At 37.5% G+C, this 70,946-nt stretch overlaps 4 protein-coding genes across 12 annotated transcripts in view; 3 read left to right on the top strand and 1 right to left on the bottom strand.

Moving 5' to 3' along the window:
- Positions 1-986: 986 nt before the first annotated feature.
- On the top strand, positions 987-9,120 carry LOC121295092 (zinc finger protein 143-like). 2 transcript variants are annotated; one of them, XM_041219425.1, is made up of 15 exons: positions 987-1,119; positions 1,577-1,669; positions 1,834-1,917; positions 2,262-2,345; positions 2,453-2,646; positions 2,734-2,814; positions 3,146-3,268; positions 3,532-3,607; positions 3,900-4,025; positions 4,431-4,610; positions 4,766-4,993; positions 5,681-5,826; positions 6,104-6,262; positions 6,618-6,743; positions 8,538-9,120. In XM_041219425.1, exons 1-15 carry the CDS (start codon positions 1,008-1,010, stop codon positions 8,613-8,615), a joined length of 1,890 nt encoding a protein of 629 aa, XP_041075359.1. In that variant the 5' UTR covers positions 987-1,007; the 3' UTR covers positions 8,616-9,120. The 2 variants fall into 2 exon arrangements, with proteins under 2 accessions (XP_041075359.1, XP_041075358.1); XM_041219424.1 differs by having other exon boundaries at positions 1,822-1,917.
- A 2,422-nt stretch (positions 9,121-11,542) lies between these two features.
- Positions 11,543-17,268, top strand: wee1 (WEE1 G2 checkpoint kinase). Of its 4 annotated transcripts, none has more exons than XM_041219233.1 (11): positions 11,543-11,658; positions 12,191-12,673; positions 13,549-13,766; positions 14,145-14,211; positions 14,372-14,547; positions 14,631-14,899; positions 15,109-15,198; positions 15,353-15,438; positions 15,680-15,850; positions 15,981-16,126; positions 16,302-17,268. In XM_041219233.1, the coding sequence occupies exons 2-11, from the start codon at positions 12,206-12,208 to the stop codon at positions 16,456-16,458; spliced, it is 1,848 nt and encodes a 615-aa protein (XP_041075167.1). In that variant the 5' UTR covers positions 11,543-11,658; positions 12,191-12,205; the 3' UTR covers positions 16,459-17,268. The 4 variants fall into 4 exon arrangements, with proteins under 4 accessions (XP_041075167.1, XP_041075169.1, XP_041075168.1 ...); XM_041219235.1 differs by having other exon boundaries at positions 11,543-11,664; XM_041219234.1 differs by lacking the exon at positions 11,543-11,658 and adding an exon at positions 11,671-12,030.
- Positions 17,269-19,274: 2,006 nt separating this feature from the next.
- swap70b (switching B cell complex subunit SWAP70b) lies at positions 19,275-43,521 on the top strand. 2 transcript variants are annotated; one of them, XM_041218554.1, is made up of 12 exons: positions 19,275-19,426; positions 24,691-24,831; positions 28,134-28,307; positions 29,676-29,903; positions 31,752-31,898; positions 32,294-32,402; positions 33,070-33,251; positions 35,391-35,498; positions 37,278-37,444; positions 38,722-38,920; positions 41,821-41,917; positions 42,334-43,521. In XM_041218554.1, the coding sequence occupies exons 1-12, from the start codon at positions 19,331-19,333 to the stop codon at positions 42,444-42,446; spliced, it is 1,761 nt and encodes a 586-aa protein (XP_041074488.1). In that variant the 5' UTR covers positions 19,275-19,330; the 3' UTR covers positions 42,447-43,521. The 2 variants fall into 2 exon arrangements, with proteins under 2 accessions (XP_041074488.1, XP_041074489.1); XM_041218555.1 differs by lacking the exon at positions 24,691-24,831.
- A 14,805-nt stretch (positions 43,522-58,326) lies between these two features.
- LOC121294636 (myotubularin-related protein 13-like) overlaps positions 58,327-70,946 on the bottom strand; it is a 123,664-nt gene continuing 111,044 nt past the window's right edge. For 2 of the 4 annotated variants that reach the window (XM_041218550.1, XM_041218552.1), the window contains 13 exons: positions 70,627-70,701; positions 68,816-68,994; positions 68,015-68,191; positions 67,725-67,826; positions 66,175-66,360; positions 64,833-64,959; positions 64,030-64,157; positions 62,817-63,044; positions 61,497-61,604; positions 61,128-61,321; positions 60,843-60,930; positions 60,034-60,165; positions 58,327-59,580 (listed from right to left, as the gene is read on the bottom strand). In XM_041218550.1, coding sequence (XP_041074484.1) covers positions 59,482-59,580; positions 60,034-60,165; positions 60,843-60,930; positions 61,128-61,321; positions 61,497-61,604; positions 62,817-63,044; positions 64,030-64,157; positions 64,833-64,959; positions 66,175-66,360; positions 67,725-67,826; positions 68,015-68,191; positions 68,816-68,994; positions 70,627-70,701 — 1,823 coding nt within the window. In that variant the 3' untranslated portion in view covers positions 58,327-59,481. The remainder of the gene's footprint in view (positions 59,581-60,033; positions 60,166-60,842; positions 60,931-61,127; positions 61,322-61,496; positions 61,605-62,816; positions 63,045-64,029; positions 64,158-64,832; positions 64,960-66,174; positions 66,361-67,724; positions 67,827-68,014; positions 68,192-68,815; positions 68,995-70,626; positions 70,702-70,946) is intronic. The other 2 variants (XM_041218551.1, XM_041218553.1) reach the window with 1 other exon arrangement.

Genomic DNA, 70,946 nt, shown 5'->3' with positions numbered 1-70,946 from the left:
TGTCACACTACTGTACAGCATTCTGAATGTTGTTTTTTGTTCTCCCTCAAAGGGGCAAGGTGCTAGAAAGCAGACACTGACTGAGGCAAAATAACTGCCACAAAGAGCAGGCACACAAATGAGTGCCATTAGCAAATCCATTTGTTTCACATGGCTTCAAATAGTATTTACCTTTAACCATGATGGCAACACTTTCACGTATGAGTTTTTTATTTGAGGGAAGGTGCTAAATCATTAGAAGTTTGCATTTGTTCAAATAGAGTGCAAATGTTTTGGGTCGTTCCGTTTCAAGAGGGGGGCGATGTGCTGTGCCAATGAAATTTATGCAGAATGGTATTAATGAGAAATTGAAAAACCCAAAGTTCCAGCTATCTTGGCCTAACAGTTTGTACCCCAATGTTTGGGGGAATAGTTATTTCTCTCCCTCCTTATTCATGTTGGATCTCTTGAATTATTTGAAGTAGCTCTTAATCTATTGAAGCACACATTTCACAAATGTAATCAAATTAAACTTGACATCAATGTAAAAATAAAAATAAAAAAATAAGACATTCCCCGTTTTGTCAACCATATTTCAAGGTACATCTATTTTTACCATGATTTCTATAAGTAATTAATTGTTGTAGGCTGAAAAAGTTGTTGCATCTTTGACCTCACCTTTATCCTAAAACCATTTTTATATGCTTAAGTTTCTTGTGCCATATTAAAAAGTCAGCCCTAGCTTTGGAGAAAATTTGCCATTTTGAATATTTGAGCGACAGTGCGTTCCTTTCAATTAAAACAAGCTTTGCATAAAACTAAAGTAATAACATTAACAACAATAAAACACTGTTGGGTCCTAGACAGAGCCAGCATAGAAGCAGTAGCTGTAAAAAGTTCCATATACGTGTACGCCATATAGAACCTGAAACAAAGAAAGAATGACAACCAAACCTGATTCTCTTGCACAGTGAGGTCCTCCTGTTCCTCCTTGGTGTATTCAGTCTGTTTTCTTGTCCAGGTAAATCATGCTGTTGGCTCAAATTAATAGAGACTCTCAGGGGATGGCAGAGTTCCAGGGAATTGGGGGAGATGCTCAGCACGTTACTCTGTGCCTGGCCGAGACCTTAGCGGTAGCAGGTTGGTGGAGTCCTGTATTTTTTAAAGATTTCTGTTTTGTGAAGCATTGCTAAGTGTTGCACTACTGGGGAATCTGCACTATAAACCACCAGCTATTGCTCCAGTCCCATTATCTGCTAGTTTTGCTTTGTTTTTGACAGCTTTCAAAATAAACTAATCTGTGGCCAACATTTAATTAAAAGACTGGCTGGCATGTTTAATTTTATGCTACAACAATTCAAGGTTGCATGTAATATTGAACAACAAAAGGTATATATTCTGTTGCTATGTATATGTTGAATTACTAAATTATGTAATTTTTTTTTTTTTTTTTTACACACAAACTTTTGTATGCATGCATATCAACACATTTGCATTCTTAATGCATAGAGATGTACAGGCAATTTTAAGAACGATACTGATTTAGAATCCTGTCTCAGTTGCCAGCTGAACCATTTCTATTTTGAACTCTTTGTAGATGGTGATCAGCTGGAAAACATGGATGCAGTGAGTTTACAAGCTGTGACACTAGCGGATGGCTCCACTGCTTATATACAGCACAACCCAAAAGGTAATGGCATTTTCCTCTTAACCCAAAAGTGGTAGCAGAATATTTCAAGCTGTCACTTTTAATGCCTGACAATTGCATAGGCGAGAGGATGGGATGGTGAGTGAGGTGTACTTTTTATTTTAGAAAAAGCTCAGTATAACTGAAGACTACAGTATCTTTTTCAGATGGCAAGTTAATGGAAGGGCAAGTTATTCAGTTGGAAGATGGCTCTGCAGCGTACGTCCAACATGTAGCAGTGCCAAAGACAGGTACAATGAAGTGTGTTGCTCTGTTCCTCTAATGGTGTTTCAGTGGTGTCCTATTCTTGGACTACTCCATGTTAATTTAATTAAAGTAGTCCAAGACTAGTGCTAATCAAGGTGTACAAAAGTAGCTGTAAGTGTATTCACTGTGTGCTTTAATGCAACTCCTAGTCTTTTGAGAGGCCAGTTGTGTGCCATGAGGACTGGGCTTATCAAACCATATTGTTTATTTCTGTATGGACCTGTTATATCAAATATTTACCAGTATTGTTTTCAATAATTTCGAATGGTTTCAACTTATGTTGCTCTAACCCTGAGATTGTTATACATTTTTTTGCATTATCTCGTAGGAGGGGACAGCCTGAGGTTTGAAGATGGTCAGGCTATACAGCTAGAAGATGGAACAACAGCATACATTCATCACGCCCCAAAAGGTACTTGAATTATCTTGATAATACACTAAATCCCTTTGTAAGCTCTGCATCATTTTATTATATAGTACATGTAAAACCACAACAACAAACTGTTTTTTTTCTTTAAGAAAATTATGAGCAGAGCGCATTGCAGGCAGTCCAGTTAGAAGATGGCACAACTGCATACATTCACCACGCAGTCCAGCTTCCTCAGTCAGACACCATACTGGCAATCCAGGCTGACGGAACTGTGTCAGATATTCACACGGATGGCACCATAGACCCAGAGACCATAAGCGTACTAGAACAGTACACAACAAAGGCAAGCCTCAAAGTTTCTAGCTACAGAAGGATTTTTTTTAAAAATAAGTTATTGATTACTACCCAAAATCTTAAACACTCTGTTTAGGTACCAGTGGAAGTGACTGACTGTGTTACCAGCACTGGAATAATGAACCAAAATGAGCAGGAGAGCAACATACAGATGCAGGTAATCTTACTTATCACCTCTTTGCTGCAAGTTTCCAGTTCTGAGATGCATTGTAAATCTGTAATCATCAACATTTTAAAGGGCAAAGCTGAGTTATGACACTTCAGTATTGAGAGTTATTATTTCTGAGTATATGTTGCCACGTTGCTTGCAGACCATGTCAAGATGCAACGTCTCATGAGATTATCCTGTGAGCAAATGTTAAAGAAACTTGGCTGAAGGTGACACTTAGAGATATGCAGCTTATACAGTAAACCCTGAATAGTGCTTTGTGTGACGGCATTTGATTCCAAAATTCTGATTCTTTATTCTTTGTTCTGATCTCTCACAGATTGTTCTTCAGGGCCATGGAGCGAATCGGATTGTGACGAAATCTCAGCACCCCAGTGAAAAGGCTTTCCGCTGTGAATACGAGGGCTGCGGGAAACTCTATACAACAGCACATCATTTAAAGGCAAGAACATCTGCATAGAAATATCCCTGAGGCAGTTTTGTGCATTGAAAGACTTGAAGCTAGTTTATTTTAAAATATAAAGGTTAAATTTTTTTTTTTAAATTGTATTGCTTTAAAGCATAACAATATTTCTTTCTGTCATGTAAATAGGAAAAATTGATACAACAATGAACCAAAAACTAAAAATGATGTATTTTTTATTGTTGTCATATTTGTTGGTGGATGCGTTCATGTTTTCATTGTGGTCTATTGTTTGTATTCAGGTACATGAAAGATCCCACACTGGTGACCGACCGTATCAGTGTGAGCACATTGGGTGTGGAAAAGCATTTGCAACAGGTAATGAGGTTTTACTGATATTAAATCCATCGAATAATGTATTGTGTATATAATGGTGTCCTTCTGTCTTATTGTGTGCATATAAGTATTTATAGTGGATATAGATCTTGGAGATCTATTTATTCTTAATACCAATAGTTGCTGTGGTGGGGTTGTATCTTACTGGCATACTGTACTTGTTAAAAAGGTTTTGTTATTCAGATAATTATGTAAGATATGTTTAAAGCATGTGTTTGAAAGAAGAAAGCGGACAATGACGTTGCTTTTTTTTTTTTTTTTTTTTTTTTTAAAGGTTATGGCTTAAAAAGCCATATCAGAACACACACAGGAGAAAAACCATACCGCTGTCAGGAAATTAACTGCAATAAATCATTCAAGACTTCAGGAGACCTGCAGAAACACATCCGAACTCATACTGGTACAGTTGGAGCACTTCCAGCAATACGCAGATACTTTGCTATTGTTTCTATTCTTCGGTTATTACAGTGCATATTCTGTTGACAGCAACTGAGTACATGGATATCGCTGCTTGCATGTATTGGGGGGGTGGGGGTATAACACTGGCATAAACTTTAAGTTACCATTTCATGCATTTCATCCACATATAATTATGTCAATTATGACTATAGCTTTGAAGTAATCTAGGCTGACATGCACTCTGTGTAGTGCCCTATAGCATATGCCCCTTTTTCATAGCAGAATAAAGGAAACTGAAATGGTAGTCTTAAATGATGTTGGACTGCTTTCTATAGCTAACAAAGCAGCTTGAACACCTCTTCAAAATTAAAGCCTCACCCATCCTAAATATCTTTATTTCCTGCAGGTGAAAGACCATTCAAGTGTCCTTTTGAAGGCTGCGGCAGGTCTTTCACAACGTCAAATATCCGCAAGGTTCACATCAGAACTCACACAGGAGAGAGACCCTATTACTGCTCAGAGCCAGGGTGTGGCCGGGCCTTTGCCAGCGCAACCAACTACAAAAACCACATGAGGATACATACAGGTGTGTGAGCCTTCCCATGCCTTCCACTTACTTACCCTATGAAGGTGAAAATAAAAACCTGGGCATTCAGTGAACACTAAAAATAAAAAAACAGCATGCAGTCAGGGCCTGTCTGTTAATTATTTTTCTGATGTTTAATTTGTTTCTATCGACAGGGGAGAAGCCTTACGTATGTACAGTACCTGGCTGTGATAAGCGCTTTACAGAGTACTCCAGCTTGTACAAGCACCATGTGGTTCATACTCCTTCCAAACCGTATAACTGTAATCACTGTGGGAAGACCTACAAGCAGATTTCCACGCTGGCTCTGCACAAGCGCACTGCACACAACGACATCGAGCCCATTGAGGAGGCACAGGAGGCTTACTTCGAGCCACAGGCAGGTCAGTATGGAGAAGAATTCAATATTGTTTATATAGGTCAGAATGTTAAAGAATACAATTGAAGGTCCATTTGTTTAAGTGAGGGTGAGGAGGGCAAGTCTACCTTGACTAAAGACAGAATGCTACTAATCAAGTGTAAGCCTTTTTTATTTTTCAGACATGCTAAATCAGTACTCAGTACATCGTAAGTACATAGTAAGAGTACATCAGTACTCTACTTATAACGTTGTTTTGTTTTATTTTTTTCAGGGTTTTAAACCTGTAACTAAACATTAACAATATCATTACCTCACCCTCTTACTAGTCATTAATTTACCTAATAATAATGTCAATGAGTAATCCTGACGGAGAGTATGTTTTATTGACATTTACATCAACTATTCCACAAGGTCAATAAAATAGATAGGAGGTGCATGTAATGTTTGCTCTAGGGCAAAGTTTAACATCAAGAAGGTCCCCCCTTATTTTTTGTGGCAATTGGCAAGCAGAGCTGTCACCTCTTTCATCAAGAAAGTAAAATACCATCACCAGCTATTAATTACACACCTTGGGAAAGAAAGGACCAAATTTCATCACAGCTTCAGCATTTTCTTAAATGCCTCCCACAACTAAGTTGAATAATGAAAAGAATATGTGCACATGTCCCATGTTGGTTTGAATGTATGAAAATGTGTTCTGTTTCAATAGATTCCATTGAAGACGTGATAAAGTCGCAGGTTTCATACGTACAAGGGGTTGAAATGGAGGACACGGGGACAGCACAGGTTGAGACAGAAAACCCATCTGGAATGGATCAACACGTAGCACTTATTACACAAGATGGGACCCAACAGGTAGGCTCATGCCATAAATATAAGCAGCAAAATATAGTAAACAGGAAATTGCTCAGTTAGCAGCAGTTTAATTAAGCAATTTAGTGGACATGGCAAAATTGACTAACTTTAACAAAAGTGCTATCTTTTGATCATTTTCCAAATCATCTAAGGTTGTTTTCTGGAATGGGATGTTTCACGTTTGTTTGAAAGCTGTGTAGAAATGTGAGTACATCATCATAATTCTGTCATGCATTTCTATGACCTAATAGTACTTCCCCATTCACTCCTTGTGCAGGTCAGTATATCCCAAGCTGACATGCAGGCTATGGGGAACACTATCACTATGGTAACACAAGATGGCACTACAATCACTGTCCCAGCACACGATGCAATCTTCTCTTCAGCAGGCACACATTCGGTCACCATGGTAACAGCAGATGGAACTGAAGGACAAGTAAGGTTTTTGTTTGTTTGTTTTTTTCTATGTGATTGTTTTCATGGGATAAAAAATACACGACTGCTCAAAAAGTTGGAAAACATGACAATGGCAATGACAATCACCACTTGATACATAATATAATGTACATATGGTCAATAGCAAGATATGGAATTGCTTACGACCCAAATAAAACAATGTACTGTGAATGAAAATATATGTAAGTCAATGCATTTCTAATGTTTCTTACTTTTGATTTTGTAATCTCCTCTGACAACAGACCACTTTTTAAGTTGTCTCGTGTGCAAAATAAAATAAGCTTGTTTAATTGAGCATAAATACCTGAAACTTGACCACTTTTCTCTTGTTGAAGGTTGCCATTGTGACACCAGACTTAGCCACATTCCATACAGCCCAAACCGACATGACCCAGGAACAGCATGAACACCACCCCGTCACATTACTGGCAACATCCAATGGTACCCAGATAGCAGTTCAGGTAAGTGCCACCGTGACTTCAGACGTGTAAATATTAAAGCAAGTGCATAATGAATTGATTCATTGCATGGGTGTATTCATTCAGTCAATTTTTCTTCGTTTCACCTGTCAAAGTGAGCTTTTGAAGATTTAAAGCTGCAATATGACCTTTTCCATTCATACTGTACTTAGGTAAACTGTAGCTTTTAGTTAATCTGGTCTTTATAAGAAAAATCATCATTTGGAATATTGTTAGGAAACAGGTGGGTGATGTAGAGAATGCAGTTTAGCTGTATCTGCTTTGGGGAATGCACTACAGCATTGTACCCATGAGGAAAAGGCAGGTAAATCAAGTTGATGTTTCTTGGAAAGCAATAGCTAAGAGTGACGGATTCTTTAGAATGTTTTGAAGATTTATTGATCACAGGTTAAGAGATTTTGATGTGTAACGACAGTAATGCTGGCATTGTTACAGGAAAGGTCTGCAGGAAGCTGGATTCATGTCAATGCTTGTTAAATTATTGTGAAAGTAGAACATAGCAGCACTTCAGATCCAAAGCCTGTAGTAAGTGTACAGCTAATGTCAGGACTTCCTATTTGCTAACAATGCATTACAGTGACTTGCAGAATATGCCAAATAAATGGAAAGATTATGAAATGAAAATACAGAAAAGTTGGTTGTTTTTTGGTATTTTTTAGAAGCGAGTAGTTTTTCGAGATTTACGATTATACTGTAAATACAGTTTAATCGTAAATCTCGAAAAACTACTCACTTCTAAATCTTTTGTAGTCATTTTTGTGTTACTTTAGTATAAATACATGTTAATTTGGATTCATATGTTGTTTTTTTCTGACTTTATGTGAACGGACACACATTTTCCCATTTTCCCATTGGAAATAGTGATATTTTGAAATATCACTGTTCTGGTCACAAAAGCAAAGTTTGTGGGGAATAATAGCCATTTTCTATACTTTTGAGGCATAAGCAATTAGGAAATAACACTTACTACCCAGGAACAAAAATTGTGTTACATAGTGTTATGTGTGCTTTTAATTGTTTTAAAAACTATTCGGAATCCTGCAGTGTTTTTTTGTAAAAATGACACTTCAAAACTGGTAGTAGACTGCATTTCTACTATGTTAATCCAAACCAAAGAAGTCATGTAAAAAAATGTATGTAAATGTTTCCAATACCCTGTAAAACTAATCGTACCAATCCAACACTATTGTCTTTAAATTTAATTTTCACAACAGTAGAATGTGTCTTGAACGTTTTTGTTGATTTATTGAATTTAAATACGTCACCTGCCTTTTTGATCTGCTAATCATGTTAATCTCTCTTTTAAACACACATATGCATGGCAAGAGATTAAGCTAAACATTCTTTAATACTATAGCATTTCACAGACAAGTCAAACCCTTGATAGCTTTGATTAGATTACTTTGCCACTATTTGTTCTTCTTAACCAGGCAACTTTCAGTAGAGGGAATTAAGGACTGTAGTTTTCGGTTTATTTAATGTAAATGAGATGCAGGAGCCAAATCAATTACCATTAAAAAGCAGTCTGTATAGTTTGGTACAAAGTAAAAAAAAAAAAGTGATTGTGCTGTTAAATCAGCAGTCAGCTCCTCCCCAACACATTATGAAAATCTAATATGGGATATACACACTAGTTAAATGTTTTATTGTAAACCCCATTTGCATTTATTAACTTTTAAGACCCTGTGATTTTGCACTATTTTATATAGAATATATGTTTGCCTCTTGCTCTTAACATGTACTGTACTTAATTCTATATGCCCTTTTTTCTTTTAGTTAAGTGAACAACCATCATTAGAAGAAGCCATCAGAATAGCATCCAGAATACAGCAAGGAGAAACGCCAGATGACTAATGGACAAAAACCGCATTGCAGAGCAATGCAGTAACTAAAACATTTAATCACAGACTTGCAGGAACAGTACAGCAAAAAGAAAATGCAAGCTAGGATTTTGCAAATAGCTCGCCAACATCTTAGACACAGCAAACCAATTAGTTATCCTTGTAATTTTGTGTACATATGCATTTGAATATGGAATAAATCATGTATTTTCCTGTAGAGCTAAAGTGTTTGCCTCCTTAAAGTATATCCAAGTAATAGGGGGAAGAAACTGCATAAAAGTAATAATAAATATGTTTTGCAGCAGTTAAGCACTTTTAAGGACTGGGACAGATTTAGACCTAAAGTTTAAGTTTTTTTTAGACTTTGATACAAGTTTTTTGTTGTTTTGTTTGGTGATTCTTGATTAACTCTGTAAATATGAGCTGTTAATGCTGCAAATGCTCCTTATGTTTTACCTTTGATTATGTATAAATAATGGATAAGCCTTGTTTGTGCAATATTAAATCAGTACAATCTACTGCCTCTTGTTTTATTCTGTTCTTTAAGTAAAGGTATTTTTCAGATAGTCTTTTTAACGGCATGGTCACTTGAATGAATAATTTGTGCTCTCTACTACATGATTTACATTGATTATAACAGCTGTACTATTTATGAAATACAAAAAACAGGAAGTAGTCAATGCTGTAATTCCATCTCAAGAATTTAATGGGAATTTAAAAAAAAATTGAAATAAATACTTGCATCTGATCAAAGCAATGGAATTATAAGGCATTAGAATACATTACCTGCTATCTCTATATCATTGGAGCAAAATCAATTACTTCATTTATCTTCCTAATAATAATAATAATAATAATAATAATAATTAATAAATCAGTTGGTATATAACACCTAAACACCTATAAACATGCCGCATTAATGGGGTCATTTAAGTATAACATTACTGTGATTTAAAATGATATTGACGAAACAGCATATTTGTTACAAGAAGTTTGCAGTATTGTTTTTGTTAATTGAATAAAAGGTGTGCTGCTCTAGAACCCCATTTAAAACATTACCACTGGTACCACAGACCATAATAATGAGTACTCTTGGATTACCTTATGCAAGGTTTGAGAAGTGTGTAGTGCTGGTCAGATTAACAATAGACATAACTCAATTTGATTGTCCAAACAAACTCCAGAAATATTTCAAATAGTTTTAGATTTACCTCATGGTTGTACAAATGGGTGATATTTTATTATTTGTAGACCCTCTATAAATATGCATATTATTATACCAGAGACACAGAGAGTTGTATGTAATCTAATTTATTTTGTGTTTTTAAGTTTTTGTTGTTTCGTTTTGCACTATGTCCTGTGATTTAAATGACTTTGTTTACAATAAGTGCAGGTGGTTGTGAGGTTGCTTTTTACTGCTTGTGTACTATTTATAGTTCACTTAAAGAAGGATTCATCAGTGTTAACAGTGATGGTATTGTTATTTAAAATGTTTACAAATGAAGGGCAATTGACCCCTTTTAATAAACATGAGTGGAGAAAAATACATTTAAAGATTGGTGTAAAATGTACATAAAATAACATAAAAGTACAAGCTACTGGTCATAATCGGATAGTAAAAAGCCATCAAGGAGTTCCGTTGTTGTTTTCAAACACTGATAGTGGTTTAAGGGGCAGTTAAATTCAGCAGTAATATCTAAGCTTATTGGCGTCTGCATATTGGGATCCATTAAACCATGTTTATATACACGTGTAGATTGAACAGAACGCATGATTTACAGTATGGGCTTGCCAAGTACACAATGTACAAAGTCTGGAGATCTGCCCAATAGACACGTGTGTCATAATGACCTCATTATGTAGGCGTTATAAATATAGCATTCAAAACGTCCTGTATAAGAAAACATTATCTAACAGGTATGGAAACAAACACGTCTGTGGACCATTTAAAGTTACTTCCAACAGCATAAAAATATAAAGCAAGTACCGGTATGTGTGGCCATACCTGAGAGTACAGCACCTGAAAGGCAGGTTGTTTATGTTCAATCATTAATGAAAATTAACAATAAAAAAATTGCATTTATTTATTTATTTTTTCAAAAGTAAATATATAAACAAAATCATGAAGGCGTTGCACATTAATAGGCTGTCAACTACACCAGCGTTCGCTCTATTTGTAAACTAAATTAAATTAACACGCTGCCTTACTGGCGGTTTAACCTATTTTTAAAAAATCAACAGTATTTATAATGAGCACACGCGTTATTTGAGTTTGTTGCGAGTCGAGATTCCTGAAATGTCCTCGGGCTAATTACCTCTCCCCCACGACCAAGTCCCGAATTTGCAGACTAACGCAGTTTACAGCCTGTCGTTAATTTGTGTCCGTTTTTTTTTCTTTTTCACGGTAACTTTGGTATGCAGGTTTACTATAGATTAAGATGACTCGTGAGAAAGGATACTGCATCCGCTAACCTGACTGCCTATTGCAATCAAACCTCAGTTTCCTGAAACCGAACTCCCTTTCAACTTCACTTTCACTACATTGGCTTATAACGTAACATTACAATACCCATGCAATGCTCGTACTTATACACCGTACTACAATTACACTGTGTTAAAATGAACTAAACACCTATATAACAAATGTAAAGGTACAATTAACAATAAGGTACCAAAGATTTATAGACAAACACATACAGAACTTCTCACAGATGTACTTCATGCGGATTGCAAGACCACTACGCAATTAGTCTGACAATAGAATTAATATATGGCGTTGATCTGCAACATCTACACAACGGTTTGACTGGGCAAACTAATTCACAATGGGTCATGGGGCAGATTCGCGCCAAAATGACGTTTCGTTTACAATCCCTGATCAATGACGTGCGTTAGAGCTAGAAGTCTCGGGCGCCTAGATTTCAAACACACAGCTCGAGCTGTCATTGGCTGGCGAGACAGTCATTTGGTCAACGGTCGCGGGAAGACGTGGAGTGGGATCTTGTAAAGAGTTATTCCAATTGATCAGTAAACAAATACACGGCGAGACGGCTCAGGTAAAAGTAATTAATTTTTTTTTTCTGCTGACTTACAAACACTTTAGAAAACTGATTAAATCATAACTTTGGATTGATGAAAGAAAAGTCTCGGTATCGCAGACGGAGTGCCAGTGCAGCCATTTTCGTGTTCACTGGGTTCTTGTGCTAACAGTCGGGCTGACTCGCTGGCAGACTCTTCGGCAGTGTTTATGGACAACAATATCTGAACTGCGAAAGGCGTCTTCTGGTCATATTTGTGTTTGAAGCGAAGGTGACAGTTTCTTTCGGTAGTGTGGAATACGTCGTTTGCAGCACCCGTTGCCCCCCGGGTTAAACTTTTTCAAACTTTTATGTACATTCCAGGTTTAAACTTAAGCTATCTAAGTAAAGGTGAGTTATTTTGCTTGCGATGCTTAAAGGCACTCGTCATTTTATTCATTTTTTAAATGTCGAATATCATGTGATTTAAACTTTCTGGTATACGTTTTAATTTTATTTATTACTTTTGCAACGGCCCATTTTGATTTGATTTTTTTTAACCCTAAAAAAGGGTCTCTTGTAGAAAATGAGTTTTAGTTGCCGAAGAGACAGCAGTACTTCGCCAAAGATGCGCCCACTTCGACAGAAACTCCAGTTTTCCCCCAGTGACGGAGAAGACGAGCCCGCAGAAGAGGACGCCAACAGCACTGGTGCAGACTCGGCTTTCCAGGAGCTGGACTCCCCGGTGCAGTCGAGGCAGAAATCGGGAAAGGAGCGAAACGAGCAAGCAGGGGGCAGCCCCGGGATTCGACATGAAGACCGGGATTTCTGGGAGGAAGAAGGATTTGGATCACCTTCTCCTCTAAAGTCTCCCAGTGATTTTATGAGGGGCTCCCCGTCTCCGAGGAAATGTAACCGTGCTTACAACAGCTTTTCACCGGAGAGTTCGTACCACAGAGAGGGGTCCAGCTCGCCGATCCCCGACTGCCCCGATACGCCGCCTCATAAAACCTTTAGAAAACTTCGACTGTTTGATACACCACATACACCAAAGGTAAGCTTTCATTTAATTTTGTAATTTTTAAAACGCTACCTTGAGTTTTGGTATTTTTGTGAGTTTGACAACTGAACTTAAAGTATATTTTGAATGTTACGCCGATCAGTTTGTCTGAGGGACAGTTGACGATCCTGGAGGACTAGGGCTGGCGTGCACGTGTTTAGCAGCGAAACGTGAATATTATACACGCGTAACCTGTTTATCTTCTGTGGCTGTACGAAACAGACTTGTGATTGACCTTTGACCATGTTTGGTCAAAGGTCCCCCGTTGGGGGGGGGGGGACGGCCCCACGAAATCATAAGCGAGTCGCCTTGTTATGCATCATTTCCGTTTGGAAATTTCCCCAAAATATTTGTGCACATGATTTTGTAAACTTAATCTGCCAGTCACTTACATGGTGCTTTAATCGACCATGATAGCCGACTCGCCCATAGCTGAACGAACAGTTTAGTGCAGGAATCACTCCAGGGTTTGTAATCAAAGTTATTTTTGTGTGGGTGCGAGTCAAACTTCGGAAAGTGCAGGCGTCCATTGGAACGATGTTCAACACAATGCAATATGACCTGCACTTCCATTTTTTAACTGCTTTGTTTTGGGGTTTTTTTTTTTTTTTTTTTTTTTTTTTGCAAATTGACCATTATTTAAGTAAAGATTTGTGCAAAAGTTATCTTATAGGTATTAAAGTTTCAGTGTTAGGCGTGTAACTGAATCCAGCTATACTTGGTGTAAATTCAGTTTAAAATTTTGTATTGCAAATTCCATTTGTGTTCTACAATGTTAGTGTGAAATGTCAAGCGTATTTTTTAGAATTCGTTTAGTGAACAGCCATATCACGTCGGCGTCAACTGTTTCATTGATTATTTATTTGCAGAGTTTGCTGTCCAAAGCAAGGGCGGCCTCCGGCCCTGGGTCCGTTCGGCTCAGAGGAGTGGCTCTCTTTAAGAATCTGGAGTCTTCTGGGAAGACATCATCTGATTGCAAAAGAAACACAACACCCCATGTTAATATAAACCCCTTCACGCCGGATTCCATATTCATGCAGTCTGCAACACTACAGAGAAACAACAGAAAAAGGACACACTGGAATGAGTAAGAATTTAGTAATAACAAACTAAATTGAAAAAAAACCCCACTACTTAATACAGCTGGGCGATGCCTCAGTGGCTTGGTTGCATGTTCAATTTTATTAGTTTCCTTGAAGGGGGGGAGTTTAAGTGTAAACTTAGGTTACTGGAATGACTCACTGTTTGAGAAACTGCCTTTTGCTTTTCTCCGTTCGTTAAATCGGTTGGTAAATAAATGAATGGTGAAAGGAGATCTGGCTGGAAACTAAGGTGCAGATGGCCCAATGTTTGCCATGTGCTTCCTAGAAGTGAGATGCCATCTAGTGGTAAAAGCTGTTACTGTTACAGTTCTAGAGTGAAATGCATGCTAATTTAACACTTTTTTTTTTTTTTTTTCACCTAGTTCTTGCGGAGAGGATATGGAGGCAAGTGATGGTGAATTTGAAGATGAAACCATCCCACCACCAAAGGTAATTTTATCTTTATTTGTGTTTTTAATTTTTGTTTGATTGGCAAATAACTTCTGCTTTTACACTATTCTGCATAGTCTTTCAAGAACTGCAAAAAATAAGATGCATCATGTTATACTTAACAATACCTTTCTTCTCTCCCACCCCCACCTTGCTTCAGCAGAGGATTACTATAACTGAAAGTAACATGAAATCCCGCTATGCAACAGAGTTCCATGAGCTTGAGAAGATTGGGTCTGGGGAGTTTGGTTCTGTCTTCAAGTGTGTGAAGAGGCTAGATGGCTGTATCTACGCCATAAAACGATCAAAGAAGCCATTGGCAGGATCTGTAGATGAGTAAGTATCATTAAATTGCATTTTTCAAGATTTAGAATGTGTTTTATGTATATAATATATAACTTATCTATTCTGTTTGACAGGCAAAATGCGTTAAGAGAAGTTTATGCACATGCAGTGCTGGGACAACATCCTCATGTAGTCAGATATTATTCAGCATGGGCAGAAGATGATCACATGCTTATCCAGAATGAATACTGCAATGGGGGTAGTCTATCTGATGCCTTGGCTGAGAACTATCGGAATATGCAGTATTTGACTGAATTGGAGTTGAAGGATCTACTACTGCAAGTTGCCCGCGGACTGAAATACATTCACTCAACGTCACTGGTACATATGGATATAAAGCCAAGTAAGTGCCAAAGAAGCTTTGTAATCTTTACTTTACAACCTAGTTTAAATTGCAACACATGCTATAATTAGGTATTAGAAAGCCTTGGTTACTTAGTGGCTACACAATAACATAGGTAAAGAACTTAAACTTTGGGTTTAAAAAAAGTCTTTTAATACTGTATCAGCATTTAATGAAACTTGATTAACTTTTCTCCACCTTTTTTTCAGGTAACATTTTTATTTCCAGAAAGACTCATCCATCTGTGGATGAATGTGATGATGACGATGGTCTATCAACCAGTGTTGTATACAAAATAGGTAATAAGTGTTGTATTTATTATATCAATGTTTTTAAAAACAGAAGTCAAATATTAAGCAAGAAATATACTATGTTCAAGTCACTACCTTGTATTCTAAAATGTTAATTTTTCTAGACTTCATTCTTTAACACATCCTTGTGTTTTATCTACAGGAGACCTTGGTCACGTGACTCGGGTGAGCAATCCAAAGGTAGAGGAGGGCGATAGCCGGTTTCTAGCAAACGAAGTTCTCCAGGAGGTAATTTATACTCTACGAATAAAATAGATTACCTTATTTTATGTGAGAAACAATATTCCATTGAAACTAAAAGTAACTAATACTTACTTGTCTTGTTTAACAGCCTGTGGTTAGCCCTAGTCCTTCACTGCCTTGCCTATTATTGCTAATCAGAGTCTGTAAAACCAGATTATAATTTTATTGGGTGTTTCCTGTTTGTTGGCTTATTTGTTAAATGCATTTTGTTTTTGTTTTTTTACAGGACTACAGAAACCTTACAAAAGCTGATATCTTTGCTCTGGCACTGACTGTAATAAGTGCTGCAGGAGCTGAACCGATGCCAACAAATGGTGACAAGTGGCATGATATCCGTCAAGGGAAACTGCCCAGAATTCCCCAAGTTCTTTCCCTGGAATTTATTAATTTATTAAAGGTAAGACTATTAACAGTGATTAGTAGCTAATATTTGGTAACTTCCGATACATTTGTTAGAATATATACACACACACACACACACACCTAATTCTAGAAAAAACATTTTAAAGTCTGGAATTTTGTTTCAGCTTATGATCCATCAAGATCCAGAGAAGAGACCATCTGCATCATCCCTGGGGAAGCACCCGGTGCTGCTTACTGCTGCCAGAATGAGTGCAGAGCAACTCCGAATTGAACTAAATGCAGAGAAGTTCAAAAATGCACTTTTACAAAAGTAAGTAAACCATGCTGCCTGAGTAATTTGTTTCTAGATAAGACAAATATGAAGATGGTGAACGGGTCCAGACAAAGTATTGAACGTTCACCTTTAAAATGCTGCTACAAGCTTAAAACTGGAGCAAATTTTGTAATAACAAGTACTGCATCTAATATGTCAATTCATTTTTCAGAGAATTAAAGAAAGCGCAGATGGCCAAAGCTGTAGCAGAAGAGAGAGTGTTATTTACAGACCGTATGACAACCAGATCGTCAGCACAGACTAGCAACAGAGCCTCAAGACTTATTGGAAAGAAAATGAATCGTTCTGTTAGCCTTACAATTTATTAAAATGGACTGCAATCCCAGAGACTGGGAACATGTTTGTGCTGGACCAATCTACAAATCTGCCTTAGGTGATAGGCAGGGGACTGTGAAGAGATACCTGCTGTACAACTGCACGCACTGTTTAGTTTTGGTAGTGCTGGAGAACTATTGGGTACTAATAACCAGCAAACAGATCAATTAATTTTTTTTAATTTTGGTGTGTTAATTGCCACTAGTCCTGTCCTTAACTAGTCCCTATATATATAGGGAATATTAATCCCCAATGTTTGTGAGTGCACCTTTTTAAATAAAAATAGCAGTTTTTGCTATATACATTTAAGTTTGGGGTATTACTGTATTACAGTGATTTTTGTCTCTAGTCTTCACTTAATGTTTTAGTGTGAGGTCATGAAAGGTAATGGATGAGACATTAGCACCTTACAGCCTTTGAAAAAGTACCCGAACTTGGGTAATTTTTTTTTTTTTTCCCCCTTTGGTCGATATATGAAAAATATATTAAGCTGAGCACTTTGTAGGTATTGGTGAAACCATGGGATTTAGCCCATAGGTGAACTTGCCATGTGAAAACTGCTGCTATTAGTGTTTTATGTTTTCTGTAACCTTGTAGCATTAAAACAATCATTGCAGGATTAGTAGGCTTTCTCTGTTGGAAATTGAATTATGCAACATTGTTTTAAATGCCTCAATTTAGGAAGTTCTCTGTAAAGCTAGTAACTGAATGGTTCTGAAACTTTTTTTGTAGTACTGTAGTTTTATACGCATCCATTGTCTTTGTATCAATCAACATCCTGTTCAATAAATGTTTTTGTTTAATATTTTTGAAATGTTTGATTTTCATAAAGGTATAACAAGCTTGTCTTACAATGTCACATTGCCTCTGAAACGTGAGGCAGCACAGTTATGCAGGATCTACACTATTCAGGCATATTAATGAAACCTGTAAACGCCTGAATTCTTGCTGTTTCAACATTACTGTTGTAGGTGTTAAAAGTTGTATCCAATTTCTATTAGTGATTTGATTAAGTATGCTTTATGCCGTACTATGGGTGTACAATATTTAGATTGCTATGCAAGGGCTCCAGTACATCAATAAGAAGATTCCATATCCAGTATAGATTAAGAAAGCAGCTTAATGTGAACATTGTGGCACCCCAAGTTAATTTACACCCTTTGTCTTATGTTGGTTCACTAAAATTAACTTGAAAGGTCAAGCTCCAACTTATTTATTTTTTTTAGCTGATGTTCTATAAACCCCAGAAAAGCAATTCTCGGGGAACAAGGGTGGAGTAGTCTAGTTTATGGAAGGTTGTAGAATTTAAAATGTTTGGTTTGAGAGAATGGTTAATGGATCACTTGTAATGGAAACTACACTTTGCAGGCCATTGCTTAAAATCGTCCCCATGTCTGCATTCACTTGCTACATCCTTGACAATTTATAGAACATTTTAATGGCCAAGAAATAATGCAGCCAAAAAGAGTTCAACACTTAACTACATGATATCAAAAGTAACCTAATTAGCTAATTATATCATGCAGGGTCTTTGAAGGGTTGTACTCCTATAATGAGTTGCATCCAACTTCCCATAATATAATGAAAGAACACTTCAAGAGGCACCTACTGTAACATCTGTCAGATCTTAATTGTAGTGTAATTGCAATAAAAATGTAATTTGCTAAAAGGCAGCACAAGTTTGCTAACTTCTGTCTGCAAACCTATCTATCTGTTTTTTCTTTTATTCTGATTTTTTTTTTTTTTAATAACCATGAAACATTAATGACTCCTGATTAAATTTTTCTTTTTTTTTTTGCATATTCAAAATCCAAAGGCTTTTTTTTCAGTTCCCCATCTCGGAACCCTTTTTAACATATCTGAGTCAACAGAGCTCAACAGTCGTTTCCTGTGATAGGAGAGACAAGGTGCAGAGCATGCGGGCACTGCTGAACGGATTCCCCCTCACACTGACACAAAGTAGACTGTTTGGTGTTATCGGACGATTTGAGGGAATCAGACAATACAGAGAGAACAAGGCTTCTCTGTCCGCTTTGTTTTTCAACAAAATACCACACCTTCCAAGTACAGACAGCTTCCAGTTTCAGTGGCTGAGACATATTTATTGTAGCACCCTAGATACAATGCTAGAATGCTTTTATTTGTATGTGGTCAGAAATCATACATTTAATACAGTAGATACAACTTGAAATACATTTGTGGCAGGGCGAGGGTCCCCTGTTACATTATTAGTAGATTTTGTGTAATTTGGCAGGAATAGGATTAAGGATTAATTAAAAAGCAGGTCGTTATAAAATTCAGTTTAGAAACAAAACATGGAAGGAGGAGAACTGCCTATTTCTTTGTGAACCTTCTGCTACGGAGCACTTGTTCCTTACTGTTGGTGTCAGTTGATTTCATTCTCCAGACGAGTTCCAGGGTAAAGGCATAGTTATATGATAATGCAGTCAAATCTAGACTTTAAATTGTAGTCCCTACAAATTATTTCCAAATTGAGGTAAACAATGTATTTAATTACATGTATATATTTTTTTAAATTCACAGATGTCGATCTTGGTTTACCTAATGTTACTTTACTACACGATTCAAAACCTGTACAGATAACTAAAATATCGTATTTTGTTTATTAATTTGGTAAAAGGCAGAAAAAAAAAACAAAAAAAAAACTGCATGACTACCTGAACTGTAACAGAAACGGTTCGTCCTGCACAGTCCAAAACCAATGCTGCTTTGTCTACTATGTGATTGGCTGACTCACAGTGTCGGTCACATGACTAGGTCCCATTTATCTAAATAAAACAGAAACTTTTTTCAGGCAGGCAGAAGGAGAACTGTGTAAAATTACAGTTAAGGAAACGCCGCAAAATGGGACTAAGGGAAGACCTTTTAAAGTCTATCTGGCACGCTTTTACAGCCTTGGATGTCGACAAAAGTGGAAAAGTATCAAAGTCACAATTAAAAGTAAGTTGACTTTTTTTTATTTTTTACATTTTTTTTTGCCACATCAACCAAAGCTTTGTGTCAGGAAATGAGAGCTAAACCAAGTCTGTGACTAACTGTGACTTCATCGCTTCTTGCTACCGAGTGTTGCGGGTTTATAATAAATCTTTTTTTTTGTTTACGTTTCATCAACTTATATGATTGATTTGTATAAGGCTGCTCCAATAACCAATTCATGTTTTGTAATACAGTAATACCATGCCCGCACAATTTAGCTGAAATATATATATAGACAAACACACACAGTTGTAGTCAAGTTTACATACCCCATGGAAATATATAATTTCTAGAAATTTCTCGAAAACAAAAAAAAAAAAAAAAAAACTTTTATAGCAAACGTTTTGCTTTTGTGGATGAGGAAAAAGTTACAAGAAATAGATTAAATAGACAATTATTTATTAAAGTATTTTTTTTTTTTTTTTTTGCAAAACACCAGATATTCTGTTTCAAAAGTATTCATACAATAACAAGGAAATTAATAGTTGAGGCGCCTTTAACAATAATGACCCCTTTTAAACAATTAGGATATTTGTCAATGAGCTTTTGGCATGATTCTACCAATTTTTGACCATTCTTCAATGCAAAATTGTTCCAGTTCATTCAAATTCAGAGGACTTCTCTTGTGCACAGTGTTCTTCAGTTTGTACCAGAGATTCACAATTGGATTCCAGAACCTTGATTTTTGTTCTTCTTTAACCTTTTTGAAGTAGATTTTGATGTGTGCTTTGGATTGTGTTGTGTTGGAATGTCCATTTGTGCTATAAACCAAGTTTTGTAGTGGAGGGTTTCAGGTGATTGGCCAATATCTTTTGGTATGCTATGGAATCCATTTTGCCATTTATTGGAACTCAATTTCCTGTGCCATTAGAGAAAAAAAAAACAGCACCATGAAGGATATTACCACCTCCAAGCTTGACAGTAGGTATAGTGTTCTTTTGCCTCACCAGACTTTCTCCAAAGGTCACATGCAGCCAATTCACTTTCAATATCTTTGGCAGTCAATCTTGGATTGTTATTAACCTTCCTTACAATTCTTCTACTGGTGAAAGAACCTTCTTTCTTCCAGACCAAGGGAGCGTTGTGACAGCACCATGAGTCTTGTACTTCTTCATAACAGAAATAATAGTTGAAATTGGGATACTCAAATGCTTGGACATCTTGTGTCCTTCTCCATCTTTATGACAATATACATTCTGCCTAGGTTCTTCAGATAGATCTTTACTTTTTCTCATATTGACTTATTGGTAATGACAGCAATCATCCTATGCCTAACCCTTGTATAATCTCTAAGAATGTTCACCTATAATCCTGCATTTTCTAGAATTAGGTTCTGCATTATAATTTTGAAATTTCTAGCACCTTGTAGACAATACTATCATAGCATCAAAGTGATGAACACTTTGGAATTAGTATTTTTGGAGTTTTGCAATCTATTTCTTGTAACTTTTGCTACCAAAGATTTTTCCTAAAATTTTTTGGTGTCGAGAAATTTCTAGAAATTCTAAATTTCAATTGGGGTATATAAACTCTTGACTACAATTGTATATTTATAGAAACTACTGGAATATGAGAAAGAGACGTGCTGTCCACTATTTGTTTGGAACTGGACCTGCTACTTAGTTACTCTCTTAGTCTTGAGTAGATGCTCAGTGGTAAAGTTTGGCTTGGTGACTTGATGCGGCATACCAATGTACCAGACAAGTCTGTAAAATACTGACTGCTTTAATCAATGTACCAGACAAGTCTGTAAAATACTGACCACTTTAATCAATGTACACTTATGAAAGGTGTTATTGTCGTTAGATAAAAACATTGTTTTCTGTTTTCAGAGATTAATGTCTAATGTTACTTGGGTATATGGGTTTTAGTTTAGTATTCTGAGAGTGGACTCAAATATATCTGTTGTACAATACTCTATGTTCGATATTTTAATTTAGCTTGTTTGTGCACGGTACTGGTTACATTGTTTCAATTGTTTCAACTTTCCTTTTCCATTGATTTCATTAAGCCGGTTGTAGGACTCTCTGGTTTGAGTGATGCAGCTGCTGCAAATTCTTATCCAGACATTATGCAGATCCTAAAGAAACCAGAGATGTAGAAAGCTGTGTCTTTGCATCCCTCTGTAGTGTAAGACTCTTCCAGGGTAGTTCAATATAATAGTCTTCAAAATGGCATACCTTTAACAATCATTTTGCATACTATTAGGAATCCTGTGAATTCAAATAAACGTGTTTCTCACAATGTAAAGAATTAAGGGCTACATTGGGAAATCTTACCTTGCAATGCTTGTCATAAAGACTGAGTTAAAGAATATGAGAATCCTATATTTTAATTTTAACAGGTTTATATCTTTATGAGCAACGTGTTTCATCTTGTAGCTCTGGTTGCATGGGAATTAGAATCACATAATCCATGTGACTAGGTAAACACAAAGATTGCTTCCAGTTGCTGTGTCCCCTATGAGTATAAATAAGTGTAAGTGTGTGAATATATATAATATATAATTTCAAAATTAAAATGCATATTTCAAAGTTTGGTTTTATTCTTAAACGTACATCCAAGTTAGCATTTAATAAGTGAATCATATTGCGACACAAGAAAACATAACATAGATAATTCGCTTGACCAAAGGCAGCTATTCATTATCAGCAGCTAGTCAGTCACATGGTTTGGGGTGAAGACACTGTGCTGATGTTCAGTTTTGTCTTCCTGTTTCCCAAAGGAAAAGTATTGAGATAAAATAACAATGGTATTGAACTAAAATGGCACATGATAAATGTCTTTTGACTTGTGCAAAGTTTGATACAACTGATACAACAATGTTTCAAATCTAGGAATAAACAACTAATAAAAAGTAGTACTATGCACTGGGGAAAATTAAATAGATTGATGAATAGTTTACTGCAATGTGGGGTTATACGCCAGCATATTCGTTATAATTACTGTAGCTCTGAGGTGGTTATGGGTTATAATACACAGATATTTAAACCATGGGTTGAAGCAGTGATTTCAAGTAGAAAGTGATCAAGTTGTGGAAGCATCTGTACCGATGCAACAGATTTATTACAGCTTTAGTAACTCGTAAAAAAACCAATACACTAGAAAGGTCAAGCTCTACTTCTGATCAGTTTTTCTCGAGGGCTAATATACATGCCAGTCAACATGGTGTGCACAGTCAGGCAGCGTCAGGAGTGATGCTGTAGCAAACCGGTTTCAAAAAAACCACCTTCTTCTTCTTTCTTCTTTCTTCTTTCTTCTTTCTTCTTCCTGATAAACATCAATGAGGCATTCTGCTGTATTTAAAAATATGTGTAACCACAAAGTAACAGTTAATCTTCTACTGTTTATGAACATGTGCTACACTGGGAGAGGAACTGTTTAATTGTAAAGTGAACTAGTCCTGAGTTCCTCTTAGAAGTCAGTGAATAGGATATATCCTTTTTGTTGGTGTGCTGATGAATAGATTGTTTAGTTCTGCAGTGTACAGCCCTTTCAAGCATGTCCTTTTTTATGTTCCTGGTTGTCGCACAGGTAAAGATGCAAGGTTGCCAGCAGTCAAACTCCCACCATAGGCTGACCCCTTATGGTTTGCCTGCTGATACATTTATAAAACAAAGAACAAATCATTTTCTCTTAAACTTAGTTCTGTTGATTTTTAATAAACACTTACAGGTAGATGTCTGTCTGGTAAGTTGTAAGTAAAATAATAATAAAAAAAAAATTAGTGTAACTGTACAGCTGATATGTAAACAAAAACAGTGGGTTCTATTTTAATGATCATAATTTTTTTTTTTTTTTTTAAAGATCCTCATTTGATTGTGCTTTGTTGTATGAAGTGTGTCAATAAGTCAGCCCCCATGGAAATCCATGCTGTAAAAGCGTAGCAGCATTTAGATCAATTATGTAAAAAAAAAAAAAAATGATAATAATTCTGTGAATACCTTCATATTACAAAAGAGCCTGTGGTAACTGGCCATATTGTTTGTAAGGTTTCTCATACAGAAAGTCCATTATATCTTGTAATAACAATTGCAATACTGTGTAGTACAGGACTTTGTAATTGGGAATGTCAAATACATTATGCATCACATTTATTATATTTTATTGCTTTATTAGTTGTTAATTGAACAAGTCAATTTCACAGTTCCCCTGGTCCAGATTAGCTCTGATTGGAGGTTTCACTCTGTAATGGCATGCTGGCCAGGATTTCTCATGTTCTTCTAAGATTCTTCTTTTTGGCAGTGTATTCCATTAAGAGCTGACAAAGATGTAATTAAAGTTAGCCGCCTTTTGTATTTTCTTTGTAAATGTTTCAGTAGCTGTTCATGTTTTCTAAGAAAGAAAACTAAAAGAACCGGGTGTGAATTTATGTAGTTGCATTCCTGGGAGGCTGGCACCAGTCTGGACCCCAGTCTACTGTGGGTGCTTTGTCTTGATAAGAGGGAGAAACATACAGTCAAGGCTGTTTTTTTTTTTTTTTGTTTTTTTTTTTTAATCATTTTCTCCCACACAGTTCTGGGCAGCCCGCATGTGTCCGGCTAGACTACAGGGGTTGCTGGTGTGCGGTGATCCGAGGACACCCTGGCCGACCTAAGTGTGTGTGTGTGTGTGTATGTGTATGTATGTATGTATGTATGTATGTGTGTGTGTGTGTGTGTGTATGTATATATATATATATATATATATATATATATATATATATATATATATATATGTATGTATATATGTATGTATATAGATATATATATATATATATATATATATATATATATATATATATATATATATATATATATATATATATATATATATATATATATATATATATAGGGTTATATATATATATATATATATATATATATATATATATATATATATATATATATATATATATATATATATATATATATATATATATATATATATATATATATATATATATGTATGTGTATGTATATATACACACACACACACACACACACACTTCTCAGAGGACAGATAATTTCCTACAGGTCAGGTGTGATCTATTTTTGCTGTAGACCAGTGGCAATCACAGATTCTTAATACATCAATTACCTGACTATAGGTGGGTAAATATAAAGAGGACGGTCACGTTAAACAGAGCCCTTTTAATTAAACCTAAAGAGAACACTACTTACAGCTTTGAGGTGTGTGTATGAAACCAGCTACCCGACATGTTTTGTAATTGTATTTTTGTGTGGCAGGTTCTGTCTCACAATCTGTGCACTGTGTTGAATGTCCCTCATGACCCTGTTGCTCTGGAAGAACACTTCAAAGACGACGATGAGGGCCCAGTCTCCAATCAAGGATACATGCCCTATCTCAATAAGTTTATACTGGATAAGGTACCGTACCTTGGCTTTCCCCTCCAACTCGGGGACACTTTTCAATGTCTGCTGCTGTTTCTCGAAATGTAGCACTTACAGTCCTTAAAGACCTTGGAGTTCTACAAAGAATTCAATAAAATGCACTCCACAAAGCTTCAAAGCCATCCCTTGTCCTTATTCAGATATAGACAGCTAATTTGTTATGCAGTGAAAACCATACCCTTGCAGTATAAATGAACACTTGCTTTTAGTATCTGCCTTCCCCATACATATTGTACACTACTTTATATGATGCCATTAACTGTTAGCTCAAGCTTCTAATTGACAGATGCATTTTCATAATACTAATATATGTATATAAACTAGTGTAGTAAGAGATTAAGTTGAAGTGACTTTGTATAATCTGATATTAAATGAACATTGTGCTTCCCTTCAGTTACCACATCTCACTTAGAGGCCTTTGTGCTGGTGAAAGCAGGTGTATTTTTTATACATACTCAGCTGATGATATTAAAATTGCTCTATTGTACTTTGAGTTAATAATTTGAGAGTCAGAGAGTAACACGTTTACCAGTTCCTCTGTGATACTAATGGGTGTTTTTGAAATGTTATGCATGAGTTCTTAGTGTTTCCCAGGCAGTGTGTTGCGAAAGAATAAGGAAGTGTTTAAAGGGTGGAGTTCGAGATCAGTGTGTCCTGCTGTTTTGCTGTTTAACCCCTTTGCAACCATAATAAATAGAACACTAGTGGGCATATTTGAAAACATATACTCTAGCCTTTTTAATTAACTTCATATTTTTTAAAGGAGAGCATTCTGTGCCAGTGTTACAAAACTGAGAAACTGAAGACACTCTCAATTATAATACTTATTTTTCTTGGTTCAAGTTTTATATTTACACAAGCTTTTCTTCTTTCAGAATATAGGAGTTAATTAAAGACTGGATTAAACCCCTTGAAAACATGCCCCTCTTGTTTTGGGCCACTGTACAACATGACAACCTGTTGTGCATTGTTAGAATACAGTCTCTGTCAAAGCAAGTGAATCGCATAGGATCTAAGAGCATTCATTGATACAATCTAAGTCTAATTACAATTAAAATGCCTAAACACATTTGCATACTGTACATGCTTTTTGAAAGTTCACAATGATCTACCGCAGTACCACTTCCTGTTGTCTTGTGTGTTTTAACCCTCGCGACAGATGGCACTAGTGGTTTGATACAGTGTGAGTTTTGATCAGTTGCTTTATTTCGTTTAGAAGAAAACACAATTATAATATTACACAGCATATAGTAATGTAGCAGGAATCTAAGAACTACTGATAAGAAAAAGCAAAAGCAGACGACCAACACATAAATCCAAAAACAAAAAAATCAGGTGACCTGTGAATTAATCCAAATAGGTAATTGGAGATAGGGAGCCACACAATTGCACCAGGAAAAAAAAACAACAAAAAAAACAGATTTAATTTTAAATATCGAAGCTGATTGTCTGCCAGTGCTGGGGGGACAACACTGGGGGAGGGAAGCCACCTATACATTATATTTTTCAAATAACATTGTGTTGTCCCCCACACTTGAAGCTCTGCATAATCTAACCACAGAGTAACCGTGTGGGTTACTCTGACATGCCCCCCTTCATTTAAATCATAAAGCTTACATGTACAATAAAATTATGGAGTTTTATTTTTGTTGTGGAAAGGAAATGAAGCAGGGAGTGGTACCAAAGACAGAGCTTAGTAAGCAGCCCCTGTCAGTTTAAAGACCATTGTCTCTAAAAAAAGAAAACCGTCAAACAATATACTTTAAAAGAGCCGTTAAAAAAAAAAAAAAATGTAAAAAGTCAAACTGCCCACAATTCTTCTCTTGATTTGACTTGTTGAGAACAGTCCGTCCTCTGTTCCAGCACCAGCAGCATCATCTCTTTATTTTCATGGAATGCCAACACTCCGATGTTGACTTTGGTACACAATGCCTTCACTGCAGTCGGATTGGTAAAGCTTCAGTTTGACAGCACTTCTCAGTTAAAGGCTCATCTCACTGTAGATTGTCTTGTGGGTAATTCCCCCAGAAGTACATCCCAGGTTTAATACATCTGTCTATTCTGTACATTGTGTTCAATACAAAAAAGCTGGGTGACATTGTCACCCACCACAAACATTTAGCATGTTGGGATTTGGCAAGTCATACGGTAACTTTTCTTTCTATGCTACTTTTTAGGTTTTAAAAAGTCCTGCTTCTTGAGCTGGCCGCTTGATACAGTTTCATGTATAAACCTCATTACTCTTGTGAATGCAAATGAGTATTTATTTAGAGGAGAAAAGATCTACTTGGCCTTTAACAAGGCGGTCGTTGTTCAGGCACAGAAAGAAAGAGAGTGACAGCATGCTTGTGGGGGAGGGGAGCTTAGAGTCTGTGGGTAGCAGGACTCTGAAAATGAATGCTTACAAGATATTGGATTGTTATTTCACAAGAGCGGTGTTTTACTTTTAACTGTTGAAATTAAATAGTGTTGAGCTTCATTACCCATGCTTATGAGGTAAGATTTTACTGTTACCAAGGAAGAACTTCTAAAGTACAGATGTGTGCTCTTCAGATTAAAAAAAGTCTAGTCCCATTAATATCTAAATATATAGTATCAGAATTCCTTGTTTTTATTGGACCTATAAATGTCCAACACAGAACTGTCAAGGCCATATCGATCCCTTGAATGATAGCAACATAATAATAATTATCAGATAAGGGCTATCCCATTACCCTTCCAGAAGGCAAAATCACTGGGAGACCTGAACATCTCAGCATCAATGGCTGTTTGATCACTGTGTCAAAAGAAATTTGGGCATGTTCCCGATGTGAAGCTAATCGCCAGGTCTTTTGCAGTATACTGGGCAGGGGATCCTTGGTGAACAGCTAACATCAATGGCAATTAGTAGTTTTCTGCTTGCACAGGACAGTTCCTTAACTTGGATCTAACTGAAGGCAATCTTAAACTAATGAAGTTGTTTTTTTGGAATTTTTACACAATTTTCTATGTCACAGTTTTCATACTCCTGCAGGGGTGGATACAAGAGTCCTATTGCACATCAGTTTCACCCGTTCCAGGTTTTACTGTGAGCTTGATTAGCCACAGTGATTAGGTAACAAGCTCGGGTGTGTTTTATCAAACTCATTGTAAAACCAGGAATGGATCAAACTGCTATGCAATGGGAGTCTGATTGCCACCCTTGTCCTCGTACTACTTTTTTTATTTTTACAGTTTGTTTACTTTATCAGTAGTCCGTATTTATTCTCCTTTCTTTGTTCTTCCCAACCATCTCTTAGGTCCAAGACAACTTTAATGGGTTGGATTTCAACAGGATGTGCTGGACACTCTGTGCTAGAAAAAACCTGACAAAAAACACTCTGTTGATCAGTGATGATGATGCCTTCAAAATCTGGTGCATCTTCAACTTCCTCACAGAGGACAAATACCCGCTAACACTAGTAACAGAAGAGGTAAGCTTTTTCACTACTTTTTTACATTTTTATTAAAAAATTGCTCCAACTATCATCCATTTTCTACAGAACAATCCAATTTAGATACTGATGTTTTTTGCGATCTATTTATTTTGCCAGTTATTTCATCATTTTATTGTGTGGTGACACACAGCCCTGATAGAGCACCTGTATTACTCCTTTCTGTGGTGAAGAGATTTATCGTCGCATCTCTTCGTTTTTCATTGTGTATTGTAACTACAGCACACTGATGATGGCACTAGCCGTAACGTTTGTCTGCCTGACTTACTTTCTAATAAGCAGTTCTTGTTTATTGCAGCTTGGTTTTTTTGTATTTTGGTTTTAATGAACGTTTTGTTTAATCATTTACAAACATTGGAAATGATTATTAGCTATGTAGTAGAACACAGATAAGAAGCTGTTCCTCTAGGTCGTTAACAGACTGAACGCTCTAGAACCTTTATGATGACAATTCCGTATACTGTATAAAGGATCAGATTATTTATCACACTTTCCTCGGTAGACTATCCCTGATGGAGTGGCACGTATGGTTTTGTATGATAACAGGCATGATTCACTAGGCCAAATGCATGCAGCACAGCCTTGACTGGCTAACAAAATTGGATTTTGGGTGTTTTGGGATCAAAGCATTTATTCAGCTAAATTTAGTCATATTTAAGAGTCTGTTCCCCAATAAAAGCCCCGTTTAGACAATGCTGGTTATTAGTAACCTGGTTCAAACTAAGGTGCAGCACCTTAGCACTGCATGGTATTACAGGGATGGAAATAAGACCCCTATTGCAATGCAATTTCACCCATTTCAGGTTTAAATACAAGCTTGACTAGTCACTTGATATTGAGCTCAGGTATGTCTTATTAGACTCTTGATAAAACCGGGAATGGATCAAACTGCTATGCAATGGGAGTTTTATTTTCATCACTGTTATATTCCCAGTGATTTACTGATAGTCAGTTAAAAGCTACAGAACTGTATCCAACGTGCTGTTTTGTGCAACAGTGCTTTTAAAATAGTAACTAAGTGCTTTCTTGCAAAATTATAATACACCTTGGAGTTGACCCTTAGTAATGTGTGGAAAATGTATCTCATATCTGTGGAAGTCATTTCAGTGTGTCTGTGTAAAGATCCACACAAAATAAATGTTTTTGTTGTACTGTGGTATGTAGCAGATTGAGTTTACTACACTCTTCAAAAATATTACACCAGTGTTGTATACGTCTTTACTTTGCAGTAGTTATTATACCAGATCTTTGACCAACGCCTTTACCTTTTACAATACAGAAGGCATCTTGAACGATATCTGTCTCTGATTAACATTGAGGTTGACACTTTTTTTCTCCTCCATCCAGATTGAGTACCTTCTAAGGAAGCTGACTGAGGCAATGGGAGGTAGTTGGATTGAGGAAAAATTTGAAGATTATAAGATCCAATTGAATGCTAAGCAGCAATGCCTTTCTGTTTGGGAAGTCATTGAACTGATCGGCACAGGGCACTTCAGCAAAGGAATGGATCGCCAAACGCTGTCTATGGGAATTAATGAGGTTTTTCAGGAGCTCATACTAGACGTGTTAAAACAGGTGAGTTTTCTTTCTTTTCTGTTGCCAATTACACATAAAATACTGAAAGTGGGATTCATCTGTGCCTTTTCGTAAAACCAATAGATACAGTAAATTATTTATTTTAAATGATCGGGTTTAAAACATGCAATTTGAGTTCCATATATTACAGAAGGAAATCATGGAATTGGTTTAAACCTGGGCTGTTGGTAACACACCTTGGTGATCCAGACTGATGGATTATTAAACCGGAAATAGGATTAGACAGTACCATACCCAGTAACGTTAATCTTGTTGTTTGTAGTGTTGATGACAACTCTTTTGCAGTATAAGGTCCAAAAAACCAGGATGTTCCTGGTTCAAGTCCCAGCTCGGCTACTGACTCGCCTCCTTGTGCTCCGTCATTCGGATGAGACGTTGTTGTAAGTGACTCTGCAGTTGATGCATAGTTCACGCACCCTAGTCTCTGCAAGTCGCCTTGGATAAAGGCGTCTGCTAAATAAACAAATAATGATAACAAGGCATTGCCACTATATGAGGAAAGGGGGTGCAGAGTGAGCTGCTTCTAATAACAAGACTGCACCCGCAATGTTAATCTGGGTGCTTGCTCGCTATTGCTGTTTTTAGTTTATTTTTAGTGCTATGTGCGTTCTTCGGGAGCTCCAGTAGGGGTATCTTGCTATAAGGGCATTTCATCTGAAGGACAAATACCAAAATGTGCTGGATGTCTGCTTAACATGGTTCTCATGTTTGCGTGTGCCTTCATTTTAAGTAAAGCTGACGTTGTTTTTATTGTCCCCAGAATGATTTTCAAATATTTTTGCTTCTACCCTTGTTATGGTAAATGTATTTTCAGCTCCTAGTCAGTAACATCATAGTGTAATTGTCCACAATGTGAATAGGAAACTCTTCATCCACAGACAGAAGGGTCTGTTGTACTGATCTAAGCAGCTTGTGAGTGAAGATATTTAACAGAGCAGAAGGGAGATGTTGTAATGGATGGTGGCTGTGAAGATATTTAACAGAGCAGAAGGGAGATGTTGTAATGGATGGTGGCTGTGAAGATATTTAACAGAGCAGAAGGGAGATGTTGTAATGGATGGTGGCTGTGAAGATATTTAACAGAGCAGAAGGGAGATGTTGTAATGGATGGTGGCTGCTGAACAGTGTTGAGGAATGCAACTCGGATACTGGCCTGTTTTAATTCAGTTGCTGAAATGGTAACTAGTTATTTGTTATCTGTTATTTTTACCTTTCACTAAAAATGGTGCAGATTGCTGTGCAGTCTACCATGGCTAGCATACCCTATATTGGACTTTACCAGATTAATCCTGATTTCCTGGAACTGACCCTATATTACAGATTGTTAACTCAATTTGGGTTGTGTATGTAATGCCTTAAAATAAAGCTAATTATATTTTTAAGTTGATTTTCATGTGTGTGTTTTTTTTAAATCCTATTTTCCTAAAAATATCCCTAAAAACACGGCGCAATAAACTCCTGAAGGAGTTCCTTTTAATTTCCCATTCTGAAAGGGCTGCAAAGGGAATCCCAGTATATTTAGGGGTTCCCTCGTGTGGGGGAGGTCCTTTCCTGGATTGTATAGATAATTAAATACAGTTCTTAAGGTTTTTGATTCAACTGCCCCAATGAAACCAGTGGTGGGAAACTTTTAAAATAACTTTCTTGGATGTTTATAGTTCAGGTGGTTGTAAAAATAATAGTCCATTACCTTATTTCTGTCACTCACAAAGTGGGGCTTTGTGAGTTGGCTGCCCGCAAAATACAACAAGATCACAATATAATAATGTTAACATGAAATGATCAGGTAGCATAAAGTAGTTTTATAACTTTTTTTTTTTTTCAAAGGGTTATATGATGAAAAAAGGCCACAAAAGGAAAAACTGGACCGAACGCTGGTTTGTGCTGAAGCCGAATGTTCTTTCATACTTTGTCAATGAGAATTTAACAGAGAAGAAAGGACATGTCGTGCTGGACAGTAGCTGCTGTGTGGAGGTATGAAGCTGGAACACAGGCCTGTTTAATTCAATGGATGAAATGCTAACGTAGTGTTCTGTGTAGTTCTTTGTTGCCTGTTCTATTTTCGTGGTGCAGATTGCACACAGTAAAAAGGCATTGATAAACAGGGCCATCTGTCTACCACAGGAACAGCTAGCATTTACCATTTCACCTCGCAATACTTCACAGTGTTTACCACTAAGTAAGGCGTGATATTCCTTATAAAATGTATATTTATAGAAAACAATATAGAAACAAAAGTTAATTTGTCATTTATTCCTGGGCGAGTCCCACCCTCAGCCCATCCATTTCCTTTGCCATTGTTCATATTTCATTGGCCCAGCAATAGGAAGCTGATTGTAAATAAATGCAAAATCCTGTTCTTGTTGCAGTCTTTACCAGACAAAGAGGGAAAGAAATGCCTTTTTCTAATAAAGTGCGCCGGTAAAAGTTTTGAGATCAGTGCCTCAGATAAAAAGAAGAAACAGGAATGGATTCAAGGTAGGTGTGATGGGTACAACAGTAAGACAAATTCAAGAGCAACCTTATTGCATATCTCAAGAATGAATGATTTAATATGAATAAGTAATGCAGTTAATGTTCTAATAATCTTGCAGGTTTCATGTGGTCTGTTACAGGGTTGTTTTTTTGGTCTGTGTTGGTATAATGGATTATGACTTGCTTGATGTTTCGATGATTTTGATGACCACATTGGTAATATTTGCTTAATTCTGTTACCATTATATTACTAGTAATCTAACCACATGTGAAATTATGCATGGCATTTTTTCAGTTAACAGATTTGGGAAGTATAAATGGTTCATTCCACATTCAGTGTGTTACATTAAGGACTGGAAGCCAACTCCTTATGTTCAACACATTTTTAAATATTCCTTTAGGAAGCTTTTGGCTATATAACTTAAATATATGCTAGACCAAGTTTTCAGCCTACATTGCAATGCAGAAGGGTGTGCTCCAAACTGGAACACATGTAACATGTAATACCTTACAAAGGGACTGTGAACTTTTATACACTTGGCACAGACTTTAGAGAAGAGAAAACGATGCAGTTTTAGTTGTGGCAGCCAACACTCCCAAGGTGAGAATGCTTTGAGCCATCACAATGAAGGTCACCTTGCCCAGGGTTCCTGTGTTTTTTTCCCCGAAGCTATTCAGACCGCTGTCAACCTGCTGAGACAGGGCCTCCCGGCTCCTCACAAGGAAGCGCGTCAAAAACGGAAAGAGCTGCGTCAGAAACTGCAGGCAGAGCAGGAGGCGCTGGAGCAGAGGATGAAGGAGCTGCAGACCGCCAACGAGAGCAAGCAGCGGGAGCTGGAGACCTTGAGGAGGGTAAAGACCACCTTTTAAGATACACTGTGAAACCTGTGTTTAAGGGAATACCTTTTCTAAAGGTGTACAGTAAGGTACATTCTCTTATTCAGTAGTAACAAGAACAAGTCCCTCAACTATTTTATTGTTTGAACCCTTTCAGTGCTGAATTATTTATATATATAATTACACACACTACCATAGACTGGGACCTGAGGTTCTAATGTAACTTTCAGTGGCATATTTCAACATATGGTGCTAAGATGGGGCAGGGCTTTGAGGTCCCACCAGGACTAGTGTGGATCCTGGAGTTTTACAGTACATCTAATTTTTAGAGACATCAACCAGTATCCTGTGTAAAATCAGAGAGAATAAGATTGTGTGCAGGTGCATTTTAAACATGAAGATGGGGTGACACTGTGGCAGATCTATCAACGCTGAAGCAGCTGTTTTGACTAAAGTAATGATTACCAAACACAAATATTTCCGGTCCCAAACTATTGTACACTGAAAAATGGTGTGCTTTTAAAAATAAAAAAACGGCATGCCTTTCCTTAAAACACGACCAGGAAGCTTCTTTGAGCATGCATTTAAACTTTCAGCTCAAATCGCAGAATAAATCTAATGAAACAGGTTAGATAGGAAAATATATATTCATGTTGTTTAGTATTTTTCTAAGTTAAATAAATAGAAGTATAAATAAATGCCACAGGCCATTTTGAATATCATTTTTTTAATATTATTTCAGCTATATTCTTCAAAACTGTGTGCTATAACTTGTAACGTATATAAAGTAACCCCACAGGTGACCTTACCAGTGAGGTATATTTTGTGGGTAAAATATAACTTTCTAGACAACCAGCCAGATTAAAACAAGTAAAGACTCCAACTGTAGTGTCATAGTAATTTAAAAATTTGATACAGATTCCTATTTTTATTGAGCAAATGTGTTTCAGACAAAATAAATACTCCCTTTCTGTGCTGCATGGTAAAGCGTACTGTAGTTTTACCTTTTAGAGCTCTGGGGAAAAAAACATAAATCTGCAAATATTCCAGTTTTTTGTAAAACTGGACATTTGGAACATGTCATGAATATCAAGAAAGAGTCATTAATCTGATGTTGTATACAATAACGTATTGATTGGAATGTCGGATCAAAGCAGACAATCAGAAGAGACATTTCACACTTGTCAAAGTCCTGTAACCCTAAAGCATGCACTCTTCTTGTACTCTCTACTGTACCAGTGAAAGAGTTTCTGTTACAGAAAGCAGGTGTTAGTTTTGTAAGATGCTGCATAGTGGTACGATTCACTGTTTTCCAATGCTTGTTGTACATGCTTTGCACGGGATGAATTCCAGATAAATAGCTGGAATTTCTCAAATTCTATGTACCTCTTTAACATTGTTACAATATAGTGTTCCTAAACACTTAGTTTTATGCATTTTCTTTTCTTTTCAATATGGCATTGATTCAGTGACATATCATCAACTTTTTTTATCAGTTTAATAAATGTCACATTTTCAAGATAGCTGCAGTGATGTAGCTATAGTTGTGTATTTCATCAAAAAAAGGGAAGTTGCTTGCCTCATTTGCATTTCTATCTACCCACATGTATAAAAAGATAAAACTGTTTGTGTAGCTTGAAGGTCATGCGTTTAAAAATAGCCATGGGATTTGTTGTAGCGTCACTCTGTTTAAGAAAATGAATCTTTCAGTACTGTACTAATCAAGCGTGCAACTGCCCTTTTAAGAACTAAACTTGTTAAACTGTTTAATTGGGATTTCATTTCAGGCTTTGGTTGTATTTGTCAATCCGTGTGAGTTGAGGTGGTGTCCGTTAACTTAATAAACATAAATGGTTTCTTGGTCCAAAACTATCTGCTAATCGCATTGGGTGCTGTTTGGATTACTACACCAATTAGTTGGCTTGATAACAGTACAACTGTATGTAAGATAGCAGGTTAGTCATCAGGACTAGATGAGATGACTCTAAAAGAAATGGTAAATCTTTACAAACTCTTTCAAAAACATGAGCAATAACAACTTCCCTTTTTCTTTTGTGGTGTAGAAAATTCTTAGTTTTGGAGGTGACTGTGTCAGTGGGAAGTAGCGTCAGGGTGGCCTTTTGTTTCATTCTGTGTTGCCTTTCTGCTTTGCAGAAACTGGAGGAAGATGCAGCCAATGCTGCAGAGGAAGAGAGGAGACGGCAGCAGACACAGACAGAGCTGCATGACCGCTACATGACTGACCTGGAGAGAGAGAAAATGGTACCTGAAATGCTACACAGCTTGCTTTTATCATTAAATGAGAAACCAATTATTTGCTAAATGCTTGCTTTAACATAAAGCTGTGTTAGGTGGGTATTCATATATCTCATGGTTCTGGGATTTCTTTAGGCTGTATGGAGGCAGTATAGAAAGGTGATACCCATTTTACTCATTCTGGGCAGTCATAAGCTACCGTAATAATCTTTATTTTATATAGCGCCTCTCATAGTGGACCACCATCACAAAACGCTTTACAAGATACGAGACTAGGGTGTGTGCATCAGCTGCAGAGTCACTTACAACAACGTGCCACCCCAAAGACGGAGCACAAGGAGGTTAAGTGACTTGCTCAGGGTCACACAATGAGTCAGTGGCTGAGCTGGGATTTGAACCGGTTGCCTCCTGGTTACATGCCTGTTTCTTTAACTACTGGACCACACGGTCACCATGAAAGGAAAATACATTTGTGCCTTGTCTGTTTTAATAGAACCGTTACACATTACTTTCCACCAAATGTTTTTCTTTTAAACCAAATATTAAAAAAACAAAACCACAGAAAAAAATAAGTTAAAAAGGAAGGAAATAGAGTTTTCCAATGTAAAATAATCATGTATAGTAGAATTGAAAACTCTTTAATCTTGACATGTATTTTTGATTTTACTGTAATAGGGGGCTCTCCACAATGGGTAAGGCTCTACTAAGCGTTATGTGCAGCAGTTGTTTCAGATTAGACCAGAGAGATACCTACGATAATTCTGTAAAGGAATAATTAACTTTTTTGCTAAGGGCACATTGTCTGCACACCAGTGCAAAATTCAACACACTTCTCTTAATATTCATTCAAGAGATTGCTTTCTTTTTCTTCATTAAACTTTGACCTTTCGAGTCAACATTGTACCTCCTTATCAGGCTAATGCAGTTTACGCACTGACTTCATAAGGCACTTAAAGTTACAACTTAAAAAATTGGCTTTATGGGGGCTCCCAATGGCGTATCCAGTAAAGGCGCTCCGCATGGAGTGCAGGATGCCCCCTACAGCCAAAAGGTTGCTGGTGTGGGTTCAGGTTATTGCACTGCCGGCTGTGAACAGACATTCCCAGGGGGCGGCGCATAATTGGACATGGGGAGGGCTTAGGTCAGCCAGGATGTCCTATGCTCACCACGCACCAGCGACCCCTGTAGACTGGCTGGGCGCTTTTGGGCCTGCCTGCAAGCGGCCCAGAGCTGCGTGGTCCTCCGACGCTGTAACTCTGAGGTAGCTGCATGGTGGGCGAGTGAAAAGAAGCTGACGGCACACATTTCGGAGGAACACGTGTTTGTCTTAGTCTCTCCTGAGTCAGCACAGGGGTTGCAGCGGTGAGCCAAGCTTAAAATTGGGTATTGGGAGAAAGTGGGGTAAAAAAAACAATCGCCAATTCCAAATGTAAAAACAACTTAAAAAAAAAAAAGTGACTGCAATAGTGCAAAAGTGTATTAAATCCAGAAGTTGTTTTGAGTGCATTCAGACACACTGCACTTTTTCATTATACAAAGAAGTCTGTAATGATGAGGAAAACTATGAGGAAATAACTTGGACTTAAAGTAGCCCATTGAGGATTACACTTTCGTGGCAGTTTATTTCTTTAAACTTACGCTGTCGATAAATAACAAATAGTTTTTAAAAGGCATGCAGAAGGACATTGGTGTTCAGAATTGGTTTATTTGTCAGTTGGGGGTGCAGCAGTGCAGGTTTCCACACGCGCTCCCCTGGTTTAATGAGCCGCTGCGCTGTGTTGTCAGGTGAGGCAGCAGATGGAGGAGGAGGTTGCTCAGAAGTCCTCCGAGTTGGAGCAGTACCTGCAGAGAGTGCGTGAGCTGGAAGACATGTACCACAGGCTGGAGGAGTCCCTGGAGGATGAGAGGCAGGCGCGGCAGGATGAGGAGACTGTCCGCAAGCTGCAGGCCAGGTGAGCCCAGTCAGGGGCCAGCACAGCATGAAACAGGACTCATCTCGGTTTATCAAGTTACCTCCTGATCGCAATAAGATTTTAGACATGGCTTCAAAACACTCAATAAATAAAGGTAAAACTACAAGGGACTAAGTCAAGTAAACATTTTTTGACGCGTCGAATTCAGTTGTGCCGTTTTATAGGAATACTGCTGTATTTATTTATAAGCTAGGGAATTATAAATAACCATTTGTGTGCTCAGTATTCAGTTTGCTGCTTCATTTGCATGTCAGTACATATCCTATGTTGAAAGAACATTATTAAAGCGATCCAGTATAAAGAGAGGAGATGTGACAGTTACACACTTGATTACCTTTTGTTCCGCTTCACTGTTTTTTTTTTTTTCTCAATTGCCAAAAAAAGAAGACGTTTGTTGTCGGGGAAATGTTTCAAAATGGGGTCCAGATTATTGCAAAGCATTACAATTCTGTAGTTCTGATAAGCAAAAGATGTGTGAATTTCAAATGCTTTCCATTTGTTTTCTGGACAAGCACAAGTAATCGCAGCTCAGTGGGTGAATTTCCCCAGGATCATGCCTGGCACTGCAAAGCCTGGTTCCTGTTTTTAGTCAGAAAATGTTTTTTCCAAGAACAACATGTGCCTCAAGGAAACCCTCTCTTCATACACCCCACAGCAGAGAGGGGAAGCTGTGGTGCTCTGGTGAAGCTACATGTTTGATTTGAAGAGTTTTGTTTTTTGCATTGACAAAAGCAGACCCATTATGATTTTAGATATTTTCAGCAGAATAAATAACCCTGCTAGCATTCATTATTGTATAGTTGTATATTGCATTAAAATGTAGCAGCTGTCCTTTTTTTACCAGGACTTGTGGGGTGGTCTTAGGGTGGTTTTAACACATTAGACTGTAATCTTACACACATTTTCTAATAGACTATAAGCAGCTGACACATGCCTGCAATTAAAATTGGGAGGTGCTGTTGATAGACAATTTCTAATAGCCCTGAAGCCACCGGCATGAACCTCCCGATTAGGTATTAACACACACCTTCCCATAGTTAGGAAAGTGCCATGAGAGTACATGCCATGCACGTGTCAATTATCTCGCAATATAGAGAAACAAGCACACAGGATTGTATCATTTCAGCTAGCTCTCCCTATATATTACTGGTTAAAATATACAGCCAGCTGAATTTTGATGTGTGGCTGTAGTCAACCGGTTTAATTGTCCACGTGATGCGGATCATTTCTTAGTGGTTTCTTTCTTTCTTTCGTAGGCTGCTGGAAGAAGAGGCGACTAAGCGAGCAGAGTTAGAGCTTTTACACTTGCAGCAGCAGAAAGCCATTTCTCGGACCGAAGCCGAGAAGCAAGAACTGGAGCAACAGCGCATTGTGAAGGAAGAGGCACTGCAGGCAGCCATGCTGCAACTGGAGCAACTTGAGAGCGAGCGCAAAGGAGCGCTGGAGCAGTACGAGGTGAGAGTGACATGCACGCACGCATGCAAGACGGACTTGTTAGTTTAGTTCAGTTTATTCACTTTGTGCCCGCATGGGTACATCTCAATAGTGCGAGCACTAATACAAAGCGAGACATTAATAGTCCATACTCTGTAAAGTGTAATAACAATACAACAATGAAATAATTCCCAACAATTACTATTTATACAAACATTATATATATATATATATATATATATATATATATATATATATATATTATATATAGATTTAAGGTGTGCTTAAGCAAGCAAGGTGACATGTTATCTATCTCTTCCAGTAAGAGTTTTGGTAATCCTAACTGTTGCACTACAGTACCCTTTATGATTGCGCAGCTGTTTTAACTGTTGCTCTTGTGAAAGGGGTTGTGCCCCCCTCCTCCCAGGGGGCTGTTAGCACAGTGCTGTGGAGTCACTCCTGTCGCCCCCCCCCCCCCCCCCCCCCCCCAAGGTGTAGTAAAAGACAAAACACAAGAGAGTATGGTGAGAATGCATACATAGTATTAGGTATGGGAAAAGCACTGTAAAATGTCCTACACAAGCTGTTATAAGAGTCAGTCTGCTATGGATTCCTGGGGTCAATAGGCTGGAAAGGGGTGGAGATGCAGTCACGCTGTGTTGAATGTTCCAGACACTTCAAACTCAGCTTCCATATCAACACGCCCTTAAAAGCAGCTTGCGGATTTTTAAACACCAAAGGTGTCCGAACTGGAGGCATTCTGGTGCTTTATAACAAAACAGATAAAATAACATTCACACAAGTTAAACAAACAAAAAAAGGTGAGCAACAGACTAGTAAATTACAGTGTGAAACCGCACACGTGTGTAGTTCCTGTACTCCACAGTTGTTTTCCTTATCCATTTTGCCAGTTCTGATGGCGTCTTGTTGTCTCTACGCCCTCCTTCTTCCTGTGCTCGCTCCTTCTCTTCCCTTGTCCCCCTGTGGTGGAAAGAGCTACCGGTAATCCTCAGGACTGTTCAGTTTTCTGCTGCTTTCTGCCGACTTCTCAAAACTCAGTTATTCAATCTTTATTTGTAAATTCCTATTTATGTATCTTTTGCATTTTTTCCTTTTTATATTTATTTTGTATATATGTGTTTGCATTTTTATTGCCTGTAATTTAGATACAGAAAATTTAACAAAATATAAAAGTAAGTTGCTTTGGATAAAGGCATCTACTAAATATACTACTACCACTACTAATAATCTATTTACGTCAGGTAAGGACAGAGGGCTAAATGTGTTGAAACAGCTCCACCTGCTGGTTATTTCTAGTATTAATAGACTTTGTAAATTTGAAAATGATTTTGCTTTGAGATTGAATAAAGCAGTATCCAGTGTGCCAAAGAATATAAATCATACTGACCTGGAATTGTAAACTGGTTAACTGTTTTAATAATAACATTAATTTATTGCTTTAAAAAAAAGGTTATGGTTTTGGTATGTACTGTGCCCTTTCCAGTATAAGAACGTAACGTTTACAAACGAGAGGAGGCCATTCGGCCCATTTTGCTCGTTTGGTTGTTAGTTGCTTATTGATCCCAGAATCTCATCAAGCAGCTTTTTGAAGGACCCCAGGGTGTCAGCTTCAACAACATTACTGGGGAGTTGGTTCCAGAACCTCGCAATTCTCTGTGTAAAAAAAGTGCCTTTGCTTGCCACTCTTCCTGTTTTTGTGTCATCTGCAAATTTAACGTGTTTGCTTACTATACCAGATTAACGTAGATTAGGAATTGCAGATGACCTAATACTGATCCCTGTGGTACTCCACTGGTTACCTTGCTCCATTCTGAGGTTTCTTCTCTAATCAGTACTCTGTTTTCTACATGTTAACCACTCCCTAATCCATGTGCATGCATTTCCTTGAATCCCTACTATGTTCAGTTGTTTTATGCAGGACTTTGCCAAAAGCTTTCTGGAAATCTAAATAAACCATGTCATATGCCAGTTATCCATTGTCAATGTTGCATCCTCAAAAAAATCAAGCAGGTTAGTTAGACATCCTCTCCCTATCCTAACTGGCTGTCTCCCAGGATTCTGTTACCATATAGGTACTTTTCCATTTTGGATCTTATTATAGTTTCCATAAGTTTACATATAATAGAAGTCAGGCTTATTGGTCTGTATTACCTGGTTCAGTTTTGTCTCCCTTTTTGTGGATCGGTATTATGTTTGCAATTCTCAGGCTATCGGTACAACCCGTGTCAAGAGAATGTTGCATGATCTTGGTTAGCGGTTTGTAAATAACTGCTGTCATTTCTTTGAGTACTATTGGGAGGATCTCATCCGGCCCAAGAGATTTGTTTATTTTAAGAGCTCCTAGTCCCTTTAACACTTCTGCCTCTGTTATGCTAAAGTTATTCTACATCGTTTTTTTTCTTCCAGATTTAACACCTGTGCTTCAAGACTTTTTATATATAATGCTACCCCTCCACCTCTTCTGTCCTGTTGTCTTTCCTATACAGTGTATACCCACTAATATTATATTCGTCTCCATCACTCTTGGATAACCAAGTTTCTGTAACACCTATCACATCGTAGTTACTTGTTAGTGCAGTAGCTTCAAGTTCTAACATTTTGTTTCTGAGACTAATAGCATTTAGATAAATACATTTAATGGCGGTCTTACCTGAGTTGTTACCCTTATTTTGATGTAGTCTCCATTCTGTTTTTTTGTTGATTTCTCAATGTGGTCCAATGTTGAAGGAAGGTGAACCAGGTAATATTAAGATTTAGTGTTGTACAACTTAATTGTTTTTAAACAAGGCTTGTGTACACCACGATTTCAGACATGCATTTAGAGGATACATTTATACAATAGCTAATGCTTGGATTTGTGTGTGTGTGTGTGTGTGTGTGTGTGTGTGTGTGTGTGACAGGAGGTTATGAAGAAGCTGGAGAATGCAGCTAACAAGACAAGAAGCTGGAAGGACAAAGTAGCTCAACATGAAGGGTTAATACGCTTGATTCAGCCAGGTAAGAAATGTATTAATACCAAATACAGTGTATGTATGTGTATGTCTCAGTGGTCTTGAACAGAATTTAAGGAAAAATGACTGTAATATAACCTGTTTCTGTATCTCATTAACATAGATACATTATAATTCAGGGTATTCTAATAACTCATGGTTAATTAATTGGGGAATAAAGTGTTTTGTGGCAGATTTAAAATAAAGTTTTGTATGCATTAAACTTCTATTTATTTATTTATTTATTTATTTATTTATTTAATAATCAAGTCAGGTATATGAAGTTTCATTTACATAAAGCCAGCCTTTAGAAAGTAGGGGGCTCCTAGACCAAATCATACAGTGTCATTTTTATTTTATTTATTTATTTATTTTTAATAACTTTCCTACTAAAAATGAATTGCGGTCACTTTTATTTTCCAGGTTCAAAAGGTCCACAATTGATCACTAACTGGGGAGCAGCAGCGTTTACTGAGGCAGAACTGAACCTGAGAGAGAAAAGCTGGCAGGAGAAAAAAAACAGTGCGACCCAGTAGTGGAGCTGGCTGACGTAACCAGCGCTTTGAGCATTCCAGAAGCGTTGCAGAGGTTCTAGAACAGCGGCCCTCAGTTTTGGCCACGGGCAAACTAGTATTTATCAGAAGGTTGAGGGCATTATCGTTAATCCAGACTGTGTAATAAAAAGGCATTGAAATATTGATTTATAAAATAGAACAAAAGCTGAGCACTACATTGTAATATGTTCAGTTCTCCATGCAGTACATTATTATTATTATTATTATTATTATTATTATTATTGCAGTATTTTAGATTATGCCACAGGAGTAATGTGAAGCAGCTTTGAGGGTCACTGTTCTAGAACCTTTACAGGATAAAGGTTTCAGCTCCCATTAAAGAAGATTTCACTGAGCACTAATAAGAGCATATGATGTAGATCGCTAATCCTGTTTCTTAGTAATTAAATACACCCACACATGCACCTAGCCTGTTACCTTTCTAGAAATTATGTTTCTTTCTGTACCTTTTTCAGAATGCTAGGATCTGTCAGTTTGTGTAATTGAAATTTTGTCCTTTTCATGTCTCGATTTCATCTAGAATATATATTTTGGTATCATTTGAAGATGAAGATAGATGTACAATTTAGATTTCTAAACATTGATGTTTTTTTTTTTTTTTTTTTTAATCCAGCAGTTGCTTGCTGACTGATTTTAGTGTTTTTAAACTCATATCTTCTGCAAAAGTATTGAAAGAAAAAGTTAAGTGTTTTAAGTGTAGGGATCCATTGAATGTCACTTACTTCAGGTAGTTTACAGATATCCTTAAGATTTAGTGTTGTACAACTTAATTGTTTTTAAACAAGGCTTGTGTTTGTGTAAGTTCCATGTCATTTCCTTTATATCATGTGTTACTAAGTAATAATTGTGAACAGGTAGAAAGACGCGACTTACATTTTCTAATATATTTAATGTTAACCAAAAAAACAATATAGACAGTTTATTACTGGAAGAAACATTTCTTGCTTACTTGTACCCTTGAAATCACAGTTAAGATTGAAAACAGATCATTTTTGGTAAAATTAAATCAATAAAATAAAGGTTTTTGGATTCAAAACCTATTACTAATTTCATATTTTACCTCCTCTCTTTCAAAGACTGATTTCTGTAGCTGTAATGTAGCGTGCACGGGGGAAGGCAGCAGTAGAGCCTATGTCTCTGTATGTGATTACATCACCTACCAGCCCTGCTGCTGCCTACCCCCGTGCACGCTACACGCTCCCCTGCCAGCCCCAAGAGCGCCCCGGACTTGCTCACCAGGCTACAGTCTGACGAGTGCGTGCCAGGGTACCTGCATCCCACTACTAACACCAATGTAGTGATCCCGGTTCCCACAGGCAGGCACATCACACAGGGCGAGGCAATCCACACACAGGAGGAGGGCGGGCGTGAACCCGGGACCTCTCACACTGGGCGAAAAATCCACCAGATGAAAGAGCAGAGGCAGATTAGAAAAAAAAAACTGTACATAAACTCGCCCTCGGTTCAGTGGTCAGTACAGCTAAGCTGGCACGGTGAACAGGGTTGAGAATATAGACTGATCCTTTCGGTGTGCCATGCGCCAAGTTATTGAGTTTCAAGTTTGCATTCGGTACATCGCTAAAGAGTACAGTTATCAGTCAGTGGTCTAGTTTCTCAGTGTACATTCATTTCACCAGGGTTGAGGCTAGTTCCTATAAGAGGAGAGCACCTAGGGGCGGGACGAGGGTGTGGTTTCAACCTAGAGGACTGCTGTGGTTGGATACATTTGCTCATATTTTGGAATCTCTTTAAAATCCTGGGCTTCTCGTTTAAAATCCGTCGGTGGAACAGAGAGAATGCCGTCTCAGAGTTGGTTATACGATATTTAGTCTGGGGTATGTTTAAAAGAATGTAAATTGCTGGGATTTACAGCAGTCCCTCTGCTAGATCACTTGCTCATCTGGGCACTAGACTCGACCATTTGACAAGTAAATAATGAAACCCTTGGATTTATAAAAGAAGAATAAAATACCGGTATTTGAGAAACAGCAATAGAAAACAAAAATAAATAAGAGGACTGTTTTAAAGAAAGTAAGAATTACCAAATGATATGCAAAATGGAAGCGCAGCACATCTTTGAACTGAAATTTGAGAAAATATAAACACTGACATTTTTTTTTTTTTTTTTTAAATATTAAACTTCCTTTTTCACTTACAGTTGCTTGAAGTAATTCCATTTTTCTAGTACCGCTTACAGAAAGGGGTCAAGGTCAAAATGAAAGGAATTTGTATAGACAGAGGGTATCAAAATAACATTAATTACAAATGTTAGCTTTTGGCAGTTTTTTGACGATGTAAGTTTTCTTAAACGTTGTCAGCCCGTTGCTTTTTGTACAGTATGTACACATCTTTAAGCTTGTTTTCTATTTTGAATTATTGCATAGGTGTGTTGCTTGGCTAGCCACTGAATAAAACTGATTATTAGGTTGTGTGTGTGCAGAAAACTGGAATGTGACAATAAATAAACAATGTAATGTATTTAATGCATTTAAAATAAACTGCAAGCCCTTTAGAATAACAGGAGAGAAGATTTCTAGAAAGCATTGCTCAGAATGTTAATTATGAACAGGGACAGCATTATTAACATGGTCAATAACAGGAATGATTATGAAATGCCTCATTAATTTATGTTTACTTCATCACAGGATTGTAATATAATATAATCTAGCAGGAAGTTAGCCATTAGTTCATTTCTAAAAATATTTCAATAATTTGCGGTAGGAGTGTTTCAAGAGACACGTGATGCGTTCAGCATTGTGTTGCAGACATTTAAAATGTGTCATTTCTAATCGGCGGTTGATGAATGAAGTGGGTTGGACTCGCTCACTGACACGAAATATATAGCGCTCTTTAACTGTCAGTCTGCAGCTGTTAGAATAAATTTGGCTCCTTCATTAACAAACAAAAAGCTGCAAAGTGTTTAAAATAATTGCAGTTTTAATATCTCGTTGTGTGTTGTTGTTAATTTTGTCACAATAGAAATGAATATAGAAAGCCAAGCCAATTGCCACAATATAAATAAATATGGAAAGCCAAGCCAAGTGCAAGACTACAATTCTCATAAAATTTTTCAAACACAAACACGACTTTTAAGCTTTCTGTGCATGAAACTGACCGCAACCCTCTCCCCCAACAAGGGTTTGTGATCTTGATGCAATATGACTTTTCATTATACATAACTTCTGTATCATCTATTTGCCACTGTTATGAACACATCTTTTCTAATTTCTGCGGCTCTGCTGTGACTTCTGGAACTCATCAATAGCTACCACTGCCAAATAAGGCCACGTGTATACTCTCTGCTTGGCATAAAAACATTATTTCCAAAAATTGCACAGCTTGAGCCAGAGCAAACAGAATTGTTTAAAGTTTTTTTGTTTTGTTTTGTTTTGTTTGTTTGTTTTATTTTGTCAGTTATCTGTTTGTTAGTAACATATCCTGATTACTGTGTCACAAACGCTTAAGAAAACAGTCCATTAAATATCTTGTTTACCTTGGTTCCTCTCCGGTGTTATAAATCAAGATCTGTATTGTTTCTTCTTGCAGTGTGTTTGATTGATGTGTGACAGCTCAAGCGCCTCTAAAAGGGATTGATTTGATTGCCAGAAAACAGCACTTCTGCTGATCAATCGTATGTTTCTAAGATTAATAATTGCATCCTCTGGATGATATTAATAATTACATCCAATGGCTGATGTGCTTCTGTCAGAATAGTTTGTAGCACCGGAACATTACTGACTCAATCGTAAACAAGAGAAAATATAGGGGAGGGCAGAAAAATGTAGCAAAAAAGGTGACCTTGTACTGTGTTGAAAACTGGATGTCGTGGGTCAGTTTCGCTGCCAGCACTAAGCAAACTATTTTTTTTTTTTTGTTGTACAATATTTTAAGATAAAACGATAAAGTTTAGTAGAAATCAACTCAGCAAATTGACATATGCTTGAAAGAAACGTGTTATTTTCTTTTTTGTATGGAAGTGAATTGGATTTAGTAGACTGCTACCTAGACTTTCTTTGTAAAACTAGCCCCTGACCGCTGTCCCATTGTATACTTGATCCCCCCTATTCTTCAAATCAATGACGTGAAGAACATGTGATTGTGACAATGTGAGTTACGCGTGGTTCAGGTCATGTATCTATAGTACACAGGTGTTTCAGTGGATTGTCCGCCGCCTGTACTTCAATAATAGAACACTAGGTGGCAGAATTGCACTTCAACAGGCTATACAGTTAAGTTCTTCGGTTCCGCAGTAACTTTTATTGAATTGCAGTTCAGGTGACACGCTTTAGTGAAAAGTAATTTTCAGAGATATGGTCATTTCAGACTTACAAACAAACCCGGGGTTCTACTGTATATATTGTTGAATATTGAACACCCACTCAACCTGTCCAATCGTTTTTACACGTTACATTCATTAAGAGGCTTGTTAAATCGTTTGTGGTTTGGTTTATTATGTGGCAGAACAATGAACCCACTGAGTCATGAACTTGCACAACACCTGCTTTAAATGGTCTGTATTCTTGTTTGCAATTGCACTTTCTCTACGTGTAGAACGTGTTCAAAAAAATAGAAATAAATAAAAGATTATTCCTGTAAACCACCAATCGGATCACCACGTGTACGTGAAGCGAGTGAGGTAATGGCATGCCTGAACTGCAGGGGCAGAATTAGTGTTCATTCCGTAACACTGTTATTTGAGAACTATGTACAGCAACATGACATAAACAGACTGGGTTCCAAAATGTGTTTTAATTCTACTACAATGCATTCTAGTTAATTTGTGCAGATAAAGTGGTTTTAGAGAAGTGCTCGTCTGACTTCTGCCAGTATTGTAACCCCAGAACAAAATGGGTGAGCTGATTGGTGGTTTATATCAGCTATATATGGTTTGGTCTTTTATATATCGCGTTTCTTTTACACGCATGCTTATATAAGTTTCTACCACCCCTTAATCAATTGCCAATCGTTGAATAGCTGTACAGAATACAGAAGAGTCTGTGTGAAAAAGCAGTCTTTTCAATGTTTGGCACACACAGAGCATCCTGTATACGTCATGTCCTGATCCCATGATCCCACTCCCCACCCCCCAATATGCGGTAGGTGATTTCCAGATTTGCCTTTCTTTCTTAGATGATAATCCCTGTTTTTCTAGCTGGGCTCAAACACTTTTTTTTTTTTTTTTTTTTTTTTTTTTTTAACATGCTTGATTTCCTCTTGCAAGCCAAGGTCAGTTAGGGTAAAGGCCCTTTGTCTCTTTTTAGGCTGTCCAGCTTTGTCTTTTATGTGCCAGCGATTATTAAATACTGTTTTACGTAATTTATTTCTCCACCCTGACACGTATTACAATTGTTCAAGCACAATCCTTACTGGCATACCAAGTTGTCTCCACACTGCCTCAAGAGCATGCATAGTTTTATGAGGTCTCCTCTCCCCACCCTGCGTCATGGGAGGTAAGGTTTTTTTTTTCTTCTTTATTTCCCATTAATGATTCAATCGGTAGAAAAGTGACCTTTCATGATTGCACCACGAATGACCATGGCTAAAGCCCGACCCACGCCTAATGAACAATTTGGGGGAATTTAAGCAAACTGTACCCTCAGCAACACGGTTTGTGTTATGTGTTTAGGGCATAATACCCATACGCACATTGCATTTCATTTGACATTACATATGACGACCAGTACTTTAAAACCTGAAAAGTGTGCAGACTTGGTAAGAATGCATTAATACTGTAACCTAATCACGCGTGATGATGACTAATGGTGTTGTAACAGTACAATCTTAAACGGGCTGCTGATGCGATTTTATGCATGTATTCCTGTCACATCTTATTGTGTCAGCAAAAATAAGGCATCCAGGGCAAGTCACGTGTTTCATTACAGCATGGCAGGTACTGTAAGAAGAAGCCGTGCTTTACCAAATTAGGTCGAGGCTGTGAGTCACAATTTAACAAATACTTGGGCAGTCGAGATTTAACTGAGCCACACGATTCCCGTTTTAGCTGGCTGGATTATCATGGTAAACTAATCCTGTGCCAGGTAGACAGTGTTAGGCGCAGGTGCGGTGATTCGCGTTTAATCATTCTTGCGAAACGATTGACACTGTTTGAAATCGTGCTGGTTAACAAGTACGCAACGAGTTTCAATTTGGCTTATCAAAAATCATTATCATTTTTTGTTTTTGCTGGTGCGCCTGTTTGCAAAACTCACAAATTGTTTTACCTGTCATTTGAACACAAGTCACTAACGTGGTTTAAAACTGAAATTTACTTTTTTTAATAGCCTAGTTTTCAGTTTTTTTTGGGGGGGGGGGTAATAACGTTTCTCTCACGCACGAAAAACAATTAATTAGCCTACTCTGCATTTATTTAGAAATGAAAGGTAAGCGAACACATTTTCCATTATTATTATTATTATTATTATTATTATTATTATATTATTATTATTATTATTATTATTGTTGTTGTTGTTGTTAAATAGTTTTTTCTCCACACATGAGGGCTTAGAGCAGTTGCCGCCACATTCGTAAGCATTGTGGAAACAGTTTTACTGTTTTTTCCAAGGGCTAGGCTACACCTAGTTTGTTACCTTGGGCACATTTTTAGAACTTACACAGCAAACTTGCATTAAGGTCATTCTGAAATTGCTCGTTATATTTAGAAGTGATGGTATTATTAGTTGTACATTTAACAATTAGAGCGGTTATGGGTACGTGTGACAAATATACTTTTTACTGGGCCCAGGCAATTTAGGAAAACCAAAGAAACACTATCTGAAATAAATTCCCAGTGATTTGCTTATCGAAGCTGTAACATATGTATTTTTTTTTTCATGTACTAAACAGGAAATGTACCCAAAATGAACGGTTTTGTAATACTTTTGGATAGGGTCTTTAGAATTTGAAAAAGCCAAATAAATAACTACACCGCGAGATCAACTTGCAAACTGGACTGAAATAAGTCTAATCAAAAAAAAAAACAAAAAAAACAAACCACTGACTGAGAATAAAGTTGAAAATTGTTTTGACAGTAAGTGATTTGTAATATGCACCCCTCTCTAGGGAACTGCGAACCAGTTGTGTGTGTATGTGTGTATATATGTATGTGTATATATATATATATATATATATATATATATATATATATATATATATATATACACACACACACACACACACACACACAATTGAGTGTCTGTATAGTCTGTGCTTGTCATTAAGCAATTATGATCTCCCCAAATGAAATGTACAAACCCTAACATTCCCTAATAAGTCAAGAATGTATCCCCTGCTGCCCTCACACCTGTAGTTTTGGATTCTTAATATCCGTAGAGTTTACTTGACTCTGTTCCACAAAATTTTCATCTGTAGCCTTCTTTCTGACTGTCTGGTAATGAGTTCATCTCTCACCGCTGCAGTTTTAGTTGGCCTAACATTCCCACCAGGGTGGTTTAGTAACAGTTTCTGCAGCACTCATTAATTTACTGAAACCTCCAAACCATTTGGGTTCAGTGTTGATTTATATGTAGGTTTCTGTACGACTAAATAATGAAAGCGAGTAATAATAATTTCTAATAAAAAGAAAAATATAAGATTGCAAGCATGTCCCATGAGCACACTCAAGGGTCTGGGACACACAGCACAATGGATGTTCCAGATGTCAGATTAATGGCGGGGAATGGCTGAGATTACCACTTGAACCACTAAACAAAATGTTTTTGACTTCATCATTTTAAAATGTATAAATAAACTGTCACTTTGGCACACTTGTATTAGTATTTACAAACATGTGACTGTTATTTATTGAACTTCCCTAGTTTTGTAGACATCCAGTACACTACTGTATGGGTTCAGAATTATTATTATTATTATTATTATTGAGTGCATGAAAATATATACAAGACATATATCCAAAGAAAGTAATGCACTTGACACACAGGCTTCTACTTTGTTAGAAAGTGGTTCTACTGTTCTTGTGAAAAACATGTTTTATAATTCAAGATTTTATGAGTCTTGGGCACTCATGAATTAGACATTGAATAGTATTAAAGATAAAGCCTCTTTTTAAATCTAATCTTAATCAGCATAGTGCTGGCCTAAATACCAACATCATTGACACCGATGCAGTTGGGTGTGGTCTGCTTTTCCAATAAGTTTATGATAAAGTACATTTTGAGATAAAGGTGGAGAAACCCTAAGCAAAAGGTCCAACGATTTGGCAATGCTGCTAAAAAAACATTTTAAATAGACATCCCAGATTGACATGAGTAGTGATTGTGTTGTGGTCAGTCTCACCCTGCCACTGTTTAGATTCACAAGCTGCAAAACAGGCTTCTGTGCAAGTGAATCCAGTGATGAAAACTGTGCACAAAAAAAACAGCATTCTCAAAAACAAGTTCACAGATGGTTAATTGCATCTGAATCCGTTTTTTAAAACTGACATTGTTTAAATTACTGTTGGATTGTATCAATGAAAACAGTCATTCTGAAAGCATTTTAAAGGGAGGGTCCTGCTGGACTAACGACACATGCAGCCTATGTGAATTTACATTGGAGCAGAAACTAGAAAAGAAAGACCAGCCTTGAACCTGAGGAAAGACTGAGTATTTTTTGAACATATTGCAGTATCTCCCACATTGGCCTGGTTTTGTATACATTTTGAAACTGCTTAAATATAAACCTTAAGGATAGGGTTAAGACATGTTGCAATATTATCAATAATCCTGACGCCATAGACGTTTTTATTGACACACGTTTCCAGCCATAAGTGTTCCCACAAGAATTTGATGGTATTCTTAACAGTGTTTCCAGTGGTCTCCAAGGTCCTTAAAATACAGCATATCTACAGTTACTTCATTGTCTAGTCTGGATTGATTGGTTGTTTTGTTTTAAGAGTATACCCACTTTTAGCAGATATTAATATGGTGAAGTTTAGTAGAGGTCAACGGTAGAACATCACAAAACATATGAACGAGAGGAAGGCATTCGACCCGTTAAGGTCGTCCAGTTTCTAGTTACTGATTGATATTAAAATACCAAAAATACCGGAGACAGATCCTGGCTGTCCAGTGGGGACTGAAAACGAGGGCACTGTATGTTCTTTTAAATGTCAGCATGTCCACCTTTGGATTGCCATGTGAACTTGCTTATGTTTAATTGAGTTAACACTGGGCAAGCCCAGAGTAGAATCTGTTCTGCATTCCCTGTAGAGCCATTGAGTTTGTACAAGAACATTGAAAAGAAAAGGCTCTATGCACATGTGTCAGAGCCCAAGTCAACTGTTTTTTTAGTCTAAATGACTCATTAAACACTGAACAAATATCAGTGGGTTTATCACTACTGGTGCAACCTAGTGCTTGGTAAAGGGGTGGTTACCTGCTAAATCTTAACAGCACTGGAGAAAGAAATGACCTAAAAAGGAGATAATGTTTTTTTTTTTTCCTTTCTCTTTGTTGCTGACCCTGAGCAGTTTAATAAGCCCTTCGTACACAGCCAGTCCAGTGAACTGTACCAGGAACCCTTTTCTTGTGGGTGGATGCTAATCCATAGCTTAGAGAGATGGCTAAATTGGGAAAGGAATTGTGCCTGTCCAGATGCTACAGCTACACCTGTTTATTGCAGTTAAATATGAGAAACAACAAAATGGCCAAAGTCCATCAAAGATTTTGCAGTTTATTTATTTATTACATTTTACAAAATAAAACGAACGTCTCTGGAATAGTTACTGCAAATAATAAATATATAACAAAACGTTTGCAGTTTAGCTTGGCTAAGAAGTTATAAATAACAGAGAATAATAATTTAAGCACTTGTATATGAACATAGTTTATGTCTTACTAATTCTCTGACTATCTAAAAGCAATTAGAAGCAAATTTGCACCACTGCTGGTAACCCCCATCAGAAAAAATAAACCATTGTAAAGTGGATTTATTTTTAATTGTTTACTTAACATTCAGTTATGCGTAAGCAAGACCATGTTTGAATAACTGTGGTCAAAAGTGAAATTTCTTATACATTTCTAATTGCTCAAATTCTTCATTGCTGATAGTAATTACTTGCAGTTTTCTTGTAAACATGCCACATAGAACAGTAAGACAAATGCTATTGCATTCAATGTTGAATATTTACAGTATTACAAGGATCACTTAAGATATTTATCTAATGAATGGAAAAAAATCCTGGACTAGGAATCCAAATACTCAGAAATCAGCACAGTATTTTTATTTGGGCACCGATTTAAATTGTTTTTGGAATGCGATGGTTTGAAGGTAGGGAAGTAGTGATGATCTAGCGGCATGGTCTAATTTAACCTTATCACTAAATAATGAATTACCAGTATAACTGCTGTATATTTCTGTCTATCCTTTCAAGGGGGGAGACATTCTCTTTATTTCCTTTATTGCCTTTTTCTTTCAGCTCTTTGCAGGTGTATTTCTTTTCACTGATGTTATTCTGTAACGGTTGGCTATCTGGGGTGCCAGGCAAATGCATAATCTACCATTTTTAATTGTCACCAAACCGCTGCTAGGATATAGTAATTCACTTTTCTATATGTGACACCATTACACCCTATATATGCCCAGGGAATAATAACTCTGTAATTGAGATATATAAACAGGACAGAGAAGGGAAAAACAGTTAAAGAAGCAGCACTAATGAACCATTCAGTCCTCAAGTTTCTTTATTACTCTCAAAGTAGCAAGCAGGCCTCTTGGTTACTGACCCAGGGATCTAACAAATGAAAATACTAGTCAATTACTGCAGTCTACCAATCACACTATTAACTAAACTGAGCCCAACAAATTATATTGCACATTATTATATATTGCACTTATATATTGAACCATTTACATATGAATATGTTTATACACACTTAATAAGCTCGTTATTACACATAAGTAGCTAACATATTGCACATAACGTTAATTAAAACAGTGAGCATGATAGATTAATTAACCATCAATTAAACAAATCTAATGATTGTCGCAAACCACCGAATTAAAAGCACAAGCAATATTTCAATTTCAAAATCTCAAGTGATCAATCATCATGATTTAAGACCATTCATTATGCTATATTGTTTCTAATTGTTGTCTTACCCAACACTATTCTTAACTTGCAATATTCAATAAAACTAAAGTCAATGGCTTACCTATGCTATGCAAATATAAATAATAAAGCTATATAGCATAACTAATAAGGCTGCAATGCATTGCAATGCATTAAACAAATTACACTTTCATAACATGTAACCCAGTACAGAATATATTCATTAAATGTTGCGCAAGAGTTCCAGCACGTTTATCCAAAGCAGCAGGAGAGATGAAAGAAGAAATAAAATGCATCTGGGCGTAAAAACGAGTCACAGTAAATTTCCATTAGCGTTAAAGCAATTAAGCTGGTAGTATGTTCTCCTTTTCCACCGTAATCAAATCAGCATAAAAGTTAAGATAGTTCAATGAAAAAACGATTGTCCCGATTAGGAAACACTAATAGTAGAAATTAGATTCGGCAGCAACACGTCTCCACAGCTCACTCGAATAATTAGTTATTTCTTCCTTCACTGTATTCTATAAAACATCCAACAGCCATGCTTGAAAAAATAAACAAAGAACAGGTAAACTTCTTGTCTTCAATAACGTGCCGCCATATTTTCAAAACTGCTTTCTCAATCTCTCTCTCTTGCTCAGCTCATATCTCCCGCAACACACCTCTCGCACAACTTCCTTCCGTCATGCAGCAGTGCTAGCTTTATATCCCTGTCCTGCAATCCAAACGTTACGTAATTATTATTATTATTATTATTTTTCTTAAAAGACAGCAAGTAAAATATAGCTAGACAAACCGACACATTTACCTATCGTCACAGTTATTGTTTCTTGCAATAGTGCTATATCGAGAGAATGCTATTATAAAAACATCACATAACTAGAAATAAACTAAGGGGTCTGTTTTAATGATCTATGTTGTGGAATTTATTTGACATCCTATAATAGAAAAATAAACTATAACATAAAGTGGAGGGCAATTCAGGGCAGCAGTATTTAAAGCCAGCGCAATTGATATCATTAAAATGGACCCCAGAATGCTTATGTAACCCCCCGTCCCCCATCCCCCGCTCTCTATGTGTGTTTAAGCTTTTACCTTTTCATATTGTTTTATAAACAAGAGCTCAGTAAATCTGCCCCATTATGCTCGCTGTACTTGCTCTCAAGTGGTTCTCTGTTACGTTTCACAGTGTGTTTAAGCCAGTGTTAATAACTCCCAGATCGCCCGCGTGGCCTTGACCGGAGCTGCTGTTCTTGTGCCCTAGGGTCAACCGAGCTTGGCCTGCTGGTAGAGCTTAATTTCACTTCCCAGCAGCCCTACTGCAGCTTTCATTTGACACAAATGTGCACCCTGGCTTTGGAATGCCAGACTTTCCCATTATCTCAAGCCTGCTAAGTCTCTACAAACCTTCACCACCAATTTACAACAGTGCTCCAGTGGTACTGATTGGGACAGTACCAGCAGTGCTTCAGTGGTACTGATTGGGACAGTACCACCAGTGCTTCACTTTCTGCGTCCGCTGTTATTTAATACAGTGTTGAAAGGAATGTAACGTTTGTAAAATATTAATGCACAAGTACTGCTTTCTATTCTAAATGTATAGTGCAGGTTAAATGATAAAAGGCATGGTTTAAATCCTGATGACAGGTTTAGCAGACTTCAATTAGCATAATCATGGACTCTAAGCTAATACTCGGTAGTCCAGGATTAGTGGTAATCGGGGTCTGTGAGTCCAAACGTTCCAAGTGTATTAAATGTAGACTTACAGCTTCAGTCTCAATAGAGATTAAAAGCAGAGGTCCAATGTATATCAGGGGTTGTCTTCACAGGGCACTTTGTGGCCAGTTCAGTTTTGTAATCGGCTTCACTGAAGAGGTGGTTGTGTTTGTAGGGGTATAAAACTTTCATCAACACAGATCTGTTAGACACGGTATTAAATAGGTGGTAGCACCAAATAGTCAAGTAGAAAAGTGACAGTCAACCACAGAAACTGGTAGTCGACTAACCGCCCACTTCAATAGGCAAGCAGTATGAGCAACAGGAATATTTGTGTGTTTTTGTGTACTGGTAGTACTAGCACAGTTGATATTTGAATTGTATTCAGCTGTTGGCATTAAACAAAGTGATTGTGAAGTGTGTGGTTTCAGATGGACCGAAGTGCAGTTGCGGTTGCAATCGATGACATCATAATGACATTTTAGAATGTTAATAAAACATTTTTCAAAGATTCTGTGCTGCTTTAAAGCAGTTTAAAAAAAACTGTACGTACACAAATTGAGCACCAGGCATGGCTATATATGTTAAGTGACGATTATACGACTGGCAAATAAGTAGTGTTTCTACCCCTAGTAATAAGTCCCTCGCAAGTTGCTACAGTGATGTAAATCTGGTCAAATCAAAACAGATCCACTCCGGTTGTTTTTGATTTTCAAACGCTTGCTTGCTGAGCCTGTTTTATAAACCTTGGCTATGACTAATGCATTACAATGTACAGGTCCTCTTGGACACAAGAATGCCATTGATAGGGGTACCATAGCAACGCCAGCAGACATGCTACAACACGATCACTGTTGTAAAAATCTATCGTTAACTTTGTATCTTGATCTTGGGGAATGTAAAGAAAGTTTAAATAAGCGGACTGATTCATTCATTCATTCCTCGGACAAAATAATGTATAAACATTATTAAACATATGTTCACCCTAATAATTACCAATAGAATAAAGAACCATTAAGAATCATTATAAGTTTAAATCATAACCTATACTTAAACTTATTCGCTAATCCTAAAAGTTCCAAGCTGAAAAGAAGCAGTTCTTAAAATGTTTACTTCATAGGGAGTGGTAGCTTTGTGGTTATATCTGGTGCCCTAAAGACAAATTCAACCTGCTACTGGAATTCCTCATTAATGTCAATTCAAACTTCATAGATTCAATTGAATAAATTGTGTGTTTCTGACAGTTCGAGTGTATCTCAGCAACAGGATATCAATGATCAGTGTCACGCTTCTTTAAGGAAAGGCTGACTTCCCAGAGGTCAGCCAGTCAATATACTATCGGTACAGTGACACAGAAACTCAAAAACACAACGCAGGTAGTGAGGCAGGATGGGGGCTTATTTCTAAAGCCATGCAAACTGATCTTTTTCTGTGTTACTTTGGATAATGTATCCTTTGGTCTGCAGTGCTGTTTACACAATGAAAATGTGCAGTATGGCAGTGAGGACGTGTTGAACTCCAGTCTACCTTGCTTTGTGTTCTTAGTGTACTGTGGTAAGCCGAGCGTAAGGAGACGTTCCAAGAGCGATTACAAATACAAAAGAACAAGCTGTTAAGTGTCAAGTTCAGTAAAAGCAAGGCTGTTGGCATTCGTGTTCATGTTTAGCCGTATTCTTCTGTCAAACAGGTGATGAGCAAGTCCGACCATTCAGGGTTTTGGCAATGGCGGAATGTAGAAGGCAAGAACATTTTAAGGATTTATCAAATCTTAAATATGTAAGATGTAAACCCAATCTTTCTGTTATGGGGTATAATGTGTGTGGCAGTGGGTAAAGGAACTTCCAGTCAGTAGGTTGAGAGAAATGAAAACTGCAATGGTGCATGCAACTGGAACTTAGGCCATTTATCTCCCTTGCCTTGTGCGTCACTGGTAAGAATGTACAGTGTTCATCCACTGTGCGTGACTTGAAGTATTGTCTTAATGTATACTCTGTCCAAAGGACAGAATGCATTAATATGCATATTATTAGTGTTTTACTGTTTTCCGTTGTACTGTAATGAGGAGGCATGTCCTATTGAATTTTTATTACGGCAAAAATGAAATTAAGCTGTAAATACACCTTATGGAAATGCACCCGTTTCATATTTTACTTTGACTGTTTTTACTGTTGGTCTTTTTCAGGAATAAGAAGATGGGATCTTCAGAAAGAATGGTCTGCTTGCCATCACCAGAAATGATCATTCCTCAAGATCACAGGCATGGGCTAATTCTGCACTTGAAGTTTTTAATCTCTTCAGTGCACACTTCTGTATCATGCTTTCCAGACCTTACTAAAATGTACCATTTAACACAGTGTAATTGTCCTTTGTAGTGAAGCAGGATCCCTGCACAGAATCCCTGTGGTGTTCTCTTTGCATTGCAGCTAGTTAGCTGGTTGTTCGATACGTTGTGTTTAGTATGTAGTTCAGGATATTACTTTTTTTTTTTAATTTAGTAATCGCCAATTATTTTATTATTTTCTCCCAATTTGGCATAACCAATTATTTTTAGATTCAGCTCACCACTACCACCCCTGCGCTGACTCGGGATGGCGAAGACGGTTTATTTTTGTTGTGGTTCATCTACTAGAATCCATCGTGGAATGTAATTATATCAATTTTCACTCGTCGCCAAACCGACTAATCTAAAATAACGTGGGGAAGGATATTCCTGAATTCGAGCGGTGGAATATACTGACTAAACACACATTTTTACACATTTTCAAATTCTCAAAGCAGGTTTATAGTTTGAGTGCATGGAAGTGGTTAAATCCAGTCCTAACGATTCAGTAAGCACTTGGGTCTATCACAGACCTCAAGTTTTAGATGAATAAATTGCAGTAAATTTCTTTTTGTCTGGTCAATCTGCATTGGTTCACTTCCTTCCAGGAATAAGCTGATCAAGCAATGCTTCCCCCCCCTCCCCCCATATTTACTGGCGGGGCCTGCTGCCATGGACAACCATAGATGACATCAAGACCAAACAGCCAATAACAAACTGAGGGGCAGGTATCCAGCTGATATTGGAAATCATTAGATATTAGGGTAAGTAGTGACGACAAAGGCATTTGTATTGTTTTACTTGATTTGGCACATGGCCATGATCAACGTCTTCATACTCCTAAATCATTTCAATGAAGTACAGACTGGAATAGACAAAGGCAAAAGGGGCATGTTCAAGTATTTATCTATTTATTAATTTAAAGAGAGTTAGTGTAGGCACAAAACAAGTAAGAGAATTAGGCTACATTTATGATTACTGGTGACTTTACAAACAGATATACACAGAAATGAAATGTCTTGTTTTGAGATAGTTTTGCAATCTGGGAATTGGTCCTTAACCCTTCATACTAAACAGAATGGCAATGGAATAACTAAAATGTTTAAACACAAGAACATTGTTAATCCGATTTGTTTGTTTAAAGGTTAGATACAAATGACCTGCTTAAATGTATAAAAGTATAAAATGCTTCCAAAAGAGATATTTACACTTATAAAAACAGATCCAAGACAAGCTACACATTGAATATCCATTTTTAATTTACATTACAAGACACAACACATTTAAAAAAAAAAAAAAAAAAAAAAAAAAAAAAAAAAAAAAAACACAACTGTTAACCATGGCTTAAACATTCACTTTGCTTTAACAATATCAGTTACTACATGTAGAAAATAGTTGGAAAACATTAACTTTTAGTGTGCAAAAGGGTTTTTTTTTAATTTTATTTTATGAAACTTACTGAAAAAATGCAGTAAAATATGTACATATTTATAAAGTAATGCCATTGTGTAGGTGCTTCAGTCTGCTCTGGAATGTGTATCACAGGTTTAAGAGCAAGCATTTGTCTTGCTATTTAGTGTATTTTAGGTGGTTTTACATTTTTAGAAGTAGAATTTAAATTAATTTACAACATGCAATTATCATCAATTGCAAGCTAATTAACCACCTGCTTTTTCTAGATGTCACCCAGAATCCTGTAGCCAGTGCAATACACTTACATTTAAGATGGGGATGATCTTTTGTCATCAGTGCAATCCTCTAAAATTAGTCCCAGACTTTTTTTTTGCACAGAAAAAATGGTTTAAAAAAATAAATTAATTATTAGAACCCCCGCCCCCCAACACAACACAACACAGCCACAGCGCTCTACTTCTCCTTCCATCTGGAGTATACAGGAGGGGTTTCCCCAGGAGTTACGCATCTGAGATGCAGTTTTGTATCTTGTCCACCCACTGCTGAGCCATTTGAGCGTCTTGTGCACAGAAGTTATACATACGTTTGGTTGTTTTCAGCTGTAATGATAAAAGAATAAAAAATAAATGAATAAATGTAATTCACCAACCAACCAACCAAATGGATAGATTTAATAGTATTTCACTTTTCTTTTTTCCTACATTATTCAAATCTAGTAAATGCATGTCCAGTAGGTTCTGGCTCTGTTGAATATAAATGACTCTCTCTTAGGTTTGGGTGGCAGTTTCTCCTTAAGGCATAATGGAAAACACCTGTATGAAGATGTAGGTTATTATAACCCTAGATGGTTGCGTTTGCTGCTTCTGACACAGCAGGTACTCCAGTTGTTTGCAAAGGTGGGTACTGCTGCTGTATTGTACATGTTACCTTTGTTGCCGTGCTAAAGAGTTACTCGTATGAACACATTACTCAGAATAGAACTTAGTGCTAAGAATTACTAAGAGATAACCAGATTAAAACCTAGCGTCTTAACATGCAACAAAGTTACTTGCATCAAAAAAGGCCTTCTCATTCACATGCTTGGGTGCGCCTGTTGTAGGAGCTGCAGGAATCACGGATTCAACTTCAGCCAGGTCTATGTGTCCCCTGCAGTTAGTGTCTTCTCCCGTGTCATAGTACCTCAGCTGTATAACAAAAAGTGGTTAATCAGAAGGGTGTTGCTGGTTTAGAGCTTTGGTTTCCAAGTAGGGGCCACCCTGTTGCGATGTCTCCCCTTTACGTACCACAAACGGCAATGGGACCATAAAACACAAACAGTTACATTAAAGTACTGAAAATGCATTTTATTTTTGGCTGAAAAAACACTTCGCGGTAGCATGCAAAACACTTTGCGGTATTTGAAAACTGATGCACATTTAGAACAAACGTGTTGTTAGAGAGCTTCTGTAGCGCATCAGATAAATGGTGTAGAGACCCGTTTAAATGCAGTGAAACTATTTTGAAACAATTTGCACATTTCAAAATAAAAGGGAAATGTTATTGTAATGCAGGGATTTTCAGAAACAAAAAAAAAAGTTATCTTTTTTTTAATAAACACTTGTTTGGGATTCCAGAACTAAAAGCCAGCAGTCTTCCTGTAATCGGACTTGGTAATACATGGCAAACACATAAGAGCAAGTGCAAAGAGAGGGAAATGTTATGATAAAAAAACAAAGTCGAAACTAGCGCAAAGGTACTTGTTCAGTTACATCTTCAGAGCAGGATTTCTGTTCTGTTAAGCCTGCATTATGCTAAGATCAACACCAAGAATGCATTAGCGCTCATCTGTGACATATTACACCCCCCCCCCATGTCAACATACCTGATGTTTAGTGATGTCCAAAACAAACCAGCGAGGTTTCCATCCTTTCAACAAAGCACCTCTTTTGAAGAGTATGCCTTCAAATGACCTAAAACAAATGTTTGAAATGTCAAAATCTACACAGTAATAAATAGTCAAAAGGAGACAATTTAAATCATATTACACTTTGTGGTTAGTTAGATAAGTGCAGTGTTTTGGTTCTACTGTGCTGGTCAAGGTGTCCTTGCTTTGCACATGAGCTGGGGTGACCTGGGTGTAGTGAATAAGGGTTAGTCTACACTGTACCTGTTTTCCTCATTCTTTGATGTGAACTGATTGTACAGTGTAGCAGCTCTCCTGTTCACTCCATTGGATGAAGAGGCTGTGGGGCTGATCTCCTCTCCAAGGCTGCTGTCGGGCAGGTGTAGCATTGATCTTCTCTGAAAGGTCTGCAGGTTAGTGGGTATCAACCCTGAGGCAGAACTGGTTTGCTTGTGCAACTGGAAGACACAGACAGATCTCATCTCACTATATAAAACATGTATACACAGAAGACACAGTCTTGAAGTTAGGGATTAATTAGTACATGTAAAAAGGACAGACCAGTGGTTCATTAGGAGTAGGATGTTGTTGGTTTTTTTTTTTTTTTGTAAAAGAGCAAAATTTAGTACTTACACTGCTTTCCAGTTTGAGATCTTCTTTAATGCTGACCTTTACTTTTTCTAATGTCACCTGCCATCGTTCTGGGCTTTGATTCAATTCACTCTCTAACCTTTGGATGTCCTACAGTACAATAAAAAGCACGTCGTTATTTCCATCAGATACAAAACAACTGGGCTATGCAGCAGCACATTCATAGCACAGCTTGTGTCTTTCTTCACTGTTTAATCAATGCTGAATCTGTTTTTTGGAAGAAAGGGGGAGTTTACAAGTGAACTAGTTGCTTGTCACACATGTTGCGCCATTCCTGTTGCATGTTTCTTCTAAATAAAAGCAAACCAAAAGTTGCTCAGTATTATCAAAGCTTTAAAAAGTACCACCCTTTTCACCTACTGCTGCAGGTAAGCTATTCCCAAGGAACTTCATGAAAGCGGCATCTATGTTTACAGCATTGGTTATGCAAAGTAGTTTGTGGTACAGGTACAGATACAGCTTAATTAAATGAGTTTGAGGGTTGTGGATGCTTCCTAGGAGTCAAGAGAAATTGCCAAAATTTGAAATGTGATCCTGAAGTGAGTTTTATATTTCATCATCTAGAACACTGCTTTAAGACCCAGATTTTCTTCTCAGTGGGCTGGCTGCAAGATGACCTAATTTTGGAAGCTTTATTATACAGAGCATCAAAAGAAACTTATCACAATTATAACATATTATAATTATATACTTTCGGAAAAAAAAAGGTATATAAAATGGATATTGATGAAATGGTTTTGGTTTCTTTTTAATCACTCGATCATTCATCCTTGACCAAAACACGCTTCAGTCACCATGACTGAAGCATATGTGCTTAATTAGTGAGACAGTTAATTGGACACTGGGTAGGGAGTGATTTCAGCTGTTGAATTACAAGTTTGAATAAAAGCAATAAAGAAAATCACAGAACAAAAACAATATGCCACGTCTGTCAAGAGAGCAGCACCTTTGTGCAATCGGCATGTTGGAGGCTGGACTAGGGCAGCGTGCTGTGGCACACTCACTGTCAATGACCGTTCTGCAGCATCTCTGTGATGTCACTTGTTAAACCAGCACACTAAAAAGTCACTGCACCTGCTAAAACAAGAGTTTGTCCACATATAAGTGATAAGTTTCTTTTGATGCTCAGTATATTATAAATGGTAACTCAGGTCAAAATCTAGAAAAGTATTGGATGCAAACTGAAACATTTACTTATTACACACAGTAGAAGCAGGCCCCTCAAAAGACTAGAGTAATGCTATTTGACATTTTCTGTACATGCAAAGATGCTACACTGGATTCCTTTCTTTCCACACTTACTGCTAAGAGTTTAGTAATTGCATCAGGCTGTGCCCTGGTGACACTGCTGTAACATGGCCACACTATCTTCCTCTTGCTTGTGGAGACAACACAGTCAGACTCTTCTGTCGATTCAGCTCGAGTCGGACCCATTTTCCAGTCATAGGAAGGCCCGGTGGACAGCGTCTCCCCTGTGTAATAATCCCACTTTTTCAGGTTTGATATGTTTATACAGGGCTTTAATACCCGCTGCAAAAGAGAGAATAAAACAAAGAAAAAATAACACAATTGCATTTGACAATAACATCAGGTCGTGTTTTTCCAGGGATGCAGCTACAAATGATCGAGTCACACGTGCTCCACCTGCCAAGTGGTTTCTTGTTTGCATCTGATTAGTTCAGCAGAATGCCAAGGCATTGTCTAGATCACATTCTTTTAAACGGTCACTAGAATTTTCTCAGACACATCTAGAGCCATGTGACCGGCAGTGCAATTGTATGGGCAACACTGAGCACATCTGTAAGGAATCCTGTGTCTTGGGCAGCCTGAACTTGCTACTGGAGACGTACAGAAGGTTGCATGCTTACCCTGCCTTTGTTGCGGATTTATATGCTCAGAAATATGCGTGAAATATTCTGGGGATTTTCAGAGTACATGTTGACCATGATTTATAGTTCAATTGAACACTATCCTCCAGAGCCTGTGTATCTGGAAGTCCCCGAGCGAGGTAAACTCAAATAGTACTTTCTTGCACAAAAACAATTACTAAAAGTTAAACAGCAACTATTATTTAACCCCATATAGCATGGTATTGCCAGGGCAACATGCCTTATATATTACATATTTTAAAAAGGGTTAAAAGGGACACAGCACATATGTATACAGTTTTTCAAAAAGCAGGTACAAACAAATTTTTTAATTTTTTAATTTGACCCTGTTTTTCTCCCAATTTGAAATATCCAATTGTATTTTAGGCTCAGCTCACCGCTACCACCCCTGCGCTGACTCGGAAGCGGCGAAGACGAACAGATGGTGTGCTCTGAGGTCAGCCGACCGCTTCTTTTCACTCTGCAAGCCCGCCATGCAGTCATCCCAAAGCTACAGTGTCGGAGGACAACGCAGCACTGGGCAGCTCATGGCCAGACTACAGGTGTCGCTGGTACGCGGTGAGCCGAGGACACCCTGGCCGACCCAAGCCCCCCCCCCCCCCCCCCCCCCCCCCCCTATTTCATACCTCTGATTCTGTGGGTCCATAGAGATAGTTAAAGAATACAGGGCTTCTCTTATGCATCCTGTTAATGCACTCCCAAATACAGACCCCCTTCTTGGCCTGCTTGTCCCCTTTGTCCTCAAACAATGTTCCTTTTATGAAGAAAAAACGATAGTAATGTTAGTAACACAACGACATTGCTGTTTAGTACAATAAGATACCACAGAGGTTTTTTTTCTTTTTAAATTTGCGTTTGTGTACCAGCATTCAAGCAATAGTGTTTCACTCATCCACATTTAGGTTTTAAGTGGTCCTTGTGAGACGGACAGCATCTGATTCGGGACTGTGGAAAACCACAATCCGTTGTTTGTTTGAAACACGAGTCCATACATACAATAGCTTGGCACACCTAAATTAAGCATCTTACCAAATATTACTGAACTACTGTAATAATCCTATTGCCACAACCTTAGCCTAACCTTATCATGTTCTTTTATTATTTATTTTTTTATTATTTTCCCCCTGATATTCTTCACAATTTAGAATGTCCAATTATATTTCCCCCTCACAGTTCAGGGGAATTGAAGGTTCAGTGGGCATCCTCCAATCCTATAACCAAGTCAACTTTCCCTTCTTCACCCAGGAACTAGAGAGACTTGAAGGACAAAGGCCAGCCCTGCAGGTGTCTGCCTGAGTTCACTGGGTGCCTGTCCGGTAGAGTCCGCTGTAGCGTGAGGAGGAGAAACTGTCCTTGCCAGTTTTGCCTCCCACACCCGTGGAAGCACCAAGGCCAATTTGACCCTCCCTCCAGAATCCCCAAATCTTACCATGTTCCAGTCGTTCATAGTCGGAGTCCAGCAGAAATGTTTTAAAGCGGTTTGAGACATAATGGTAGGCCAGGAACTTCAGGTAGTACTGATTAAACTCAAACTCCATGGGATATAGGTTGTGAATCTAAAAAAATTATATAATAAATTTGAATGAAAATGTATGTTACAAAACTGAAATAAAGGCCAAAGACAAACAGCTTACATATATTTAATAAGACATGAAAATAAGCCCCCAACACAATGATTTATTTTCCCAATAGTTATTGAAATTCAACAGAAAAAAAGAATGAATTTACATGACACGAAATTAAACACGTACAGCTGTTTGACTTATGCTGTGAATAACATTTGCATGAAACTGCCTTGGCTCAAGTAAAGTTGCTGTTCATAATAAAGTATGTGTTTTCTCTTGCTGTTTTACCCTGCATACAACAATGTTTTTTTTCCCCCAAAAGTTATTCCAAAATCATTCCAAAGTCTAATATAGAAGGGTTATACTAGTCCAAAATCAGATATAATATAAACATTTAAAAAAAAAAGGTGCAAAGGTTTGTGACATCATCATAGAAGCCCTAAAATCTCAGGCACAAGCCAGCGACGAGGCAGGCAGTATCAGCTGCAGTGGATAGTTTGGATAGTCTTCACTTGTGCCTAACTGCCACCTGGACATCTTGGCAAAAACAGCAGCTTTTTGTGTGCTGATGCAGTTCTATTTTAAGAATCTGAAATTAATTTGCTTTGTTTACCGCACTTCAGAACCGTGACCAAGTCTGGGTCATCTTGGCACTCAATTCAGATTGCAAAAGACAAATGAAGAAACTAAGTGTTGATGTAAGTGTGTGGAATTCATTTTTGGAGATGGATGGTACAAAGCTCTCAAAACAGATTCTGAGTTTTTGCATTTCCTTTTGTTAAGCCCTGTCTCTTTAGAAACGGTTTATTTTTTATTGTCTTACTTATCATAGCCGTGCGATGTTGAAATTATTCTGAAATTCGGGTTAACTGTTCAAAAATCTACCCCAAATAAGAGTCTGTTCTGTTCCAGAATGGCAACGACAGTTCCGAGCTCCACAAACCAGTACTTGTTTAAAAGAAGCTGCAGTGGTTTGTGGGAATTGAGTTTAATAGGAGTTGTGGATTTAGTAGCTTAAAGAAAAAATCATCTACTACTCCTTAAAACACTAGTTACTATTTCAAAGTCCAAATGTGAATTTAAATATTGGAGTCATTCAAGAAAACAAGTCATTGCTGTCGTGGGGGTGCTGTTCCCTAACACTTCAAGCATGCGTGGACTTCATTACGGACCACAACGTATCTGCAATCTATAATAGGAGCTTGCCTGGTGCACGCAGTCCAGGAACTGCATAAAGAGGGGAGTGAAGCCACTGCCCTGGCTGCTGGGAGTCAGGTTACTGCGCTGGCTGAACTTGTGACCAAAGGACAGCCATTCCTTCTCGATCAGTATCTGAAAGCCTTCCATTTTTCTGTAGAATGGATCACTGAGCAGCTGCACTAGGGACACAACCTGAAAACAGAGTATAGGAGACAATGAAACACAAATGTGCAAGTATGTCTCATTACCTCGTAACTAAACAACTTGGTAAACTACTGTAAGCTTCAGTTAAAATGCTTGATTAATGATCTACTTAGCTTAAGAAAATGTTTAATGCAAGTTAGCATTATGAAGTCCCAAGACTGGTTCTAATCCAGTGTCTGAGAAACCACTTGTTAATGTTTAGTTCCCAGCATGTTAATTCCCGATTAGAAGGACATATAGAAAGCATGATACTCAGTTATACCACAGCGTGCCCACAAGCAGTTATTAATACCTCTGGTTTATGTATTTGGATCACACGTCTAAATACCACAGCTTAAACATGGTGAATGTTCACTAATACGGGGATGGTGCCTCAGTACTGTATTATCTGTATGCTGTCCTTATTTCAGAAGTAACAGGAACACAAAGGCAGGCTTGGTGGTTACCAGTAGGTTCCTGGTTCAATCCCAGCTCAGCCACTGACTCACTGTGTGTGACCCTGAGCAAGTCACTTAACCTCCTTGTGCTCGGTCCTTCGGATGAGATGTAAAAGTCCTATTTTAAGTGACTCTGCAGCAGCAGTTGTGATGTGTAGTTCACCCGCTAGTCTCTGTAAGTTGTTTTGGATAATAACAATAACAACAACATACTGTGCAAGCTGAGTGTGTTACCATTGTTCAACCAGCAGATGGCAGTAATGACACTTTTAAAAAACCTGTAAAATCTGAGAATCTTAAAGTAACTTCCCCACCTGCTCCAGGGGTAGGTGATATTCCAGCCCAGGTTTTTATTGCAACCACGCCCCTTAAATATTACATATACCCAAAGAAACCTCTGACCAGGTCCTAATGTTCTTCTTTATCATTGAATTATACTTATTAATCCTGTATTTGACCTCCTTTATTAGATAATGAAATAGAGAAATAGTTTCTGAAATGTAGTTTACATTTTTTTTCAAAAAGTCTAAGACTTGTTATGTTTCCCTTAATTAGTCTTCAATTTGTTAGAGAAAAAAAAACAAAAAAAACCCCATGCAGTTCTTTAAAATGTGCCAAATTCAGATGCATCACATTTGTCAGTGTAATTCCATTTCAATATACCATTAAATCATAAAATTTATATTTTTAAAATGTCAGGACGAGTGAAAAAAAAAAAATTAATAGGATTGTTAAAGTTTGAATTATCCTTGTTCTAGAAAAAAAAACAAAAACAAAAAAAAACATTTGGGGACAGAGTGTAAGTTTATGCAATAAACTTCCTAAATGTCAAATTAACCCACCTTGTGTTCATTGCTTACCATTACTAAGCCAATTGAAATCGGGCCATTATAAAAACACTTAAGCACAGATTACCTGGGTGGAAATGTCCCAGCCATCTTCCAAGCTGACCATTACTGAAGAGCCACTATCCAGTAACTCTGCAAGGATCAGAGCAAGCTGCATTATCTTGTGAAGCTGTGGAGTTTAGAACAGAGAGGGCGGGTGGAACAGCATGACATTATGGTATAACACTTAAAATTAAAGAGTTGAAAAAATATCAAAACCTCAATGCTGTATGCATTTGAACTATCTGGCAGTTTGACAGATCGAGACTGACAGTTTCCCCTGCCCTGAGTGACAGCACTGTACGAGGGACAGGTTACCTGCTGTATCCATTCGGATTCCTCCAAGTTCTTTAGGAAAGTGACCTCATTGCCTGAGGGGATGGAGCTGGGAACGCAGGAGCGCATCAGCTTTTTGAAACTGGCTTTCACCTGCCTTACATCGACGCACTCCACAGGCACAAGTTCGCAGTTCATCGTCAGGTCAAATTTGAATCCCTTAAAAAGAAAAATAATACAATAGTGAGGTAAGACTGGTTCTGGAAATATTAGATCATTTTCTTAAAAAAAAAAAAGGAAAGGGGAGTTGTCTTAGTAAGTTCACTTTGGCACATAAGGACCCAAGTATGCTTACCTACAGTATTCATCACTGTTCTAGTTACGTGAAGGATTAAAAGTGTCAGGTATTTTCCAGGTGAATAGCTAAATTAAAGGATAAAGCAACAGTGCCAGTTTTGTAATGGCCACAGAACATCTTTCTTTTAAAAGTGGCAACATTTCAGCAATGACATCTGTTAAGCCAGGAACCACACAATATAACACCTTGACAAGGCTTTTTATTACAGTCTCAGCCAAAAAAACACTTTTCTAGTATCACATTTACACTTAGCCAAGTAATCTGAAGACCACTAAACCTACAAAAAGAAACCTGGCAACTGGGATGGTTGGGAGTGAAACTGAATGAGTTTTATATTCCTTGTTAAAGTTTATAAATGCATGTAATACTTGCAAATGCATCGAATCCAAGTCCAGCACCTTTTGGTTAATATATTTTGGTGTAATCTCAGTTTCAGCTTTTTACATTTTTCTTCTTTTCCACTCTTGGTGTAAACTGATTCTCACCTTCAGGTGGGACTTCTCCCCGAATATGTAGAGCGCAGCTTGCTGTTTGAGCAGCTGAGCCTGCAGGGTTTCGCTACCGACAGGCTGGGCAGTGTCTTTGCTTGCTAACCTTGAACCAACTTCAACAGTGGGAAGCTGATGACTGAAGCGGCTGCTGGATCGGAGACTTGCCCACACGCCTTAATAAGGTGAACACAAAACAAAAAAAAGTATTTAATAATTCTTAAAAAACAAAACAAACATAGTAAACATTGCTATGATTAAGGCCCTGTGTAAATCGCGATTTCACGGGCAGCGCGGAAATCGTGAAATTAGCCCAATACCCTGATTTTTACAATATTCTTAAGAAATACAAATACATTTAATAATTCTTATTTGTATTTCATACCCAAAAATATCACATTAAGGAAACTGTACAGCTCTGCTGTGTGCCTGCGTGTCCTATTCACCATGCACATAGTCTCTAAAAAGGCTAAAAATGTGTCTACAGCAGATCATGTAAAGCAGTATTCAGCAGGAGTTTACACAGCGACGGAGGTAAGCTCTTCTGTACATCCTGCAGCGTTACTGTAGATCGCTACCGAGAATTGGCTGTTGACAGGACTTAGATTCAAATATTCACCGAAAGAGAACCAGAAATCCAGGGCAGTACTGCGGCTGCTTTACTTGCAAAGAAACAAAAAACAGTGACTTCCATGTTGCAAAAGTCCACTGAAAACCGTAAAGCGCAAATATCTCTCTTGAAAAATTGGACAACCAAAAGTTACATAAATACTTCGGACTGAGTGTATCAAAGGGTGGAGTGATTCCTTCATCAGCCCAGCTGAGAAATACTTACCTAAAGTTGCCGAGTATCACAAGCAGGAGATTATGGAATTGGTAAAACAGTCTGGTTGCGTCAGTGGTCACTGTCATGTCAACTGATGTCCAAGATCAGTATGGGTTACACATTGTATTTGTTTTGCAAGACCTAAATGGTGAACATGCACCCGAGATACTAGAACTGAAAGCTGTCCTTGCAGATACACTTTACCTACAGGCTGTTAATTACAACACCGTTTCACAAGCTATTGTACAGTGGTTGAATAACTTTGACGTTGACTTTGATGTCCGTGCATTCTGCGAAATACGATACTTTACCTGTGACACTGCTGTCAATTTTAAAGAAAATATCGAGATTTTCACAGGGCCTTAGCTATTATTCTTTTACCAGGTTCTATAACAGTATCTTTGTATAAACACCATTCAGACTCAAACGGGTAAAACATTTATTTGACGATATTTATCCGATACTTTTAATGCAAACTATGATCTCCAGTTATCAAGTACTCACTGTAAATATCGAAGGATGAAATATGAAAACAAGACCACATCCTCATAACGATTACAGTAAGGTGATTAAGTTTTGCATAACATGAACAGGTGACAAGGAAAAGAAGGCATTAAGACCTTTAAATAACATTTCTTCTTAAGTAATATGACTGCAACTTTTTTTTAAAAATGATGTCAATCTGCTTGAAACAGCAGTACAGTAAAACATGACAAGAGTTTACCACATCTCTCCGCATTCTTATGAGCTAGAGTGGGATGCACTGGAACGTACAACACCACACTGTGTGGATATACTGCCAAATCAGAAATGCAGCATGATGGCATGAAATCAAATTCAACATCTGACTCTCATTAACGCCTGAAAAGCTTCTAAACTCAAGACAGAGATGGAAGGTTAAGAGTAGAGTGAGCCAGAATGTGTTTGAAATTGCTATTAGTAAAAGGTAATTGGAGTGTGTCGCCAGAACACAATACAATACCTTGATTGTGGATTCTTCCCTTAGGTGCAGGTTTTTGGTTTGAATGAGAGAATAGTCTATCCCTGTACCCAATCACTGGCAGATTAACACAGGGAAGGGGGAAGGGGGGGGGGGAGAATTGACAGAAATATCGTCAACAAGTGAATCAAACACAATGATCATAGCTGGACAGACACCTAAAAACAAGCAGACAAAAACTGGAATACAATTACACATGCTTACAGAATTACACAAATAAACCACCTCAAATCAACATATGAACGAATGAGATTACAAAAACATAGTTTAAAATCATGCCAGTACAACTGAAGACAAAATCC

This window comes from Polyodon spathula, chromosome 19, assembly GCF_017654505.1.
Source record: "Polyodon spathula isolate WHYD16114869_AA chromosome 19, ASM1765450v1, whole genome shotgun sequence".
Taxonomy (NCBI): domain Eukaryota; kingdom Metazoa; phylum Chordata; class Actinopteri; order Acipenseriformes; family Polyodontidae; genus Polyodon; species Polyodon spathula.
The sequence above is the reverse complement of the archived record's forward strand: the minus strand, read 5'-3'. Positions and strand labels throughout refer to the sequence as shown.

What these genes read in the sequence shown, in the direction of transcription:
- LOC121295092 (XM_041219424.1), top strand. Translation starts at nt 1,008, where the DNA reads ATGCTGTTGGCTCAAATTAATAGAGACTCTCAGGGGATGGCAGAGTTC. An exon ending in AGAGCAACATACAGATGCAG is followed by an intron (nt 2,815 to 3,145) that starts GTAATCTTACTT and finishes GATCTCTCACAG; the next exon opens with ATTGTTCTTCAGGGCCATGG. An exon ending in CCACATGAGGATACATACAG is followed by an intron (nt 4,611 to 4,765) that starts GTGTGTGAGCCT and finishes TTCTATCGACAG; the next exon opens with GGGAGAAGCCTTACGTATGT.
- wee1 (XM_041219233.1), top strand. Translation starts at nt 12,206, where the DNA reads ATGAGTTTTAGTTGCCGAAGAGACAGCAGTACTTCGCCAAAGATGCGC. An exon ending in AAAAGGACACACTGGAATGA is followed by an intron (nt 13,767 to 14,144) that starts GTAAGAATTTAG and finishes TTTTTCACCTAG; the next exon opens with TTCTTGCGGAGAGGATATGG. An exon ending in ACATATGGATATAAAGCCAA is followed by an intron (nt 14,900 to 15,108) that starts GTAAGTGCCAAA and finishes CCTTTTTTTCAG; the next exon opens with GTAACATTTTTATTTCCAGA.
- swap70b (XM_041218554.1), top strand. Translation starts at nt 19,331, where the DNA reads ATGGGACTAAGGGAAGACCTTTTAAAGTCTATCTGGCACGCTTTTACA. An exon ending in ACCTGGAGAGAGAGAAAATG is followed by an intron (nt 35,499 to 37,277) that starts GTACCTGAAATG and finishes CTGTGTTGTCAG; the next exon opens with GTGAGGCAGCAGATGGAGGA. An exon ending in AATACGCTTGATTCAGCCAG is followed by an intron (nt 41,918 to 42,333) that starts GTAAGAAATGTA and finishes TTTATTTTCCAG; the next exon opens with GTTCAAAAGGTCCACAATTG.